Source organism: Peromyscus eremicus, chromosome 2 (genome assembly GCF_949786415.1).
Source record: "Peromyscus eremicus chromosome 2, PerEre_H2_v1, whole genome shotgun sequence".
Lineage (NCBI taxonomy): Eukaryota > Metazoa > Chordata > Mammalia > Rodentia > Cricetidae > Peromyscus > Peromyscus eremicus.
In genome coordinates, this window is record NC_081417.1 from 97274002 (window position 1) to 97346090 (window position 72089).

Here is a 72089-nt window from a genome sequence, read left to right on the forward strand (position 1 = left end):
CTCCTCCCAAAACAAAACAAAATTTAAAAGAAAAACCAAAAACCAATAGTGTGGCCCATAGAGTTACACATTGTACTCTTTAGTCCATTCATCTTTACTTGTAAGTATTCATTGCTATGAGTCATTGGTCTGGTTCAAGGCCTCTGGCTTCTGCTACATTGTAGATACTGGGCTCTCTCAGATATCCTGTTGCTGTCCTGTGTCATGGAGATCCTACAGTTTCAGATCTGTAGGTTCATCCTCTTCACATGCTCCAACAGTTGATAGATGCAATGGATGTTGGGGTGGGCCAACTCATAGCCCTGGTTCTGGGCCTGAGTGGTAGCTGGGTTGGTCAGCTCACCAGCTTTCCCTCATTGTCACTACCCAGGCGAGCTCTCCAGCACTGCCTAGACTAGCTTGCACAATAGAGCCTGTAGTAAAGCCAGTTCTCCTATTCTTAGGTCCCCATATCTGGCTCAACCACATTCACACCAGCAGGGCCAGCTCTACTGTTTTGCCCAGGTGGGATCTTTTCTCCTGAATGCTGTAGGGGTCATAGGTGGTGGGAGGTTCAGCTCTTCTGCTTTCCCGCCCTCAGGGCTGGCTCACCTGTGCCCCCCAACAACAGGGTCAGCTCTAGTGTGCTGCTCAGACAGGGTAGAGAGCCTGCTGCCTTGTGCCCTGCAGCCAGTAAGGATCAGGAGTAGTTCTTCTACTCTCATTACCCCGACTCTGGGTGTAGATCTCTCACCTGCCACAGATGGCAATAGGCGAGCTGGGGAGGGCATCTGTCGTGGCAGATGACGAGGGTCAGCTCTCTGGCTCTCATGCTGCCTTCAGAGTTGATTCATCTGCATCCCCAACAACAGGTTCAGCTCTAGTGTGCTGCCCTGGTGAGCTGCATGCCTGTGGTGAGGGGTGTGTGTGTTGCGGGGTGAGGGCAGCTCTCCTCTAAAGGACAAAGCCAACCTTCCTGCTATAGTATTCAATGAGGGGCAGGGCCAGCTATCCCAGGGCCAGTGAAGGGCAGGGCTGGCTAAGCACAGCCCTCAGATTTCCACAGGTGTGGTTCCTATGAAACCCTGTGTTAACACTGGCCATGGACACCATTACAGACCCTGGCTGCAGCAGGACCATGGACCTAGACATGACCAAGGCCCCAGGAACAGAGCAGCAGGCCACCCAAATCAGTATAGCCCTGGTGGCAATATGGTCCTTGAGCACCAACACAGTCTCAGGTGGCTGACAAGACCCTGGGCATCTGCAGAGCCCCCAGTGGTAACAGAAGTCATGGACATCAACTCAGACCCTGGCTTCCCTAGGTCCATGGATCCAGGCATGACCCTTGGTAGCAGCCCTGCCTGGCATAGATGACACCATGGCCATGCCGATCAGCATGGCTCCCACAGTGGCACGGCTCTTGGACACCCACTTGGCCACAGGTTATGGCCCAGACCAGGAGCATGGATGTGGTCTCTGGTGGTGACATGGGCCATAGACATCAATACATACCTTGGCGGTGGTAGGACCATGGGCCCTGACATGATCCTAGGCAGCAGCCCAGGCTTAGATATCACATGGTCCCAGGTGGCGGTGATACAGGCCACTCAGATCTACATGGTTCACATGGCTCACATGATAATGTGGCCCTCACAAAACAACATGGACACAGGTGGCAGCACAGACCGCTGGCATCCACATGGCCTTCAATGGTATCAGAAGCCACAGACATCAAGACTGACCCTGGCTGCAGTAGGGCCACAGACCCAGACATGGCCCCCAGCAGCAGCCCTGGCCCAGATGACACCATGGTGACAGTGCTGGCCATTTAAATCGGCATGACCCCTGCAGCAGGGTAGCTCATGGACACCATCATGGCTCCAGGTGGTGGCCCGGACCACAGGCCTCTGGAAGGCCCTCAGTGGTAACAGCAGCCACAGACTCTAACTCAACTGCTTCATGGCCTCAGAACAAGACTTGCCCCTCAGCTATAGCCCAGCCCTGGACATCACCTTGGACTCAGGCAGCAAGCAGGCCATTCACTTCAGCCAGTTCCTGTAGTTGGAGAGCTTCTCTCCAGGTCCCACCAAGCCCAGGCAGTCCAACAGCCCACTTATAAAAATAAACACACAGACGCTTATATTATTTAAACTGTTTGGCCTAATGACTCAGGCTTTTAGCTATCTAGTTCTTGCATCTTAAATTAATCCAGTTCTATAAATCTATACCTTGCCACGTGGCTTGTGGCTTACCGGCATCTTCACATGCTGCTTGTCATGGTGACAGCTGGCAGTGTCTCCCTCCGCCTTCCTATTCTCTCAATTCTGCTCTCTGTTAGTCCCACCTATACTTCCTGCCTGGCCACTGGCCAATCAGTGTTTTATTTATTGACCAATCAGAGCAACGCATTTGACAGACCATCCCACAGCACTTCCCCTTTTCTTTCTTTTTTTTTTTTTAAAAAGGAAGGTTTTAACTTTTACACATCTCCAAAGTCAGCTTGGTATATTTGGGAATTTGGGCGTAGCTTTTCTTACTACTTCCTGCTGGAGGGGGGGCGCTGTATCTTATGGGGATACAAAGAAAATTTTAGGATTATGGAGTAGTCCGTGAGGGTGTATCGTCTGAGCCAGTTGCCTTGAAACGGTTCTGGATGTGGGCCTTGGTGTCATTGGAGACCTTTCAGGGGGTCTTGGCTGGTCAAACCTGATGTATCTTAATCTGGAACAAATCCATAGTCTCTGGCTTTCTGTGGAAACAAAAGCAGAGCCTCTTTTCCAAAGCAACATATCCTTACATCCAAATTTTGAAGTCAAGGTACTTTTAAAATATACATTTTGGCATAACTCAACAGCTTTTGCAATCAAATGTTTTTCTTCAGTTACAAATATCAAAGAGAACATAATCCAGATTTTCTATGTGGTAGCTATCTTTACATGGCTTATTTTTTATATTACCTTGAACCTATTGCTTTAAACTCCAGCATTCTAAGACTGAAACAGCGCTGTGGCTGCTGGCTCCGCCCACTTCAGCTTCCCAACATGGTGGTGGTACGTTTTCCGCCAGTTCTGGGAGCCATCAACTCTCAGAAATAGTGGGTCTATGCTTCTATCAAAGCAGCGTGTAGCCCAGAAACCTCTTTTTTTGTTTTGTACTAGCAAAGGCTAAACCTGCCACGCAGCTTAATGTGCCACTTGCAGAGGCCCAGCTTAATGTGCCACTTGCAGAGGCCTCATTCCCACCATACTGTAGGTCCAGCGCTCATGCCAGGAACCAGCCATAGTAGCTCAAACACGCAGGTTGCCACTAACTTGAAAGAGACAACTAGGAACTGTTTTTAGCTCCGTTTTAGTATCTTTTTTCTCAGGTTTTAGGTGGAAACTCTTGCCAGCCCATTGGGTGCCATTTGTAGCTGGAGAGTTTCTCTCCAGGTCCCACCAAGCCCAGGCAGTCTGACAGCCCACTTATAAAATAAACACACAAACGCTTATATTATTTAAACTGTTTGGCCTAATGACTCAGGCTTTTAGCTATCTAGTTCTTACATCTTAAATTAATCCATTTCTATAAATCTATACCTTGCCACGTGGCTTGTGGCTTACCGGCATCTTCACATGCTTCTTGTCATGGTGGCGGCTGGCAATGTCTCCCTCTACCTTGCTGTTCTCTCAGTTCTCCTCTCTGTTAGTCCCGCCTATACTTCCTGCCTGGCCACTGGCCAATCAGTGTTTTATTTATTGACCAATCAGAGCACATACAGACCATCCCACAGCAAATTCCTCTCCACCCTCACCTCTTCAGATCCACCTCTTTCCCCAGCCCATGAACCATTTTACCTCTCTCTCTTCCATTTCTCCGCCCTGTACTTTCTCACTATAATGGTCCTCTGATACCTAGGAGGCTCCTGCTTGAGTTACAGGTAACATTTGGTTGAGTCCTGCCCATCTAAGTTGCAAGGCATTGTGTAGAGGTGTTGCTTTTCATCTCTCCTAGAAACCACAGGCTTGGTATAATGGTGACCAACTGCCTGGCACCAAAGGCCTGGTAAAGTACAAATCAGCTCCTGGTTGGTTGTGCCCCTCCCAGGCCAGGGCTTCTTGGGGGAGCCAACTGTGTTCTCCACCACTCAGGCCTGGAAAGTGCCAATCACTTCCTGGTTACCAGTTTTGCAGTATGTTAGAAAACTCCTTGGGAAGTTCCTACAGGTTTTTGCTGGCTATTTAAAATTCACAAGGTATCAAGACTACTCTGAGCACCACTGAATGCTAAAGCAGTCAATGGGTAAATTAATGTCCCTGCACATTAACCGCTGTCAGTATTGATTCAAATCAAGTTAGGCATATTGCTTGAAGGAACCAAACAGCATTCATCCCTATGGTTTTACTTAAAGATGTTCCTGGATCAAGCCAAACCATACTGACTCCTTCTCTTCCTTCATTCTCTTCTCCTCCTTGTAGTCCAGAATTGGCTATCTCTATACACCTTACATTACAGAATTCTTGCAAGCTACAGTAAAACTATATAGTGAGCCACAGAGAAATGTCTCTCATCTGTCAATCTGTTAATGAAGGGTTATTGCTGGGAACATTGTTGGGCACCTCAATGTGTCATTTGTACAAAGCTGACTCTTGATCAGCTACAGAAAGGATTGCTTTTGGTTTCTTGTTTTCCAGCAGACTTTTTGCTGTGTGAGCTCGGAGTCCCTTCTGCCCAATGACTAACTGTCTGTATGTATAATTCTATTTTATTTTTAGTTCTGTGTGTGAAGGCAGGTACCCAGGGAGGCCATGAGAGAGTGTCAGATCCCTGGAGCTGGGGTTACAGGTGGATGTGAGTCACCCTGTGTCACCCTCTACAATGAGTCATTAACTGCTGAGCCATCGATTTAGTCCTCTATGTGAGTGTATATTATGTGTTGTATTTTATGTAACTTTACAAGCTGCAATTTCTTTTTCCCCTTCCTTCATCTTCTAAGGGAGCGACACTGCTTTTAAAAAGAAAAGAACAAGCTATTGATGGTGTTTAGGGTTTGAGAAGTCCAGGTTTGGTGGGAGTAAGGAAGGTTCCAAGGCTTCACATTTTTCAGTGACTGTCCCTTATAGTTAACTGTCTTGGGGTGTCTTTTCTCAGTATTTTCCAACACTTCCATTTTAAATCCCCAGTTTATCTGCTTTTTAAATATTTGGTCCAGTGGTTCCAGTTGCAAACCTGAGAGTCCAGACATGATTACCCCAATTCGGAGACCTTCAGGCTAGAAGGGTTGTATTCCAAGGTCAGGGCCAGAGAAGGTACTGGGGCAGCAGCCTGCCCTGGGAATTATCTGCTAGGTTTTAGGAGTGACAGCAAGGAGCTTGCTAGGCTGCCTGATGAACCCAAGGAACAGAAAAAAAATCTGTCCAAACACAGAATGCTCATTGCAAGGATTGAGGAAACATTGCCTATTTGTTTGGAGCACATTTAATTATTTTTAAACATATGCAGCCTGTAGTTCAGTGAACATGTCAGGGATAACAGAAGAAGAAAAGCAAATGAGGAGAGGTGGCCTTGGTCGTGGATGGACTCTTCTCCACAGCTGGCTGCTGGGTGAAACAGTTCCTTCCACAGTGTGGCTCCCTGTCTGTCACCTAATGAAATGCAGTAGGGGGATTAATGTCATTAGCTAAGGCCAACATGCTGTGTAGTAAACAGACACCTCCCCCCCATTTGGGGGGAGTGTTTCTCAGCTCCTGCCTACTGGCCTCAAAGGTCACTCCCTAGCCTTCTATTAGTTAAATCGGAAGAAATTAACTGGGCTGGAGAATTTTGTGGTCTGCTTGAGAGAGAGCAGCCTCTGGGGACTTTAGCACCTAAGTTTGCCCCTCCTTCCTTTCTCTTGCCCTAATAGGAGCTTCAATTTCTTCTTGGGGGGGGGGATTTGAGGTAACCAGAGACAATAAAAGCCCTCCAAGCAAATGCTTTATGGAAGAAAAATATAACTGTTTTTATTTTGATAAGCAAATTAGCTACAGAGTGTGGAAAAATGGGGGTTGATCTTGGATTGTCTTGTTCATGTCTCTTCACTGTTGAACCATGCGTGTGTCTCACATATCTGAAAAGTTGAATATGCAGAAATGAGTGTCTCACTCTTCACAAACTTCAAGGAATGTAGAGAGTAAACAGCAGCAAGGTAAAAAAATTTTATATTCTCAGAAAACACCCAAATCTTGGTTCTAATGAATTTGAACTATTAGAAGAAGGGTGGGGGAAAGAATGCCAAGAAGAAAGTCGTGCACTTCCAGAGAACAATGATACTCACAGCCACAAGCAGAAAACCTGAGTTAAATGCAATAATCCCCAATAGAACCACCGAGAAGCAAAATAAAATGAAGAAATAACAACCAAGGAAAAGAAAAGGATGTTTGAGGGCCAGGTGACAGGAGCCACTGAGCCGCTCAGGGTTGACTCAGCATCACACACTGTAGCTTTGTGAGGACTCCCCTTAGCCCTTCCTTATGGAAGAAGTGCACTCCCTTTTCACCGAAAGCTTTTAACTGCACTCAGATGTCTGCAGTGTGGCGTTCTTGCTGCAATAGACATAAGTAGCAAAAATTATTATGAATGAAGGATAAAGGAAAAAGAAATTCAGAGTCATTTGTGTTTTTTATGTTACAAACTTGGTTCTGCTCCCTTCATGTCCCCCAGTTTTCCTGGGAGTTATGGGAATCTTATTTTTAAAAAGCATCATGGCAGACTTTCTATTCTCTCCATATTAGCAAGTCAGTAAGAGGAAGGTGGACAGGCAGAAAATCTTACAAAAAAATCCAGGAAGAAATCCTTTTAGCCATTCAAGGTTAACTAACGGAGTCCCTAGGCCCTAGTAGCTTTGGGAGAGGAATAATGTCTCAGTTCCCCATATTACTATACAGATTGTTCTCACTGGTTGTCTAGTGGCTTTCCTGGGTCCTATGCCATAAGCATTCAAGAAGGAGCCTTCCTTCATGACTCTGTCTATATCAGATAATCCGGTGCCTGGGATAATCTTCTGCCTTTTGTAAATTCTACTGTGCTCCAAATAACATGGTAACCCCAATAGGGAAAGATTGTTGCCCTATCCACCCAGCTACTTTCGGATCCTTCCTATAGTCATTGAGCCCCTACACTCCTAACCAGGCTAGAGTCACCTTTCCCCATTAGTGTGGGCACCTTATGCTCTTGCTGTTTAGATTTAACTCCTGGTCCACTGAGACAGGCCAGTCCTCATAGAGACCCTCACTAGCTAGTCCCACTGAACCTTGGTACAGTGCATATGTCTTATTCCTCCTGGACTGCTTTCTGCTTTAGCAAGGCACTCTGGCCCACGGCTGCTCAGGGTAGAGGGAGGATAAAGAAGAGGTGGAGGTAGAGAAGATTCGTCTATTGTCTGAGATCTGTACACAATCTGCCTCTCAAAATGACCTATAAGAATATTTATAACGCATGCACTTAATGCGCTGAAGTAGAAGTTGGACTTTTGAATCAGAGAAGAGACAAATCAAACTAGAGCCCCACCTCCTGTCTCTGAAACATATCCTAGGAGACTCCCTGTTGCCTGGCCAAAGCTAGCAGTTCTCATGTGTGATAAAATAAACTCTCCCAGCTGGAGAATGCTGGGGTTATATTTTTACCTCTGGTGTTTGGTGACTGCATAAACTAGAAGAACAAGACTAGAATGATTTGTATGTGTCATTAGAAACTTAAGATTTCTAAGGGTTCATAAAGATGTACGGTATGGGACACGTTAGATATACCACTTGGATAATACAAAACACTCATGACAACCTTAAATAGTTACAAATTTGATGCAGAAAGAAAGTGAGGTATTTGCTATTCTTCCATTCTTTTTCTTGCCTAACCAGATTGTCACACGACCTACCATATGAAGAAAGAGGACAGAGATTTGAGGATCCTGGCTTGGTTTCAGCCGATGGGGTCATTTAAAATTTAGGGTATGCTACAGTTACCTGTGCGATTTGTCACAGATCTGCCTCACAGATTCTGGGTTAGTGGTCAATGTTAAAGTCTGAGAATCTTCACTCTGTGAGTGCCTCTGCCAAACCCAAAGATGATACAATGTGCGGATCAAGTTTTCGTAACTCTGCTGGATCTCACAATCATGATTCCCCAACATGGTATTCAGAAGCAGAAGTTTATTAGGAAAGTACGGCGTGTAACACATACCAAGCCCTATTTGCTGAACGCACAAGCTTATTTGGAGTGGCTTCTATCATTTTAGTGTCGCTGCTTCCTACATGCTGCAGATGGAGTCTCTGGTCCAGGCCGTCTAGCAGTCTGTACAGCTGGAAACATTGCAGAAGATGTGGACATTCTTTCACTGAACTCCTCATGTTAGGGCCCAGAACTAGAGAAAAATGTGAGGGGCTCATGTGGCCATGTGTGTGTGATTAACGTGTGAGCAACTTATAAACAGGGGCCTGCGCAAGAAAGGCCACCATTTTCTTAGAAAGTGACTTACTTTGTGGGTGGTGCCCTGTAAGTAGCTTAACACAAAACACACCAGAGAGTCATATATCTCTGTATCTATCTATATATGTGTGTGTGTGTATATATCTATCTGGATAGAAAGATAGACATCTAGGTAGATATCTAGATAGACATAGAGGGAGAGAGAGACTACTACACTATTACAGTTTAGCACTTAATGGTTTGGACTCATACCAAAGGCAATCCACTTGAAAAAAAAAAAAAAAAAAAAGCTTGCCACTTCAAGGACTGCATAAGGTGACAGAATCCCCTCTATGAAAGTAAATCTCACTCTCACTGCCCAGCTGGCCAATTGTTCCAAGCCAGTAAATCGCAGATTCAACAAACGCATTCAGGAAAGAGAAGCAGATGAGTAATACCAAGCTGTGCCGATAAGAAGGCCAGGCGAAGTCTTTGAATTTGTGCACAATGGAATAAATACCTTTCATCCATTCGCCCTGCTAAGCAAGCAACACCAGGAAACTCATTTTCCAATTAGTCAGCAGGTTTTGGCGTCATTACCTTGGAGATCAGATTTGCTACCATTCAAAAATGCATCACAGACAGTGTAGGAAGAGTTAAGCATCGTGCCTGGCATGTGGGGTCTGGGAGGAGGTGAAATGAGATTAGCTCCAGGAAAATGGGACGGTTTACATTACCGGAGGGGCTCTACCTGGCTCCAGGCTTAACAGTGAACAACGCTCTCAGCATATGGCATTACAATGGATTAGTGATCAAGTACGATTAATCCTAATAGATCGTCTTTTGAACCTCAGTGGCTTGTTAGGTGAGAAAAAAATTGTCTGTCCCCGAAGTGTCAGGTGAAACTCTCATTTGAGGTAAGACTACCATGTGGAGATGGGTCTCCATCTGGTGGCTTCCTTTTGTGAAACTCCACCAGAAGGTGTTTTAATGAGGCTTTTATAGCAGGCACCACCTGCCACTAATCTGCCCCTCTAAAAAGGTGTAATTGAGGGTTGGTTTTACAGTATGGCTCATAGCCTAACCTTGGGAATTCATCAAGAAATGCAAATCTGGGTGGGATGGTGTAATCATGAAATGCTATTTTGGCTTTTGGTTTAGACTGAAGTGGTTATAGAAATTTGTGGTTGGTTAATTATAACCAGCTATATAGTAGCTTCCCCTTTCAGTTAGATTAATACGTGTGTCATCTCGGAATTAAATAACCAAGTTGATGGTGACCATATGTCTTCATTCAATTCTTTGCACATGTAAAGAGTTGCAAGACTGCTCGTGGTTCACACAATTTAGAGGTTTCATTTACACTATTAATGTTTAACTGGTTCAGATTTACTGTGTGTCTGTCTCTTGATCTATGCTTCAATCCTACAGTGCACTATTTCAATGAGACATGAGGAAATTACAGAACCACAGACATGTTTTCTATCGGTGGTACCAAGGGAAGAGAGTTATTCTTGATCTCTTTTAAACAATACAGAATTTTTGTCTCACACAGAATTTTGTCCCCTTGCTCTTGGCATGTTTCTTTCCTGGTTAGCAAGGACTGCATCTGAAATCTACAAAGCTACAGAAGGGAGAATAAAACAGAACAACCTGGATACTTTAGAAATTTCAGCAGACATGAATTGAGTCCCTCTTGTACACCAAGCACTCTGCTGTAGACTGGAAATAACACTAACAATGATCTTGCACAGACCCTGCCTCCCAATAGCATAGTTTGTGGCTCACTCCTGTGCCTTTGAGCATATTTCTGAAAGTCATTTACCTTTACTGATATCATCTCAAGATAGTATAGTTAGAAACATTAGTACATATAAGCAAATCCAGAAATCTTGTATATTCTTAGACAAATTTTAATTTTATTTATACTCAGTTCAGAAGTAAAAAATTAAATGCACAGCCCCCCTTTACATGCTTTCAATTACCAGCTTAAAAATGAAATATTGCAACAAAGCTAGATGGCCCCAAACATCTAAAACCACAGTTGGCTTACAATTCAAATTTGGGGTGGTATTTATAAATAGAAAACATGACTTGAAGGCAGGAATCATAAATTGTTGGCACAAAGGTAAAATCCAACCTACAGTTTTATATTTGGGCTTTTGTTGTTTTTGTTTGTTGGTCTGCACAGGGTGTGCATATTTTAATACAAATTTTAATCCATATGTACACTATGTACTCTTTCTTGTTTGCCAAAGGACCCATTTACTCCCTAATCTCACACCCACACACATTAATAAAATTCAACCCCAGACCTAAATTAATGAGGCTGATTTTCACACACCCCTGTGAATTGACTTTTGAATCAATCCAGGAGCATGTCTGCATGCATGTGCCGTTTGCTGAATCCCCTGGGGATCTGGGGAGATAGCAGGCACCCTCCCAATTAGCAGGATCACAGGAGCCAAATCTGCCACTCCTAGAACTAAATATTTTATTACCATCTTGCTCTTATAGTCCTAGCATCCTTGGAGTACTGCAGGGAAGCAAGGCTGGAGTAATGGGATAGGTGAGGGGAAGATCTGCTTAAGCCAGGCAACTTATTTTCCACTGGGGAAAGGTTTATGATCAGTGTGCGCAAATCTTTAGAAACTTCCCCTTTCTTGAAGTTCTTCTCCAGGATTCAAGTCTCCCGGACATGAATCATTTGAGTTGATTTTGCCAAAGAAAAGGAGTGCATGAACTTTGTTCTCCCATGACCAAACGAATGAGTTCCACTTTTTCTCTTTAGCTCTAGATAAATTAGAGAAATTGGTCTATCTTTCTTCCCAAGTATTCCGTCAGACTTTGTTTAATGTAGAGGAAATAATAGTTGCCTAAACGCTGCACAGTTGTCTGGCATGCAGCCTGTGTCCTGTCACTGGTTTTGTCCATGTATTTCATCAGGCATGCACCCACCTTCCCCCTGCCTCTGATTCTGTACTTACTTCACTGATGAAACTGGATCTACACTCAGACTCGATATGAGGAGTTTTTATAGGTCAAGAAACTGTCTTTGGGGTTTCTCCATGTAGGGTTCTTTCCACATCTCAGGATGCTCTTGACTCCCATGCACTTTGTACCACTCACATCAGTTTTTCTCTTCACATAGTTCACAGCCTCTGCCAGTGTTTTCTTCCATTTCAGTCCAGATTCTCAGGGCCCAAAAACTTTGCTGGAAAGAACTTGGTTCTTTTGTGTCTTTTTATCTGGAACTTTTAAATGTGAGGTCTTAATCCAAAGGAATAAGACTGGCTTGTCTACCTTCATTTTTCTTCAGTTCTGTACCCATTTTCCTCATTGCACAAGTCTCACATTCAGGCTCTGTAAGTGGAGCAGGGAACATGAAGGTCAAGAGTAGACTTCATGATATCTCTCAACCACACTGTGCTTTGTGCCTAGTAAAGGTAGGTTGAGAGGAAAATAAAATGAAAAGAAAACAAAACCCTTTGATTTCCAGTAGACACATCTACTCATGTAAATGAATCATGAAAGTGAGAAATGGAGAATATACTATGTTAATGATCTTTGTGAGGGTGAGTTAGGTGTGCTTTCTCATACATTAAGAAATGGCAGTGGTCAGAATGGAGATACACTGACGAAATCTTGGAGATACTACCTATGTGCACAAGATAGAAGGATGGTTGATTGACTCATCTGGAAGTCAAACCAACTTCTCAAAACTCTCTTCTTCCTCCACAAAGCCTGCCCTCCCCTGTTACTTTGATTGTACTCTGTATGAGATTTGTTTGACTCACATCTTTGGTTATCTCTCACTCTCTTTCTTCCATCAGTCATATCTGTGTTCCGTTCTTCAGGAGGCAGCATCACACCTTGCCTGTGAGCTCCCCAAGAGCTCTGCAGTATGCCATTTCTCCTCTGGAGAATCCACCTGTAAGTTAGTTTTCCCTTTCAGGTTTTCTCCATGAATCCCCCAAATGAGGTTGGCTTCCCTTCACATCTTATTGTTGTCTGGCACTTACCCTCCTCCTCGGCGTGCCCCATATGTTTCTAACTCAGGCCAGTAAAGTTTTCAGAAAAGAGACAAGAAGTGAAGTGCAAAGTAGGGGAGGGATAGAAGAAGTCGATGAGAAACCCAAGAACAAGAGTTTTTAAAAACCATGTCTTCTATTTCAGGAAAATCTTTTAGGAGACACTCCATCTTTATAACATTAAGAACATAGGAATGAGAAAATGTGACGAAATTCTGTATAACATGAAACCTACTCAGCCAAGGTAGCAAATCTAATGGGTGTCCCTGAAAACCAGCTGGCAGCATCTGGCAGAGGTCCACTCACAAAAGTGCTTACGAGGCTGTGTGCACAGAAGATTCCTGAACCAGCACCAGGGCTTTTGATTCAGTAGACTTGGGTCGAATTCCAGGAACATCAGTTGTTAACGGCCACTCACAGTGATTGCAGCCCTGCAGTAGAGACAATGTTTCAAACTTGTGGGCTCCTTCATCAAAATCTTCAGTACCTTCCTTGTCTGTTGGAGAACCTGATGGAGGAGTTTCCCAAAATGGAAGCGTCTACAGGAGGAAAATGTTGCATTAAGGAGCTGTAAGATTTATGGGTGATTTTTGAAATGTAATTTAATTTAAGGAAGAACTGTTTTGGACCAGCATTAAGTGAAAAAAGAAAATATCCAGCCTTGAAGCAGTTACTGTCCAGTCACTGAAGCATCAGAAATGATTACAAGCAACCCAGGTCAGATATGTCATGGGAGTGTTAAGACTGTCTAGAGCCTTGTGGGAAGGCGTGGGGTTTCCAAGCCAAGAGTCATTTGTGTACACAGTTCACCAACTTGCATCTTAGAGAAACCCAAAGTTTGCTGGCTGCAGGTGCAAACCCCACACTGCAGCCCAGGGGAGACATTCCACAGCACACAGTCTGACACACTGCCCTGTCTGCCCCGGGTACGCTCCTGCTAATTCCTTGGAGAGGATCTGAGTCTGGTAAACTATACTGGTCTGAGGACTGCCGGCGGTGGGTGCTGTGAAAGCTGAAATTATCAAATAGCAGTGAAGCATCTCATAAACACACGATGAAATGAACTTAGGGCAAAAGCCGATGTTTGTTTCCAGAATCCCCCTTTTCAGTTCATTTTTAGGGAGGAAGCAATGTTTAAGGCCACCCCATTGTTTCATGAACACAGACATCCGAATTGATTTGAGGCAAAAGTACTCAGACTTGAAGGAGAATGGCAGTGCTGTAGCTCTGGGGTAAACACACACACACACATACACACACACACACACACACACACACAGAGAGAGAGAGAGAGAGAGAGAGAGAGAGAGAGAGAGAGAGAGAGAGAGAGAGAGAATTCATTCATTAACTCATTATGGGTCAAGTCAACCAGCGATTGAAACTTCAGGTTTTTTTATCCTACATACCTAACATTAAAAGGAAGGTTACAGACAACCAAGGGTTAATGTACAGGATTAATATAAGCACTGTTCCGTTTAATCTCTAAACCCACACATATTCACTCTGAAGCTCGTTTCTAAGGTTCTCAGACTTGACGAACCTTCTCTTTCGGCAACTCAGCCCGTGCGTCTCAGGAGAGCTAAGTTTTCCTTCTTATTTCCCTCCACAAAACTTTCGATTCTGACAGTGTGTGGCTTCATCCCTGATTGATCTTGAACTGGCATGAATTAAAAGGTTCTCCCAAATGAGAAGTTCCATGGAAATAGGCATCTTTCATCTTTGGAGGCAAAGAAGTCCTGTGCCACATGGTGGGTGGCAGTTCCTTTGATCAGCATGCCTTTGCTCAAGCCCAGAAACTGAGTCACCCTACCAGGCCTAGCAGTACAATAGGCAGCAGTCACCCTACCAGGCCTAGCAGTACAATAGGCAGCAGTCACCCTACCAGGCCTAGCAGTACAATAGGCAGCAGTCACCCTACCAGGCCTAGCAGTACAATAGGCAGCAGTCACCCTACCAGGCCTAGCAGTACAATAGGCAGCAGTCACCCTACCAGGCCTAGCAGTACAATAGGCAGCAGTCACCCTACCAGGCCTAGCAGTACAATAGGCAGCAGTCACCCTACCAGGCCTAGCAGTACAATAGGCAGCAGTCACCCTACCAGGCCTAGCAGTACAATAGGCAGCAGTCACCCTACCAGGCCTAGCAGTACAATAGGCAGCAGTCACCCTACCAGGCCTAGCAGTACAATAGGCAGCAGTCACCCTACCAGGCCTAGCAGTACAATAGGCAGCAGTCACCCTACCAGGCCTAGCAGTACAATAGGCAGCAGTCACCCTACCAGGCCTAGCAGTACAATAGGCAGCAGTCACCCTACCAGGCCTAGCAGTACAATAGGCAGCAGTCACCCTACCAGGCCTAGCAGTACAATAGGCAGCAGTCACCCTACCAGGCCTAGCAGTACAATAGGCAGCAGTCACCCTACCAGGCCTAGCAGTACAATAGGCAGCCAGTATCCCAGTGGAAATGATGATCAGGGATGGTTGGGAATTTCCATCAGAGCATCTTAATCCTGTAGCTTGAGTTGTCACCATGAGTTCCACTAGGCCCATTAAAATGACTTCAGGTCACCTCCACTGAGCCTGCCCATTCACTCCAAAACAATTATCCTAATCCCCTTAGCAGACCCAATCCCTTAACACTTATGAAGTGCCCTCCTATGCAGGGTGCTGACATTTTCCAACAACACTGGCCTCTTTGAAATGCCAATCAAAAATCCTTCTTGTTAAAATACATGACCCTCTCTGCAAGTATAAACAGACCTTCATACATCACCGCCACCACCATCATTAAAAAGCACTTACAGTACACCCACCTGTGTGCGACGCTGTGCTGCTGGGCCTGGCCCAAGCAAGTGCCTGAAGTGCTGACCTCAGGAAGGACCAGTTACAGTCCTGCCACTTCAAGGTTCTTCTGCTGCTTATTTAACAGTCTGTGCCCCTGGGCATGGGCCTGCAGTAGACCATTTCTGGTGGCTGGGTAATTGCCTCAAGAGGATTAATTAGCTGCTCAACATAGCAGCTCTTGGAATAGTCTCACGTGGCCAAGCTCAGCACTATGAAGTTTTACCAAAATGCTACTTCCCAGAAGTTTAGTCACTCCTCCCCAGCCCTCAAGTACTTGGTTCTCTGCGAGCTGATTCTGGAGGTTCTTGCACAGTTTCTGTCTTCCTCCCCCATGTCACCCTTTTGACGACTCACCAGTAAGGATGGAAGAGTGAATACAATTAGTGATGAGCCAACCTTTGTGATGCTGGCAAGCAAGCCTGTGTCAGAGGTTGGAAATTGATCTATCACTCTATTGCCTACTGCCTAGGGAATTTTTGAGAGACATTCCAAGATACAGCCTCCTCCAATGTAAAATGGTAACCATGCACACAGCCAACAATTGTTCCGAAGGTTAATTAAAGCAATATATTCTAAAGATATATTCTTTCAATCTTGGTGGCATTGAGGTCCCAATATCGCACTGGTTAAATCATAGATAAGACTAACATTACTTCTCAAATCCAGGATGATGTATGAGGATTCATGTTTCAGAAACTGGAAAGACTTTACAGAAATTTACAGTCATAGCTAGGCATGGTGGCTTATGTAAAAAAAAAAAAAAATTCACAATCAAGAAAGAGGCAATGTAGTGTGGAAAAGGAGTTGTGCCTGGGATGCACTACTTCACGAGAATAGGGGATGTATTACAAGGTTGCACTGCTCAGGGCAGATAAGGCCAACCACTGAGTCTGTGGTAGATAGAGAAGTTTCCCTGGGAAGTCATAGGAAGGAGGTAAAGCATGAGGGAGTGAGAGGCAGGTGGAGAAGAGCCATTTAATTGGCCATTCACTCATCAGTTTCCTTGTCCTCCACTCAACAAGAGTTCATTGTTGTCTCACTTATGCCTGAAACCATGCTTGGAATATTTATGTGATTCCTGATGAAAGAAGAGATGTGTAAAACAAAATGAAAGTGGATATGGGCGCATGAGCCTCGTCCTTGCCTACATGACTTTAAAGTTCTCATTAGCACTATGCTTCCGTTTGTTCTTTGTGTACTGTATCTGGGCCCAAGAGAGGTGCATGTCTCATAAGAACTTAGAAGTTGATAAAGTAAAAGAAGACAGCAAGATGACACTTTAAATCATGGTGGTCATGGTGATATATGACTGTGCTCCACACTGGGAGGCTGAGGAAGGAAGGCTCCAGGCAAGATGAAGCTGTGTAGCAAGAACCTGTCTCAATGACAACAAAAACAGGAGACATTTTTATTTAAGCATATTTTTAAATTTCCCCCTTGCCTTTTCCCATAATGCAAGTCAAATCTCTCTCCTTTGGTCACACCCCCTTGCATCATGGACAAAGGGACAGCATCATAGAGAGTCCACCCGAGGTTAGGCTCTTCTTTCCAATCAGTTTTCTTTGACATTCTTCAATTATTGACAAGAATGAAATACATTCCCTACCCAAGAGTTCAAGAAATGTCTACAAATGCCTGTGACCTGCTCCTGAGGCTGTCTTACCCCATTGTATTTTTCCCACAGTCCAGCAGTAATGGGTGACATACATGTCAGAAGTTTTAGCAAGTGTGCTTTATCACTGGATGGTTTGATTCAAAAATGGGATATGTTCAGGTTCTAGCGAACAATCTCAAAAAAGAAAAACAAGGCTATATAGATGGATGTGCCTTGTATCCTTTGACTTCAGAATTCCCTCACTCAGCATGGCTCTCCAATTCTGATTCCATATCCAATGTTAAGCCAGTCCCATCAGAACACGCCTCCAGTGCCTCAGCTTCCTTTTTGGCAGATGGGAACAGTGGTGTCTATTGCAGTGCATTTATCAGCAAAAGCGATCAGGCCAGGATCTTAATAGTCTAGAACAATTCTACTTAAAGCAACCTTTTAAGTCCCATGTCATATCATCTGTTATAATTTTAATTAAAACTTTTAATGCATTTATCTGTTATAGAGGAGTGCATGCCACAGTGCACTTGGGGAGGGCAGGGGAGTAAGTTCCCTCCCTCCAACATGTGGGTCGCAGATGGAACTCAGCAAGTACCTTCAACTGCTGAGACATCTTGCAGCCCATCCATCCTGCATCATTTTGATCATAGATCTCCCTACAGCTTGAAAACATCTTCTTTACTCACCTGCTCATTTGTCCAGCTCGTCTTTCTCTTGCTCATTAAAATATAAGGTACAAAGGGACAGAGGATTTCTTTGTAATCTATCAGGTTTTTCCTGTTCTTAGGAGGCATCCAACTCCATGAGTGTTTGTAGATTGTGCAGTACACCATTGATTAGTGATAAGTACACATGTAGATATATCTCATATATGTGTGTAGATTATTTACTGGATCATACTTTCTTACCTAAGTATTCAAATTCATAATTTTAAAATCTAGGTATGTTTTATCCTAATCTCTCTATATATGCACATATATGGATATAGATGTGTTATATGTGAATATCACAACACTGGGGAGTGGTAGTCTCTGGAAATGAACCCAGAAACCTATGCCCAGTTTGTATTTCTTCCATGATAGGGCAGCTGGCTATCCATTCATCCGTTTCGCTGGCTTACAAGATGACTGTCACTTTCCCTGACCCTGGTCTGATTTTTCACCCACTCAGAAGCTGCAGTCCTCTTTCTAGCTCACACCTACCACTTCCATCTGCCTGGCCAGTGGCAACCATGCATGGTCTGATTTTGTCAGGAATCCTCTCTACAGATTTTGTGGGAATGGTAACTCAGCTCTTTCAGAGACTTTACAGATGCTAGTTTAACTCCTTATTGAAGCATCAGACGCTAAGCCCTGATCTCCAATGGCATAAATCATCCCAAAGCAACCCCATAGATCTTGTACTCCACAACAATGAGTCTGAGTCCACGCATGAGGCAGCCACTGCTGGCCACACCCCCACCGTGCTGCTGGAAGGTGACTGCAACCATGGCTTCCAGCTCAGGCTGCTGAAAGGGGTCTCCAGAGTCTTTGGCAGTGTTAATTGCAAGATCCTTCTGGCACGCCAGCCAGGCTTCTTCGTCAGGAAGACCATGCCATGTGCAAGTCGTTCCCAGTGGCACTGCTTCAGAGCTCACATTTGGCAGCAAGCAGCAACATTTAAAAGAAATGTTTTTATTTGCTCTAGTATTAGGTTCGTTACATCATCCCCCACCTTCATGCTAACTTTTGGGGACTGAAATATGGTTTGTTTGTTTGTTTTTTGCTTTCTTTTGTTTGTTGGTTGGTTTGTTTTCCATTTGTGGTAGCATTTCACCAGGTTCCTAAATTCTGTGTCCAAGTGAGATTGTTGCAGAAGGGAGCCCACAGCTGGGTGAACTGACCTAGTGTTTATATTCAGGGGTGTGGGCAAAAGGGCTAGTCACATGGTAAGGGAACACAGTGGGAAAAGGAACCTGTCTTTACCTGAAGTCTGTGACTGACTTTAATTCTACAGTACTGCTCCCCATGACCTGAGTCATACTCATATAATTTTTAATTCTCCCTTAAGAGCTCCCCCAAGGGAGCTTTGGTTGTGACAAGCAAGGTTCTGTGACAGACTTCCTAAAAGCAAAGGCTCCACGTCACTTTTCTGCCTGATTTAACTTGATCTTTCAGTAACCGGAATTTAGCCAGCTACGCTATGAAACAACACAAAAATCACATTCCCAAGGTCTGTAATATGCCATTCATTAGGAAGACTGTCTTGGCGTCCACTGTGGGTGTCCTCTTGCTGCACCATAAGACCTAAGAGAACACAAAAGAGCCAAGCCACTAAAAGAGCTGCTGTAGAAAGAAAGCACTGTGGTCACAGGGCCCAGGCCAATGCCAAAGGCATGCAGCAACTGAAATGCAGATGTTTGACTTGGCAACACGATATGGCATGTGGGGCTTTCAAAGTCAGTGAACCGACTGGGGTGATGAGGGTTCTCATCTTCCAGAACTTGTCCTGAGATTGGAATTGCTGCATTGGAATTCTCCTTCTTCAAAAGATTAGCTACTAGGGACTCATGTAGTGAGAACACATCCTTTCTCTTCCCTTTGGTGCCACAGAGTTTCAGGTAGACCAAAGACCCAAGTACTTGGAGTCCCTGGGGCTTTCTCCTGCTTTATCTAAAAAGCTACCACTGGGAGGTCTCCCAGACAATATATGAATAGAAGGCCTTTGTTCTTGGGGATCATAATCTAAGGTTCTTATCTTTAAAAAAAAAAAAAAAAAAACTCTCAATACTTCCAAAGTTGATGTTTTCTACCATTTAACTCTCTTAAGTTATATGAACATTCTCTAAATTTTAATAGTATGCACTAAATTTTTCCACAAGATTCATATGTTAAACTCCACATCTTTAGTACCTCAGATAATTATCTTCTTTGGAAACAGGGTTATTATATAAATGACCAATAAAGTTGAGATGAGGTAGCAGTAGAGTTTAATATGTGTCTTACCCCATAATGTTGTTCTCCTCCTGAAAGGAGATATTGACCAGAGACACATGGGGAGAACAGCATGTGAGTGGGAGGATGGTAGAAATAGAGCATGGAACACCAAGGACGCCAAGGAACACCAATGCCACCAGAAAATCACCAGTAGCTGGGAGGACTTAGAGTGGGGGATCGTCCCTTTGCTTCCTAAGGAGGGGCAAAACCAAGTCACCTTCTGGATCTAGACTATAGCCTCTGGGTCTTTTTCTGTCCTTCATTCTTCTTGTGATGATCATTGTAGCAATCTTTTTTTTTTAAAGGTTTATTATTATGCATACAATGTTCTTTCTGCATGTATGCCTGCATGCCAGAAGAGGACATCAGATCTCATTATAGATGGTTGTGAGCCACCATGTGGTTGCTGGGAATTGAATTCAGGACCTCTGGAAGAACAGCCAGTGCTCTTAACCTCCGAGCCATCTCCTCAGCCTCCTCATTGTAGCAATTTTAGCAAAATGATTCCTAAAGGAACTGCTTTCTGGTCTATGTACCCCCAACCGCTACCCAAATTAAAATTCTTGGGTAATTCTCTTCACTAACTTCCCACACTAGTTTCAGATAGAGATTAAAGTTGAAAATTGATGCAAAAAATGGACAGAGCCTGTTCCACTATTTTCGGTATCCTCAGTGTTTTCCCCGTAAGGCTATCTGTTAAGCTCTGCATGAATCACAAAGTCTTCACTGTCCTCCCAAGGAAAGGGGTATAACACGAATTGCTAAACAGTCTTATTAATAATAAAAAACAACAGAGCCAGATATTGAGGTAAAAACCTGAGAGATTAGAGGAGTAGAAAAAGCCACAGACAACCTCACCTCACTGACACCTCAGTCTCCAAAGAGAGCTACTTCCTGTATACCCACGCCTACACGCCTTTCTCTTCTGCCATCTCATTTTCTCTCTTCGCCCAGATACTTCATATCCTCTTCCTGCCCAGCTCTGTCACTTCCTGTCTGTACAGATCTCCAGACATTTATGGTTAGTGCTGGGATTAAAGGCATGTGTCACCATGTCTGGCTCTATTCCCCAGTGTGGCTTTGGACTCACAGAGATCTAGATGGATCTCTGTCTCCCTAATGCTAGGATTAAAGGCATGTGCTACGATTGCCTGACTTCTATGTTTAATATAGTGGCTAGCTTTTTCCTCTGGTCCTCAGATAAACTTTATTAGGGTGCACAATATTGGGGGACACAATACATTATGACAAAGGGGAAATGTAGATATTAAAGAGTTGAAACTCAGAAACAGTTACTGTGGTGGAGACTTGCATGTACCTTGCTCTGAGAAACAGTATCAGAAAGGAGATAAGCTAAAGAGGTTCAGTGTGTCGTGGTCAAAATGCAAGGATGAAATGATGCCTCACATGAACCAGGGCCAGTGGTCAGAAACATTGCTTGTGTCTAGAATAGCTAAAATGTTCTCTCCCCTTTTTATCAGGATAAGAAACTAACCAGAAACTTTGGGGACTATTCCTAGATGGGGTGGTTTTTATACAGCTTATATGTAAATAAGTATTCCCGGAAGTGGGATGTAGTGAGTGCTGTATTTTTCACTCAATTCCCCCTCAGGAATGAGACACACATGCCCCTTTCATGCCAAGAGTGATGGCTCCCAAGGCTCACTGCTGACCCTTTTCTTCATCATTGCCTGCACTTGAAGGAAGAGTAAACTCCCTTACCTCAGGTCACATTCCATCTAGGGGACAGCATACATACAAGGAGTGCAAAGCCACCAGACAGCAGTCATAATTCTTGTTTATTGATATCTTACTGTGTCCTGTGGTGGACACATTCCCTCTTTGAAGTTCAGGAGCTCCAGATTTTCAACACAGAGTTAAAGAGGCAGAGAGTGTAAATTATCCAAACAGTCAGTGGAAACAACGAATGCCTATATTATTCACATTTCTTTCTTGGGACCACATATTCTGCCTAGCAAATGATAGTATGATACCATTGCCATTGCTTTAGTGCATATTCTGTTCAGGAGAATAGAACCCCCTACTCATGTATCCTCTCAAGGATGGCACTTAAGCTACTTTTAGAAAATATCCATCCCTCTGTTCAGCAGTTCTCAACCTGTGGGTTGTGACCCCATTGGAGGGGGTTAAACAACCTTTTCACAGGGGTCACTTAAGACCATTGGAAAACATAGATATTTATATTACAATTCAGAACACAGTATAACAGTAGCAAAATTACAGTTATGAAGTAGCAATGACAATAATTTTATGATTGGGGGTCACCACAACATAAGGAACTGTATTAAAGGATCACAGCAATGAGAAGGTTGAGAATCACTGCTGTAATTGATCATGCTACTACCTATCTTTTCAGCAGTTCAGTGAGTGCTTTGATGTGGAGATTCATAAAATTTGAGGTTGGCCTTCCTCTGCTGTAAAGTAAATTTTTTTTTTGGCCAATGTCATCATATTATGTATCATCTTATATTGATACATCAAATGCCCTACATATAATGGTTTTTGCTGATTCACTACAGGCAAGGACATCATATCCGTGCTTAAGATGTATTGATTTAGTCAAGGTGAATTGTGCCTTTGAAGGTAGAAAGAGGCTATTTTATTCAACTTGTCATTCTCCTTAGGAATGCTGACACCCTACGGGCTCCCTATTGCCTCTGTCACTGATAGGTTGGATTTTTCAACAGTACCAGTGACTAAATCATCTATGATGAGTGGCAGCCTCCAATGTGAAGTCCTTACATGTCATAATAACTATACCAGTCATGAGTTATTTGTATAAATACTGGGGTCCCAAATGACCCAGACCCAATTGTAGATGTGGCCATTCTATATTACAAGATATCACGGCTGGATTGATCACATCTCATGACTTAGTATGTCTGACAAAACTCCAACCATGAGGGGGAATTCTGGTCTCAAGTCACTTTGGAGCCTGTCATCATTCTACCAAGGCAGTAGCATGCCAAGAACTGGGGCATAATTTTCTGGTGCAGATGGCATATCTTTGCTCCATGAACACGTAAGTCTACACTGTGGTTCTATTACTGTGGCTCACCATAAACTTTGTATAGCATCTTTTTATACCACAAAAATTATCTCTATTAGGATACTCTATATTACTATGCAATACCACATGGTCTGACAGATGTTATGGCCTAAGGAGCAGGGCCAGTTGCATTATACTATAGACCTGTATAGAATGGTCCTGCTAGGGTTTTACCAAAGCCAACATCCAACCAAGTCATTTATAAATGAGTTGGAAATGTTTCCCAAGTATCAATATAAAAATATAAGGCATCCTAAATGCAAATTCTGCCAGCTACTGCATTTCCCTCTTCAGAAGAGGATGCACAAGACGCAATAATTTTTTCTTTCATTCAGAGGCATGCCTCACAGATGTCTAAGATTTTAATGATATAGCTTAATTCTTGCAAAGTTTGTGTCATTCCACTCTGGAGTGTATGGAGTTTATGAAAACATCTAATAAACTGCTGCTTGCTTATCTGGTTTGGTTAGTACCATGTTTGGATTTAATAGAATGATGTTACATTCTGACAAATGTCCAAGTAATGCACATCCCTTTTGAATAAATGATATTTAAGGTTTGGACAATTTTTCCAGCTCTGGACTAAAACTGTTTATGTGTACTTTTCTATTCCATGGGAAGGCAAGTTTCTTCTGACCCTCATTTCTAATATCATCTGAGGCTACACACAATTTTCCCAAGGCTGACTTACTATGTGTTTACAAATCACATCTGACAAAAATACCATTGGAGCTACCACTTGGTTGAGTGTTCACTGCTCTACTATCTTTCTCCGGGATTGTACTAGCTAATTTCTTGTGGCTGTCACCAAATTCCTGATAAGAAACAACTTCACGGAGGAAGGATTTAGTTTGGCTCATGGTGTGAGGGGATATAGTTCAATATGGATAAAAAGGCATGGCACCTGGAGCAAGAAGTAGCTGGTCACACTGTGTCTGCAGTCAGGAAATAGAATGTTACCCACATTTAGGGTCATCCTTCCTCTTCTGGTCAAAAGTCTATAGAAATAGTCTCAAAAGCACACTACAGATGACTCTAAATATAGTTAAGCTAACAATGAATGTTAATCATCATAAAAATACATTTGAATTTTACAGTGTCGAGACTGATGAATTACCTGGGAATATAAAAAAAAAAACCCACTATTTTTATAAATAGGACACTATAGGACACTGAAGATAAAGCTAATCTCCACCACTCCACAGGGGTACTGTGGGGGACCTGCCCCCATCTTTTTTCTCCAGGGTACTCTTGAGGACTGAGGGATAAGAGATTTAGATAGAAATATGGGGGGGGGAGAAAGAGAGAGAAACACAGGATAGCCTCAGGAGGGCCTGGATCCTTATCCACCAGCCCCTTCTGTCTCTTCTAAAGGGGTTTTTGAAGGAATGCCAAGGAGTGGAGCAAAAGACCTCCCCCTAGCACAGCCAAGCCCAGACCCTTCCAAACACCTGGTAACCATGCATGTGGTCAATCCATCCCCTTATACAGCCCTGCTAGGTAAAGCAAGCTTAGATCTAACTAGGAAACCTCTGTGGACTCCCACAGGGTACAATCTTACTTTTCATTTTCTTTATTAACTAGAGTGGAGGCAAACTATCAGGAATTTTGTTGTGGCTATTCCCACTAAAATGGTTCAGTCTGTTGGGTCAGGAAATCAGTATGAGGATTCTATCTGCCATGTATGTCTATTTCAATTATGTTTAAGTTTCAAGATAATGATCAATAAGTGAATCTATAAAATGAGCCACTATAAGACAGTTTTTCTATTTATTGGTTGCTTTCCTAATGTTTACTCCCAAGAGTTCCATGATGACACTTAAATCTTTGAGTATCAGTTTAGGTCCCAGTATTTGAAATCTCTGGGTTTTCTCTTCTTACCTACTGTATGATTTCCCAAGTGGGGTGATATTTTATCTGTGTACCCCAATAAAACTTATCTGAGGATCAGAGGAAAAAGCCAGCCACTATATTAAATAAAGAAGTCAAGAAATGGTAGCACACACCTTTAATCCTAGCATTCAGGAGGTAGAGATCCCTCCAGATCTCTGTGAGTTCAAGGCCACACTGGGAACAGAGCCAAGCATGTTGGCACATGCCTTTAATTCGAACATTAATAAACCATAAAGGTCTAGAAGTCTGTATAGACAGACAGGAAGTAACAGAGCTAGGCAGAGGGAGGAAGTGAGATGGCAGGGACATAAAGGCATACAGGTGTGGGTATACAGGAAGTAGGTCTCTTTGGAGGCTGAGGAGTCAGTAAGTTGAGGTTGTCTGTGGCTTGTCCTATTCCTCTGATCTCTTGGTTTTCACCCCAATATCTGGCTCTGGGTTTTTCATTAATAAGACCATTTAGCAATTCCTCTTACACCCAAGTGTATAATAAATAAATTGTTTTTTTTTATAGGGGATAGTGGAGTGGAGGATCTCCATATAACTGTGATACTGTAAGGTCTTTCCTCCAGGTATCCAGTTCTTCCTTCAATATGTGGGTTTGAAAATCAACTCAGTTCAGGAAAATGGGCAAAGCATCATGACTGAGTGATTGTCTATAGCTTCTTGATGCTTTGGCTATGTTGATACAACACTGTATTTGGTAACTTTCCCCTTATTTTCACCCTGTGCTTTATTAAACAACTCCATATAATTTCATCACTTGAGTACCTTACATTGACACAATAACCATCCTATCATAAACATTATATATGTATATGTATACACACATAATATATATATATTAGAATGACGTACAGGCTGTGGTCCAGCTAATCCAATGATGGCTGGATACAAATGGAAAGTCCAAGAATCCAGTAGTTGCTCAATCCACTAGGCTTGATATCTCAGCTGATGATCTTCAGTATACACTGGAATCCCCAAACAGTAGGCTCTAATACCAGGGAAGTAATGGACTTGCTAGTGAGGTGAAATCAAGCAGGCAAAAGAACAAAAGCTTCCTTCTTGCATATCCTTATGTAGGCTTTCAGCAGAAGGTGTGACTCAGACTAGATCTGGATTTAAGATCTGGAGGGCATACTAAAGGTATGCCCTCCCCTCAAAATCCTAATGAAAGGCCTGTCTTTTTTCTGCTTGAAAGATCTGGATTAAAAGCATGTTTTCCTAACTCAAAGATCCAGATTAGATGTAGTCAAGTTGATAACCAAGAATATCCATCACAAGTCCACCCTTTGTCAACTTGACACACAATCATATCTCCTTATGTTGTGATTCATTTCCAAATGAAAACAATACGGTCACAATAATGTCTACACGTGATATAACTATCCTATATACAATTGTAAACACATTATATATTTAACCAGACCATAATTATGCCTAACATGATATAACTATGAGGTATTGCTGTGACAGACCTGATCATATTGTTTTGATGAGCATTGTGGAAGGACTTTGGAACTTTGTACAGCATTCAAAGAAAAGCCAATGAGTGTTCAATGCTTAGTGAGCTAGTCTGTAGGAGGTTGGAAGATAACAATTTTGAGGACAATGCAGATGATGCAGGCCTAGTTTTTGAAGTTTCAGAGGGAAGTTTAAAGACTCTTCTTGGGGCCATATGTTATTTTGAAGTAAAATTCTGGTTAGCTGGGGCTGAAGAATCAGCTGTGATTGGCAAGATATCAGAACTACTAAAGTGAAACCTCTGCTTTGCCTGGATACTTGATGCTGGTCAGCTGGAGCTGAGAAATTAGCAGTGATTAAGAAGAGACCAGAATCATTGAAATGCAATCTTCTGAAAAGTGTTTCCTGAGAGCTATGTTCCAAGGGTGGCCAAGGTTGTACCTCACACTGGCAGCTGAACTTGATAGTGTAAGAGTTACCCAAGTGGTGCTGGTTTTGAAGGTTTGAAGGGGTCATGGAAAGCTGCTGGGGTTTCTCTGTACTGTGAGAGGCCAGAAGAAAACATAGGAGAAAGGGCAACCTCAGTGGCAGTGGAAGGGCCAAGATTAAAAGGGTCATGCTTAGAAATTGAGGCTTGACTCCATGAAGGGAGCCTATGAGAGACTACTGGTAAAAGTTCAGCCTAGTTTCAGCAGAAGACCTCAGCATTTTGAAGATGCAAGTACCATGAGGTGACCATCAAGAACAGCAGCAGAAATGAAGTGCAGCCAGCTGAAGCTTAGAAGACAAGCCGTGTTTGTTGCAGAGGGTAGAGATGGAGAAGTGATCCAAGCCCCTTGGAGGAGCCCAGAAGATTATAAATCCCAAACATTGGATGTTGAGTTATTTAGTTTTGGAGTTTGGTTTTGCTTTGATTTTATTGTGACTGTTCCCTGGTTTTTCCATCTTAAAGTAAGAAAGTACTTAATTTGCTTTTTGATTTTACAGGAGCCCATAGCAGATTGCCTTTGAATTCAAAAGACTTCAGATTTTAAAAGAGTTTGGCTGTTTTAAAGAAACTGAATTTTTAAGGGTTTGACGTTTTAAAGACTATGGGACTTTCAAAATTCAGAATGTTTATATTGTAATGTTGATATTAATGTATAATCTTGAGGAAAAACAAGAAAGCAAAGATTATGGCTTAAAAATGTCGTGTTTTTATGTCAAGGGGCCACTTTTGCTGGCCTAGATTTATGTCAACTTGACACAAGCTGGAGTTATCTGAAAGGAAGAAAACTCAATTGAGAAAATGCCCCCATAAGATCTGACTGTAGGACATTTTCTTAATTGGTAATTGATGGTGGAGGGCTAAGTCCATTTTGGGTGCTATGATCCCTGGGCTGTTGGTCCTGAATTCTATGAAATCAGGTTAAGCAAGCCATGAAGAACAATCCAGTAAGCAGCACCCACCCATGGCCTCTGTTTCAGCTCCTGCCTCCAGATTCCTGCCCTGTTTGAGTTCCTGTCCTGACTTGCTCGAATGATAATCAGCAACATGGAAATATAAGTCAAATAAGCACTTTCCTCCTCAATTTGCTTTTTGGTCATGGTGTTTCATTGCAGAAACTCCAACTAAGACATATGGGTATAGCACATTAGGATTCATTAGATGTCTAATTGGGGCTTTGTGTCCCCCTTATTTGGTGATTCCATTCAGATTTCTTTCACATATGTATATAGTTTAAGAAGAATCTACTATAATAGGTTTCCACATGACTCTTCAAATAGCCCTTAGTGTTAGCCATCCCTCATGTAATCTCATCCTTCACATCGCTCTTCTCCCACACTCTCCATTTGTCCCTCCCATTCCAGTCTCTCCTCTGTTTCTTTCTAATTATGTGATCTATTTACCCTTCCATGAGAGAACTTTCCCTCCCCCAATTCCTTACCCTATGCATAACCTTTATGGTCACATAGGTAGTAACCTGAATATCAAAGTCTTAAAAGCTAACATCTAAATGTGAGAGATTACATACCATATTTGTGTTTTTGGATCTGGGTTACCTCATTCAGAATGATTTTTTTTCTAGTCAGTTATTTACCTGTGAATTTCATAAGTTTTTAACAGCTGAATAATATTCCATTTAGTCAATGTACTACATTTTCCTGATCCATTCATCTGTTTATTGGCATCTTGGATGTTTCCAACTTTTGCTATTATGACTACAACAGCAATGAACATGGTTGAGCAAGTGTCTCTGTAGGAGGATGTAGAGTTCTTTGGTTATATGCCCAAGAGTGGATCTTGAGGTAGATCAATTCCCATGTCCTGAGGAAACACCACACTGATTTCTATGGGGGCTGCACAAGTTTGCACTCCTACTAGCAGTGGGTGAGTGTTCCCTTACCCCACACCCTCATCAATAAATAAATAAACTTATATTGGCAATTCTGACTGCTGTAAGATGAAATCTTGAAGTAGTTGTGATTTTCAATGTCTTGGTGACTAAGGATGTTGAATATTTCTGTAAGTGTTTCTCGGGCATTTGCATTTCATTATTTGATAACTGTCTGTTTAGTTCTGTACCCCATTTTTAAATTGGGTTGTTTGTTTTTTGATGTCCAGTTTTAGTTCTCTATGTATTTTAGATATTAACCCTTTATCAGATGTGTAATTGATAAAGATCTTTTTCTATTCTGTAGCCTTCAGCTTTGACTGAATGACTGTTTCCTTTGTTGTACAGGAGCTTTTTAGTTTCATGATGTCCCATTTATTAATTGTTGGTTTTATTGCCTGTGCTATCAGTGTCCTATTTGGAAAGTCTTTTCCTGTGTCAATGAGTTCAAGGCTATTCTCACTTTCTCTTCTATCAGATTCAGAGTGTCTTGACTTATGTTGAGGTCTTTGATCAATTTCAAGTTGAGTTTTATGCAGGGTGATAAGTCTGGATTGATCTGAATTCTTCTACAGGCAACCACTCAATTCAACCATCACCATATGTTTAAGATGCTGTCTTTTTTTTCTAGTACGTATTTCTGGCTTCCTTGTCAAAAAATTGAATATCCATGGGTGTGTGGACTTATGTTTGTGTCATCAAACATTTATTCCACTAATAAATGTGTCTGTTTATATGCCAGTACCATGCTGGTTTTATTATTATAGCTCTGCAGTACAATTTGAGACCAGGGTGGTGTTATCTCCAGCAGTTCTTTTATCATTCAGGAATGTTTTAGCTATCCTGGGATTTTGTGCTTCGGTATTAAGTGAAATTGTCCTTTCAATTTCTGTAAAGAATTGTTTTGGAATTTTGATGTGATTGTATTTGGTAGGATGGCCATTTTTCCTATATTAATCCTACTGATCCATGAGCCTGGGTGATCTTTTCATCTTCTGATATCTTCTTCAGTTTCTTCAATGTCTTAATGTTGTTATAATTTGAGCCTTTCACTTCCTAAACCTTTCATTTGCAGTTTTATCTCAGTTTAGGTTTTCTTCTTCAGTGGTTCTATTTCTACTGTCATGTCTTGAACTGTTTTCATTATTTTATTCCACTATTTGTGTTTTCACAGACTTCATTAAGGGATTTTTTTGTACCCTCTTTAAGGTCCTTGAACATATTCATAATTGCCATTTTGAAGTCCTTTTCTTGTACTTCAGTTATATGACAATTTTAGGGTCGCTGGGTTCTGGTGGACACATATTGTCCTGGATGTTATTGACTGTGTTTTACATTGGTGTCCGGGCATCTGAGATTGGGGTGATGTGGGGTGTTGATGTTTGATCTTGACTTTGTTGGGTGGGTATTTTTTTTCCTTGGTTCCTATTTTGTTCCGTGGATCTTAGGGAACTGAGGTGACTCTGAGTTACCTGGTAGGGGTGCTTCTGAAGGTCAGTGGGTGGCAGAAAGGAATAGAGGTTGGCTAGGAGGAAAAGCCGGGAGGGCTTCTGACCAGAGCTCAGAGGATCCTGCTCACACTTAGATGTGGGGTCCACAGAGAGTTGAGGGTGTGATGGAAAGAGGGGATCCTGCCAGTAGGTTGGAGTCTACAGTAAATGAAATTGAAGTGGAATAAGGGACACCAAGAAGAAGGTAGTTATTGGGCTGAGGATGAGAATGGAGAGATCATAAAGTGGGTCCGGGAGGACAGTATGACTCACCTACTCAAGTCTCTGCCAGGCGTGGCCACTGGGCATTCCAGGTGGAGAGTGTTTCTAGGTATACGGGGCTAACAAAGAGATGGGATGAGGAGGAATTCTGGACCCACAGCAAGGTTGGGTGGAGTCCTCGGGAAATAGAGGGAGGGAGAATGAGAGGCCCCTGTAAGAAGTCTGCTACACGGCTGGGGAGGAGATGGGAGTTATTGAATTGCAGACAGGAAGGAGACTAGAAATCACCCACTCTAGTCCAGGCAGAGTGTGAGCACTGGGGATCCCAGGTAAAAATCAGTTCTAGTACCTCTCTCTTATTCTGTTTGTGCTCTCACTTTTTCTAACTCCACACTAGGATCATTCCCAGGATCAAAAACTCTTTCATGGGTTATTTATCTCATATTATTAAAGTGCCCACTGTCCAACTTCAAATATCCATCTATAATATCAAACTAAAAGTTTTAATTGCTATCTAAACCAAATGTTGGTTTGGTCCTGTGTTTATTCTGAAATGTGGTTTCTTTCTGCCATTAGCCTTAGCATCTTTATGATTGGGCTTTGTTACGAGGTGAGAATAATTAGTTTCATGCCAATGGAAAAAAATAAGGAAAGATCCTGAGAGAAACACATGCTGCTTTACCAGACTGAGACTTCTTAAAATCCTCTTTAAATAAGCCAGGGAAGATATCTTTTTAAAGAGAAGACCGATCCAATTTGCAGGGGACTCAGAGTATTTGGGAATTAAGGATTTTCCAGATCACAGATCCAGATTCTCTTACCAATTCTCAGGATCTAATTCTTAGAGGTCTAAGCTAGGCCTTGGCCTTAAGTAACAGATTTGTTTGTTGAGAATGTCCCTTTTTTTTTTTTTTGGTTTTTCGAGACAGGGTTTCTCTGTGTAGCTTTGCGCCTTTCCTGGAACTCACTTGGTAGTCCAGGCTGGCCTCGAACTCACAGAGATCCGCCTGGCTCTGCCTCCCGAGTGCTGGGATTAAAGGCGTGCGCCACCACCGCCCGGCGAGAATGTCCCTTTTCTTGATCTGACTATACCATTAATAAGACACTTCATCTGCTTCTAGATGTCTGAGTGTCTCTATATGCTGTCAAGAAACTATTTGGTTTTCATGCCTCACAGCATGTAACTGACTAATTACATTGAAGTCTGATTGTTTTTATAATGTATCAATGAACCTCAGAAAGAATGACCTAATTACAAAGACCTTTTTTTTAGTCATTACATATCTAGAACCATTCCAACATGTGCATTGACCAGTTCATTCTCATTTATCAGAACCCCATTTGAATTCATCTTTAGTAGAAGTTTTAACAACTCCCCTCTACTGTTTTTAAGGTTTTCAAGAATCAATGGCTTGAATTTACATAAAATATGCCATCCACTAGGTGGACTAAATAATACACAATAATTTCCTCCAAGTTTCGATAATCTAAAATTCTGATATCAGAATTCCAGAATGGATAGTTCAGTCTGGTGAAGGATTATATGTAAGCTTGCAGACAGCCCGCTTCTCACAGTGCTGTCAGAAGAAATGAGTGAAGAAGGAAAGATGGAAGGGAAGACAAAGAGAAGGATGGGGAAACTCACTTCTCATGTAAGGCCTGCAGTCCTCTGAGATTAGGACCCTAGCCTCATGAGCTCCTTTCACTTTAATTATTTCCTGAAACCCCTGTCTCCAAACATGATCACACTGGTGATGGCTTTAACATGAGAATTTGGAGGATGAGAGAACACTGCTCAGTCCTTAGAAATTACCAAGATCCTGCTCCAAGATAAATTTCAAAATATACTTCCTTTGACTCCCTGTGGCACCAGCTGTCCTTTTGATCAGTAAACACACTCTGAGATATTGTGCCAGAATAGTTTCATGTCAACTTGACACAAGCTAGAGTCATTTTGAAACAGGAAATCTCAGCGCCCTACCCCTAGATTGGTCTGTGAGCAAGCTTATGGTGCATTTTCTTAATTAATGACTGATGGGGGAGGGCCAACCATGTTATGGGTGGTATGACCCCTGTGCAGGTAGTTCTTGGGTGAATCATAAAACAGGCTGATCAAACCATGGGGAGCAAGTCAGTAAGCCACACTCCTCCATGGCCTGTATATCAGCTCCTGTCTCCAGATTCCTGCCTTTCTTGAGTTCCTGTCCTGACTTCCTGCAGTGACAGAGTATAAGATAAAATAAATCTCTTCCTCCCTAAGTTGATCTTGATCATAGTGTCTTATCACAGCAACAGAAACCCTAACAGAGGCAGAAATTAGTACCAAGAGTGGGAAGGACTTTGGAACTCCAGGCTGGAGAAGCCAATAAGCTGTTGTTAAAACTTAGATTATAATGATGAGAGAGGTACAGATGTTGCAAGCCTGGCTTGTGCAGTTCCAAAAGGAAGCCTGAGAGTTCCCTAAAGACTATATAAGGGCTATGGATATTTTGAATTAAGAACCTCTAAAGTGAAATCTCTGCTTTGCTGGGATAGGAGATATTGGTCATCTGGGGCTGAAGAAGGTATGATTAAAAAGAAACCAGCATCACTGAGGTAAAATCTCCTAGATATACTTCACAAGGGTCAGCACACAGAAGCTGTAGTCCACAGGAGTCTGAGGATGTACTTCATACTGGAGGTTGCAACTGCTACTGTGTATGCCTCTCCCAGAAGGTACTCGTTTGAAGGCACAAGGTCATGGAGAGTAGCCGAGGCTTGACACTGTGAGAAGCTAGAAGAAGCCATTGGTGAAGGTACAGCCTCAGTTACAGCTGAAGCCCCAGGATTGAAGGGGTCATGGAGTTAGTCTTGGCATCATGTAACAGGGTTAGATTTCCTGATGAGAACCCAAGAAAGGCTATTGATGAACATGCAGCTCAGTTGCAGCACCAGCATTTTGGAGATGGCAGCACCATGGAACAACTGCCAAGGACAACAGAAGCTGTAGAGTGGAACTGAGCCCACCAGACAAGCTGCATGTGCTGTGAATGGCAGAGCCAGAGGAGTGTGACTGTCCAAGCTCCTTGGAGCCCAGGCAACCATGAGTGGGTCCCAGACATCAAGCATTGAACTTTTGATAGTCTCGAAATTTGTTTTTGCTTTGATTTGATTGTGACGGTGCCCTGGTTCTTCCTTCTTGGAATAAGAACCTATTTTTCTTGTTTTTATTTTATTTTATTTATTTTATTTTACTTTGCTTTAAAGAAGACCACAGTTACAAAACTTTGAATCAAAGCAATAGAAACCACAGCTAAGGGCTGGAGAAATGGCTTGGTCATTAAAGGCTAGGCTCATAACCCAAAATATAAGAACCCATAGCTGAGACAGAGGCTAGGCCTTTCTTCATCCAGGTGATTTATTAGGGGATACCACCTGGTAATGGCAGGGACATGAAACTGAACTGTGATGCAGCCTCAGTGGAATGATCAGAAATTCCACAGGAATCTTTAAAGTTGGCAGTCATTCCAAGATGTCTCAAACTGAGAGGAGACTAGACTTTTGTCTTCCTTTTAACCAGGGTTGTGATGTTGGTTGCAGCCACAAAAAGAAAGGTAACTTTGAGTCAGACAACTCCCTCCCAGAGAACTGTGTTAGTTCCTTTCTTGTGGGTGTTAAGCAGTTTATGGGAGGAAGAGTTTATTTTAGCTCAAGGTTTCAGAGGAATAGTACATAACAGCAGGGGAAGCATGGCAGCAGGCACCTGGAGCAGGATGCTGGGAGAGCACATCTCCAGCCACACACAGGCAGCAGAGAGTAAACTGAAAGTTGGGTGAGGCTATAAACTCGCAGAGCCTACCCTGGCAAGGCTCTGAGTTCTTAAAGTTTCTCAGCCTCCCCAAAGAGCCGCACCAACTGGGGCCAAGTGTTCAAATACAGGAGCCTATGGGGGACACATCTCACAGGAACTTAGCGGTCAGCCTTTGTAGTCTGATTAACATGCTAATTCTAGTGGGGTTAGGATGGTGCACTACCCCAGGTAGCAAAACAATGGCTCAAAGATCTCAGGATATGGAAAGACTAAATTAATTATGAAAAGATGGTTAGTAATAAAGGGACTATTTTATTTAATTAAATTGCTGAATTTTAGGCTACTATAAAAAATGCTTTTACTTGGTATACTTCTATAAGTGGATACTATTTAGTATATATAAAACACAAATTGTTACAAGTAACACTAATTTTATAAGAGATAACATGTTAGAGATGTTCTTAGGATTCATTTCTATGAAGAAAAGCTGAAAGCATTTGGAACATTTTATTACTTAATCCTTTGATTTAAAAACCCAAACTTTTAATTTTACTGTTATTAACCCAATTCCATCGTCTTAGTGAGTATGACCTTGAAAATTAAAAAGGTAAATCAAATGGTTTTTAAGTTTCATTCATTATGCATGAAATTATTTATAAACATTGTCTGAATTAGTAAATATTCCTAATTTGCATAACCCCAAATAGTAATCTTTTACTAAGCTATAAATTATTGATGTGTGAAATAATTTTTTGATGATTTGAAAAGTATTTTGAGTCTTCAAATAGTATTTCAGAAACTAAAAAGTACTTTCCTTCCTTGGGGATGACTATTTGAAAGGACTGCAGTTAATTGCAACATATTTTAAAGGACCACAGCCTTCACATTTCAGTGGAAATATTCATGTCACAATTTAAGCATTTTTATCATGTCATCCTCTCTCTTTAGAATTTACCTAAATATCAGTCACAAAAGAAGTGTATTGTTACTATATGTGTGTGTACACTATATAATACATATATGTGTATATATATACATATACACATTATATATGTGTATATATATACATGCACATATGCGCGCGCACACACACACACACACACACACACATATATTTCTGTTTTGAGCATTTTAAACCTTAATTAAAAATGGAACAGGTTTACAAATATGTCAGAAAACCCCATAAACTGCAAGGTTTGTCTTATAGTTCAGGTAAATGTCCTTTAAAGGTATGTGCCTAAAGGTCCACAGCCTATGATGATATTAACAGGTGATGGGACATTTACAAGATGAAGCCTGGTGGGCTTCTTGTAGTTATTGGAGGATGTGCTCTTGAAGGGGCTATTGGGACCCGAGCCCTTTCCTGTCTCCCTCTGTGGCTTCTCTTCCTGGCTATGATGTGACAGCTGTGCTCTGTGACACAATACCCACAATGATGTAGTGCCTGGTCACAGTGTCAAAAGCAATGGAGACAATCAGCTATGACCTGATACCTCTGATGTTTATGAGTCCAAATAGAACTTGTCTCTATATGTTGATTATCTCAGAAATTTGTGACAATAATAGAAAGCTGACTGATAGTTTCATACTATTTTAAACTATATTTTGGCTATACTCACTAATTTAGAGAAGAACTTTGTTCATGCTTTTGCATGGCTGAAGCTACTAATAGACATTGTTTAAGACATTCTATTTTTGCACAAATGCAAGGAGTATGAGAATTATATGCTCTTATTACTGCTGACTGATATAACTGGGACCTTTTTCAATAGTGTTGTTTATATTAATCATTTCAAAATGTATCCTTGGGGGATAATACTTTTGTTCTATCTGTATGCACTTTCTATTGCACAAATATCTCAGTGATGCCACAATAACAAAGAGAAAGGCACATGCTGCTCAGCCATCCATGGCTTAGGTTAATTAGCTAAAACCAATTTGTCCTACAAGTCTCCTAAACATTGTCTTCTAAAGATTTTTTTTCATTTGTTATGCATGATCTTACACTTTTACAATAAACTGAAAAGAATGAGCAGGTCACCCTCTTGGTTAGTAACTTCAATGTGAGAGTACTCTCTGAGCAAAGATCAAGATTCTTGGCGTGACAGGATTCACCACCACAGCCAGTTTCAGGCTTCTTGTGGCCATAGAATCTCATCCATTTCCCATGTGGCACAGCATGAAGAACTACATGTACTTCAGACGTACTGTTGCTTAGGTCACTGGGCCTATTTCTTTCACCAATAATTCTCACCCTTTTCCTCTTCAGATTATCAAATTCCTTCTCATATATTTCATCTCACTTAATCCATATTCTCAAAAAATTAGTGTGCCCTTACCCCTATAAATATTGTGACAGCTAATTGTAAGTGACAACTTGACTCAACTGAAGGATGAGAGCTGGCGGAGCATTGTTCTGGATGTGTCTGTAGAATGATTCAGACTAGGTAAGGAAAAAGGGGAGGGAGGGAAAGGGGGAGGGAGGGGTGAGGAGGAAGGATGGAAGGAAGGGAGGGAAGGGGAGGAGAAGGGAAAGGAAAAGAAGAGAAGGGAAGGGAAGAGAAAGGAAAGGAAGGGGAGGGAAGGGAAGGGAAAGGAAGGGGAGAAAAGGGAAAAAGGGAAGGGAAGGGAAAGGAAGGGGAGAGAAAAGAAGGGAAGGGAAGGGAAAGGGAGAGAAGGGAAGGGAAGGGAAGGAGAAGGAAATGAAGGGAAGGGAAGAAGAAGGGAGGAAGGGAAGGGAATGAAGGGATGGAAAGGGAAGGGAAGGATCAGTTATTGTGTCAAGGCCATGTACTTTATTAACACCTAGATTCCTGCTCAACTAGCTTGAAGGGAAGACATTCCAGTGAGTAAGGTGCTTATGCAAGCGTGAGAACTTGAGTTTGGATTACCAGCACACATGTAAGAATCCCTGTGTGCTTATGGGCACTTGTAATCCCAGCACAGGGGCACTATGGACAGGCCTTGCTGGTCTACTAGTTAGCTAAATTGGTGAGCTCCAGGTTCAAGGAGACATTTTCTCAAATAATAAATTTGGAAGCAATTGAGGAAGACACCCAACAGCAAACTTTCTCCTCCATATACATGCACACTCATGAACACACACACACATACACACACACACACACACACACACACACACACACACACACACGCACACACAAGAAGTTCCATGTGCTCAGCCCGAGATAATTCTCAGAACCAGACTTAGAGACAGTATGATCTGCCAGGATCAGGGAGGTGTAGACATGCTTGACAAACAACATAAAACATTGGGAGTGCCCAGAAAGCACAGATGAAATGGAAGCCAGATGCAGATGAAATAAGAATGGAGGAGTTCCCTCTATGAAAGCACAAAAAAAGAAAGAAAAGGAAAGAAAGAAATAAAGAAAGAGAGAAAGGAAAAAACCAGGTCAAATCTCAGAAGCCAAAGTGGCCAACATATGGTTCAATTGACAAAGGAAAAAAAAAATCCTGAAACTTTGGCTGATTCAGCCGTGGCCAGGTTTGCAGGTGGATCTTAAGCTATAGGCTAGTAATGAGAGCGCCTGGAAGTAAACAGACGTAGTTGCCAATTCACACACACACACACACACACACACACACACACACACACACACACTCCAATATAGACACACACACACACACACACACACACACACACACACTCCAATATAGACACACACACACACACACACACACACACACACACACACACTCCAATATAGACACACACACACACACACACACACACACACTCCAATATAGACACACGTGTTCGTATTTCAATGGTTCATACATATAGATGTAAATGTCTACAAATTATAATATTTACATCTCTGTCTTTATGAAGTCAATTCTGTCTTAGTTACTTTTCTCGATCTGTCAAAATACCTGTGCAAAGCAGCCTAAGGAAAGAGTGGTTAATTTTGGCTTTTGGTCCATCATGGTGGGAAAATCACCACAGCAGGAGTGTGAGCCAGCTAGTCACATGGCATCTGGAGTCAGGAAGCAGAGAATAATAAATGCTGGTACTCAGCTTGCTTTCTCAAGATTTTATTCAACCCAGAATACCCAGGCATTTAAGCAACTCTTCCCGCCTCAGTTAACATAGTCTAGAAACTCCCTCACAAACACAGTTAGCTCCTTGCTGCCAAAGTGATTCTAGGTCTTGTCAATTTGAAAATATTTAGCACCAAAGGTGCATCTGTGAAGGTACAATTGAACTTAGCTTCATTTTGACAAAGTGCCTGAGGTAATTAACTAAAAGGAAAAAAGAGTTGAATCAGGAGTTTCAGTGCATGGACATTTGGCTCGATCCTTTAGATCTTGCAGCAAGACAGAGTGACATGGCAGCGAGCTGGTAACAAAGGAACCATCAGGAAATAAACTAGATTGGGTTCTAATCTACCCATCAAGGATGAACCCCCAGCCACTTCTTCTAGGTCCTGTTCCTACTATTCTTGCCACTTAACCATACCATTAGGTGAGGATCAAAGCTTTAACGCATGGGCCTTTGGGGGACATTTATGATGCAACCCAAAACAAGTAATAAGTCTTTACATTCTGTTGACTTTATATCTATAGAATTTAGATTTCTTAAATATATAGTATAAAAGTTGCAGGCAATGGACACAAGTTACAAAAGAGGATGTAAAGCTACTTGCTTCTCTAGTTCTAATTCTGACATGGATTTATTGGTTTTCAAGGTAAATATATGCAAAAATGTTGTAATCAAAGTGTAAAAACCAGTGTGAAGAAGCTCCCCAGCTTTGGATCCTATTCTGTGTAAATGCTCACTGAAATGGATAGCCTTCATTAATTTCCATGTGTGATATTTGTTTATTTGCAAGGCTTTTCATAAGAAAGTGTATAAGATTAAGTTTTTTTTAAATAAGTTTAGTTTTAGAACTTAGCTAAACATAGATACTGCATTTTTTTCTGATAAAATGTGTTTTTAAACAAGAGACAGACTATTATCGTAGAGACTTGAAGTCTTATTGCTCACCTTAAAAATATCCTATGCTCACAGACACCTTTTCAAACTGCCACTAACAGTAGCCCAGTTGGACACAGAGTGCATCCCACATAAAAACATGTTCGAATGCAGAAACCTTTTCATTCACGTGAAATACATACCTGAATCGACTTTCTCATCATCTGTGAAGAGGCACTCTGGAAAGAACAAAGTGATCATGAATTTGATATTTATTCTCTTAAATAAATTATACCATTGCATCAGTTCCATTTAAGGATTTTTTTTCTTTCTTTTAGTAATTCACTCCCAAGAAACATTAGGAACTTTCCCTTGGGTGTTTGTCTCTTTGAAGCCAGGCCTGGCCATCTTTGCTGCTACCACTATTGTTTTCTTTGTTATCAATGAAGCCACCATCTGCTTGAAAGTAAAGGTCCTCTAATGGGACTTGAAGTGCTAACAGTGCCTGCCTGAGGCGAAGTCTGCAGTCAGAATTTGGCACACAACCATCTTTGCTTTCAGGGCCTTGTGCTTCCACCTCCCATGGGCCCGAGGGTTTTTCCTAGGTCCCTGTTTACAGACTTCCCTGGTCACACTGCCTTTCCAGTGTCCATCCCTTCTGTTGGAATCTGTTCCATACCCCATTCTATCTCCTGTCATAATCTTCTCAAAATCAACCCTGTCAACCAATCCACGTTAAGAAAGTGCCAAGCTGACTATGCTTTCTAGCCAAGGAAAGGCGATGAACTTCTAGTGTGCAGTTTCTAGCCAAAAAAATGGCACATTTAGTTGGTGGGCATTTCTGTTGTCCCTCAAAACACATTTCATAGGTTATTGTCCATCTTGCTTTGGGCTAAGGCGACATCAATATTTGGTTTAAATTTTCACTAGAGCTGTTACTTTCTGAAATTAATCTAAAAAATATTCTTGCCAAATTTTGTTAATATAATGCATTTTAAAGGGGCATGAGTTCGCTAAAAATCAATGCCAGAGAGGCAATTTGAGAACACTGACAGTCAGAGACAAATAACAACCCTCAAAAGAAGCCTTTGAGAGGAGAGCTTTCTGTGCCTAGAAGGTATATTACCTTCATCCTAACCCAGGATAGTCTATAGACACTCTCCCAGAAGCTGCAGCAGGCATTTTGTAAATTATATTATATAGGAGGCATTTTGCACCACATATTAGCAAAATGTATTTCGGTACTTCCGTGAATTTGTGAATTAGCAGATTGCACTAATGAGAGCCATAGCAACAGAACTATAGTTAATGAAAAACTCTAATTGAGGCAGAAGAGCCTCTGTACTTTAAGAAATTGCAGTCACAGATACTGTGAACTTTCTGCAACACAATGAAAGCAAGATGTATGAATGTGAAGCCAACTGTAGAAACATCACTGGAGCATCTGGACAAAGGAGAATTATTATTACAAGAGATGATAGTCTCCTAGAGAGGAGAAAGTTGTGGTGATAAGCATGTGTATTGAGCATATTTATGTTTGTGTTAACTCGTGTGTACAAAATTTGCTTCTATGAATTTATTTTCATACATATTTTGTTCTTTTGTGATCTATAAGCAAAAGATATTCAAATATGCTAAGAAAGATCATGAATTGTAATTAAGATTCTACTGGATTATATTGTAACATCTATGTTCAAAACATTTTAATCACTTTTAGAGACATTTATAATGAAAGCCATCTTTAACCAACTCTATAAATCTACAGCATTGGAGCCCTGCATCTCCCATCATCAAGTGAGTCATCCTTGGCCTTGATCGTGACCATCCCATCTTCATTCAGTGTGTGGAATACTCAGCTCAGAGCTCATTCTTGCTTTCCAGCTCTGCTCACCCTGGAAGCTAACAACTCTTTTCCTTCTGCTCCTGTCGTGGCTGACTCTTTCCATAGCTTCCTTGGATGTATTAAATTCTTCATGTAGACTTCATCTTATTTCCCCCTTACTCCTGTGTTATTTCATCTCAGAGTTTAATTTAGTGTAATATTTTCTTTTTGTTTCAGGTTGCCAACGTACTGTCTGTTCTTCTTACTATATCAAATGCTTCATGTAAGGAAGACCAGATCTATCCCATTCGCCACTTGATATCCCATATAAACTGCTTATATTTGCTGGCAAAGGTTCCATATAGATATGCTTAAGAAAAATTTAAGCCCTAGTTCTTTAGTAGGAGATCCAATACTCAGACAGCACAATCAAGAGAGTAAGGATGTGAAGTGAGAAAAGAAGAAACATATATAAGCTCATAGCCGGGACCCTCTGTTACCAACTCCATTGTGGCTTCTTAAGAGAGTCAGTGGCTCAACCATAAAAGATGAATTCAGATGAGTCTATCATTGGGGCTTGGAAAGGCAATTTAGTAGGAGGAGAGGAAGGGACTTTATCATCTTTTCTATTGCTGTGATACCTGGGCTATGATTTGTCCCATGGTGGCTTCTGTGTTAGAACCTTGGTTTTTAGTGAGGTAAGCAGAAGCTTAAAGAAGTAGATAATTAGGTCATGAGAGCTTTATACTAAGAACTGGATTAATAGTCATCTTGAGGAACTAGTTGGGCCTCACTGATAGAGTTATTTCTTGTTAATAAAAAGTTATTTTGACCTGGGCAGTGGTGGTGGAGGCCTTTAATCCCAGCACTTGGGAGGCAGAGGCAGGTGGATCTCTGTGAGTTCAAGGCCAGCCTGGTCTACAGAGCAAGTTCCAGGACAGGCTCCAAAGCTACACAGAGAAACCCTGTCTCAAAAAAAAAGTTATTTTGAAATGAGACCACACCTTTTACTTTGTCTTTTCTGCATGTAATACTTACTCCTTCTGTGCCATGGAACTCAGCTAAAGAGGTCCTCACCAGGATGCCACTATCATGTTGTTTGGACCTTCCAACCATGAGCCAGGAAACCTCTTTATTGATAAAGTAACCGGGCATGGGTATTTTGTTATAACAACAGTAAAGGAACTAAGACATTCATTGATCCAATTTCTCTAGGAGTTAGTTATTTATCCAGTGCCTTGTATTCTCAGCCACTATACTTCAGAGAAGTTCCTAAGAAAAGGATTGCATGCCCTATGCAATAGTGTGTCATTTAAATTGAATAGGGATACGAGATTAACAAAAAAATCCTTATGGTTCTTGCCAAGTATCAGTTCCAGTTCTAAGTGGGAGAAGTATGAGGGAGGCATTGCCATAGCTGAGCACTCTACAGGGAAAATTGATAAATTGGGTGTTTCTTAGGGATGAAGAATTGTGTCTGCAGTCATGGCAACCTCAGTGACAGAAATTCCCATGGGCAAATGGTTGGAGGACTAGGAAAACAATCATACCAAGGAAGTTGGAGAGGTTTGATTTGGAGTTTGTCAAATGAACAAGGCAATGATGGGGATATTTAATTCTAATTGTTGGTTATCTTATTAAAAGGATTCACATAGAGCTTATTTAGCAAGAAAGGATTGTTGACTATTATCTTTTAAAATATGTGATATTGTTATTTCCAATATTTCAATAGAACATCATCTCCCACACCTACATCAGCCCCTAAATTCTTCCCCAAACTCTCTTCCTCCTCTGGTAATGCAGTTCAATTCCGGATAAATAACAAGCTGCTTGCTTCTTTCTGCTCCATGTCCACATCTCAGCCGATCACCCAGCATCTACTTACTGGGATCTGGTGTTCACACAAGTAATGGAAGGAGCTCTAAAGTGTAAGGGTTGGGTTGTAGTCTTGGCTTAATTTTGTGGATGGTGGGTGGAGGGGAACTTGAGCCACTGGACGTCTCAGCATTGGTTTGATGAGAAAGGGACAGGATCTAGGAGCAAGTAGCTTTGAGGATTTGCACTAATCCAGCTAATGATCAAAGCTGACAACCAACACAGCCGATCATCAGGTCCAAAGTGCAGGAAAACTCAAGGTTCAAACTGTGTTTCCATTAATATATGAATGGGATGGATGGTGTGTGGAATATTACATAAATGAAACTCAAGACAAGAGAGAACTTTGTAGTGGATATATTTTATTGTTTGGTTTGGTTTGGGAAAAGATGCAGGTCCAGAAGCTTGAAATACATGAAGTTGATGGCAGCTGCCAGCTGCCAGGTAGCGAGCTTGCTACAGAGAAGAATAGGAATACAGGTTTTTGAGCATATGTGATGCAATGGATGTATAATTATTCAAATTACATTGATCCACACTTCTTATGTGGATATCATCCTTTTTGTTTAAAGAAGACTAATAGAGGCTTATCAGGGTTAGTCAACACCAAAAATTAAAGCAGTCATATTTGTCCAACTCCTTTGATGGTTTCCCTCCATATCAAGTCAAACTAAATAGAAATATGTCCTGAGGAAGAAGCTACCAGAATTGTCACCCAGCAGGCTTGATATCTGGGTAAAGCTCCACTCCACATTCAAGGAAGACACATAGGGAAGGAAGAGACAGCCAATGCCCTGGCTGGTTTCCTTCAGGTTCCCCGTGATGACTGCCACAGCACACAGCATAAGCCAAAGGTTGGGTCTAAGAACTCTCTCTGCCCATCCCCCATGTACATACACACTTAGAAGCAAACTCCAACTTTGTCCCCAAACTTTAGAATCACTACTTATTTTACTTCTGGTGTCATTTGTTTAAAAACAAACAAGTTGTTAAATTCTCTACCCAGCTCACAAGTTTCTTTCCCCTTATTTCTTAATAAATCTACTAGTCATTTTAGCAAACCAGTAGCTAATCCACTTGTTTTATTTTACCTAGGACTTTTTTACTTGGAGGGAGGGAAGAAGAATATTACAAATAGAAAATTTAAAACGTTTGCATTTTCTTTGAAGTCAGAGAATCATGTATTTAGGAGTCTATTTTATCATCTGCTTATTTAATAATAATAATAATAAAACCTAAAAGTCTAAAATAAAAAACTCATGTTGAAGAGATGGCAAGCATGCGCAGAGACAGACGTGAAGACATACCCAAGATGGAAAAATACATAACAGCCCTGAGGGTGAAGCAGACACCTTAAGGTCGCATTGTGAGTTCCAATTGTCAGTGTTCAGCTCTGCATTACCATTTGTGGAGTCTCGACACTTTCTTGCTTAGTTGTATCCCAAGGATGATGCTTTCTTAAGTTGAATATAATGTGTCCCATTTACTTTCTGACTTCATAATAATTAAGTGGCTTTTCTTTATAGATAAAACCAGATGAATGACAAGTCTGGAACTTCCTGTGAATCAGTTTCAAGGAAAGTAGATGCCTAGGATAATCTGAAGCCATCTCCTTAAAGATAACAAAATTCTGAGCATAACCCAGAGTTTCCAGAACTCAATGGCTTACACATGAAGATGTTTTAACATTGGCTAATAGTTCTGATTTAGAAATACAAAGAAGTCACTGTCCAAAAGTTGTGTTGTATTTGTCTCAGAAATATTTTCGAGGGAGACAACACTTATGGAGATGAAACACTGTACATGTCTCTTTGGTTTTCCTTCCCCAGAGGTGATCTCCTCAGAAATAAGGGCCATCCCAAAGGGATTTGTATTTCTCCATGCCCATGTTTTTAATGTCACCACATATATGTATATGCATCCAAAAATATATTCCAATGTTTCATGTATTTTAAAATATATATATAAGTGGTGGCATATTGTACTTATCCTTTTGCAATCTGCTTTTTTCACTCAACATTTTGTTTTTGAGAATTATCCATGTTGATGCAGAGAGAATGTTAAACATGATTTCAGAAAGTGAAAACACCCTAGCTCACTGAGGAAATCTTAGAAAGTCCACACAGAATTCATTGTATTATGTGGCTGTCCATGCAGCATGAGAAATACACGCATTGACCATTTTGGGGGTCTCATCACTACAGCTGTTGAGTTGTTTGACCACTAGTTCACCCCTTTCATTATGTCCCATCTCTCTAACTGTTGACTTGGTACTTTGCTGACACCTAGACTGATAGATCGGGGGACTCACTGCTCTCATGGCCAAGGCTCAACAATCAACCATTCTACTCTCAACCTCTGCTCCTGGGAGGTAGACCCAAAGCAATATCTGCTCCCATCAATGTCACTATTAATTATGGTCTCCAGCAAGTCAGTAGTTTGCTAGAAACAGAAAGGACACCACCAGTCATTTGTCTCCCTCTGAAGAGACCAGCATTTGGGTGTTTCTTTCATATGCTTCACAATTTGCATGAGAATTTAGTTTCCATATGCAGCTGCTGTCATTCCACCCTATACCCGACACACATGGCATTTTTTGCTGGAGCAGGACCAGGTTCCAAATTCAAGTTCCACCTCCACAGAAGGATCCTCATTCTACAGCTCTCTGATGGGTCTCTGAGTGATCTTTTTTCTTTTCAGGCCTGCTCTTTCTCTGGAAGTAAGTGCTTTATACCTTTACCTCCCATCCCTTCTGACAATCTTCCATGTCCATATGCCCCTCACTATATGATGGGCCATATCACAATTACCCATTGTAAATGAAAAGTATTCCAAGTTAAAAAAAAAAAAAGTTTGTTTAATCCCTCAACCCACCAGACATCACAGCTTACTTAACCACATGGTGTACTGTAAAGTGTTGGTTTTCTTCCCTCATGGTCACATGACTAAATGGCAGCCACTGTATGCTGCCACTTGTAGGCATCAAAAGAAAGTATTGTAGCAGGCAGTGTCCCAGAAAGAAATAAACTCCAAATTCACAGTATGGTTTCTATTGAGTACATGTCTCTTCTGTACTATCATAATGTTAATATAATGACAAATTGAACCACTGCAAGTAGACAGCCAGCTCTCTCATGTGCTTATAGGCTTGTCTTCTACTTCCCTGTCGATTCATAGTTGAAACAGGGGCTCAAGATGGTGAGACTGGAATTGACAAGTGTCACTCAATTCCCATTCATCAGAAGAGAAAGTAAGTCTTGGTTCTGGCTCAGCTAGCACCCCAAATATGAAAGAACATATGAGATAAAGGCCCATTCTGTTGGAGATAGGGGAGCAAAGGAAGGAATAACAGAAATGTGGCCCAGGATAACATCATCTTTTGTAGCACAATTTCTCTGAGGTATATTAGACAGGTTGGCAAACAAAAATGTTGCAAGCTAATTAATCTACCTCCATTATTACTGAAAGAGCTCTTCTGAATATAGTAGATTAAATTTCCTTAAGGCCTCTGTCATTCATTCTGCAGATTTATTTCTTATTTGAGTATATATTTTTCAGAATTCATACTCACAGAATATTGTTATATTTATCATCTTATTTTCCATGCATATTTCTACTCATTAAACAGTAAACATTTATAAGACGCTTGCTGTGTGCAAAGGTCTAAACTAGGCACTCACTACAAAAGAAACTTGATTTATCTTAGAGAAAGCAGAGCTTGAATCTTGTTTATATGCAAATTTCCCATAGAAATTATCAGCCTAACATTTACTATGTTAAATGGTGAATTCACATCTTAGGGACTTCAGTTATATAGAATTTTTATAGCAATATTCACTCAAATATCAGATGATCTGATGTAGAAACGCAAAACTGTCACTTAAAGATTGTTCAGATTTCTACCTAGGTCCCAAAACTACCTTAGTCATTGCTTTGAAGGAGAGTAGAGAGATAATAAATGTGTTTTGCATGATGTCACACAATAAACTTTTAAGACAAATATTTAGGGAAACATGCAAAGCTTAGGAAGTGTTTTTTTTTTTTAAAGCTTCATGCCATTTCCAGGTTAACTTCCTCATTATCATGGTGCACTTGCTTATTTCTGAAAGACAGAGGATGCACTGAGACCTTCAAGCCTTGTACTTGCTAATCTGTACATGGTATGTCTTTAGCACAGAACTGACTCAGTGTCTGCATAAGGGCAGAACATCAGGGCAGCCCAGCATGGGGCTGAGGCTAGCTTTAATTTGGAATCCTAAGTGAGCTCCCTCAGCAGGCTGTCTGAGCTCACATCACCTGCCCTTGTCAATCTTGTTGCCTTTCCTTCCAATTCTATTTCAGATGAGACGCCCAAAGAATCATGGGGGAATTCTGCCATCCTCAGAGGCTGGGGAAGTTCAGCCTAATCTGAAAGCCAAATTGGACTAGAAGCTTCATGTTTTGAAAAGTAGTTTTGAGGGCTTTTGGTGCTTCTATCTGTGACAACCATTTTCTACTAGGATGTCAGTATATTCAATTATCTAAGTGTTTCACAGTCTTTACCTTTAACACAGTAGGTTTACTGTGTCCTGCGATCCAGGAGATCCCAGCAAAGGAAGAACTTCAAAGTACCAGAGACAACCATATCTTTGACACTGTGTCTAGTCTGCAATTGCTACCACACCTATGTTTTATGACATTTCAAGCCCCTTCTAAATGTCACTGCCTGTCACAACACATCTATCAATAACTATCACAGTCATGAACTTGTAAGGAAGGGTACAGGGCCAGATAAAGCAAATGATAACAGGTACAGAGATGCCCATTTTTCTTTCCCTTTATACCACCATATTTTCCTTAAAACACAAGGCTATCATTGATCGTATGTGACAACTTGGCAGAAACTGTATAGGCTGAAGGTATATATGTCAATCCTCTGATCTTGGAATCACTATACATTTCATGCCTTAGATAATGGAAATTTTGAGAGGTAATGGATTTGAATAATTCGTGCTACAAATGTCACACACTTGGGGCTGATGATGTAGTTCTGCAGTAAAGCAGCATTTGTTTATCACACACAAGGCCCTAGGTTTGATCCCTAGCAAGACTGAAACAGATGATAGATAGATAGATAGATAGATAGATAGATAGATAGATAGATAGATAGATAGAGATAAATAGGCAGATTCACATCCAAACTGCCCAACTCAGAACCTATGTTTGTATGTGTTATTCTATGTTGTTCCCACTCCTAATCTTTTGTCTTTAAATTTTCAGAAGTTAAAATTGGCATTACTTTCCCATCCCAAGGAATGTGACTGTTTTAACTTTTCTCAGGAAATGTTTAATGTCATGTGGATAGAGAAATCCTTTCCTTACTGAAGTTTCCTGACATCATGTTATCATCTAATTTTTTATTATCCATGTCTATACGAAATACAATCTAAAACCAACACCATATTGTCTTAATCTTCTGCATGCAGTGGGTCACACTGAGTACAGGACAGCTCTTTAATCCCACCTCACAGTGCTGATAGGTAAACTATAAACAGATCTCTCCAGTACTCCTAAAAATTCAGTCACTAGAAACACAGGATAATTTCCTGATATATGATCCACCATTTTAAGCCTGTATGGATCCAACTCACTGAAGATTTTAATAGTGCTGGATCTCTTTAGAATCAAAGTTTTTTTAATGGACCTTGATTTGATTTGTGAACCTTATCAACAGGTCCACCAAGTTTGGAAGCAGAGTGTCATTCCTGGGGCGCCTTTGCACAGACAGTGCCATAGATGGTGTCCTCCGGGGCAGTTCATCTGGCAGTCTCTTCTGCAGAGAAGTTCTATGATAGTCAGACTAGATCATACAGAAGGACATCTGAAGCTGGATCTTCTTCACTCTACACCTAAGAGAAAACTCTCTTCCCCTTCCATGAACATTGTTATTTTCTTGGTTGCTGGATGTACCTTTGATTCATGGTCAAACATTTGGCATGCTTATTTGCTTTTCTGGAATTTCATAAGAAGATCCATAATAACCTACTTTAATCATTTAAAATTTTACAGCACACATTTTGTATATTATTATTTACTCTCATTATTTCTTTGGTCTAATAATTTCATCTTCACCTTTTAAAAGTCACAGGATTATGTCCATTTTACCTTGTTCAAATATTTTAGGATAAGATTAAACATTCATGAAGATAGAAAAGCTCAAAACCTTTTAAATATAATTTTATTACACGTATTTACTTATGTGTGTGTGTGTGTGTGCGCACACTCATGCTTTGGCTCATATGTGAAGGTCAGAAGACAACTTTCAGGAGTTGGTTCTCTGCTGTGGAATGTTGTTCTGTATGCTGTGAATGTGTGTTGCTCTGACTGGTTGATAAATAAAATTCTGATTGGCCAGTAGCCAGGCAGGAAGTATAGGAGGGATAAGCAGACAAGGAGAATTCTGGGAAAAGGAAGGCTGAGTCAGGAGTTACCAGCCAGACACAGAGGAGGCAAGATGTGAAGGCAGAACTGAGAAAAGGTACCAAGCCACATGGCTAAACATAAATAAGAATTATGGGTTAATTTAAGTGTAAGCTTGAGCTAATGGGCATAGAGTTCGTAAATAATATAAGTCTCTGTGTGTTTACTTGGATCTGAGCAGCTGTGGGAATGGCCAGTGAGAGGGAATTTTCCTGACCACCAGCCTGGCACACAGGAAAACCATCGGACTACAGTTCTTTTCTTGTACCAGGTCCCAGGGATAGAATTCAAGTAGTCAGGCTTAGCAGCAGTTCCTTTCACCTTCTGAGCCATCTTGTAGGCCCTTTAACAACTTTTCAACATTAAAAACACTATATATCACATTACATAATCATATCACAATTCATAAACAATACATGATCATTATGAAGATATTAAATAATGTAGATCATCTGAAGGACATCAAAAGAGAAGACAAATAAGCAATGATTATTAAAAAGAGGAAAATTGAGGATATCAATAATCCCATATCAGGGAATTCACTATTTTGTAGCTTGGCTCCTTCAACACATCAGTATAAAAATACATGATGTCCATGTTCATATTTTGCTTTGTTTTTTGTTTATTGTTGATTCATTCTCTTTTGTTTGTTTGTCTGCTTGTTTTTTTGTTTGTTTTTTAGTTGTTTGGGGATTTTTTGGTTTTGTTTGTTTGTTTGTTTGTTTTGAGATAGTTTCACACTTTGTAACCAAGCCTAACCTTAATCTCACTATGTAGCCCAAGCTGGTCCTGAACTCATGGTAATCCTCCTGCCTCATGTTCTCACACATGTGGATTACCCCCCCCCCAAAAAAAAAAAGCTGGCTACATTCCTTTTGATGTATATATAATCGTTAATTATTTTTGGAAGTTTATATTGTGTTTGACTTCACTTTGTATCTTAAGGCAGAGTCTCTTAGTTGAACCCAGAAACTCACCAATATGACCAGTGTAAATAGCACTGAATTCCCATCTCTACCTTCTGAGCCCTGGAAATACAGGCAGGCTGAGGAGCCTACCCAGAATATGCACAGGTTCTGGAAATCCAAACTCCATCTTCACACTTGCGAAGCAAGTGCTTTATTCACTCAACCATCTGCCAGTCCCAAATTAATTTGTGTAGAGTATCACAATGGCCGACCTTGCAGCTGATTCGAATTTCCATCGTTATCTTGTACTCACCCAGACACACCTTTAAAGCATTAAGAGAATCACATTTCTTATATAAAGATGTGCACTTGTGTGTCCGCTGGATGTGTGTGGGTGTACCTGTGCACCTCAGTGCTTCTGAGTTACTTCACTGTACCATTTCTTACATATTTAAAAAGAAAAACATCAGAAATGAATAGCCATTCATGTCTGGGAGAATTTTAGCATCTGTCCAATGTGAAAAGTAGAAGCCATCTAGTCACGTTCCTCAGATTAAGTGAGACTTCTAAGGCAGGAGCCTGTCCTTGACAGGGATTAGTTCTCACTCATAGCCCAGTGGCCCCTGCAGTCTTATTTTCCCATTATAATTCATTAACAGTTTTAAGCTACTGCCTTCCTGGACATTTGCTACTGGTGAGCACCCATGGGTCTTGGGCCTTCAGGCTTTCTGTGTGCTGGGCCAAGTGCCATGCTTCCCTCATGACCACCCAAGGCTGCTCTTCCTTCCCAACTAAAGAGCTCAAGTGGAAATGACTTCACAGCACACCTCCAATTTCATTTCAGAGCTACTTCTGGCGTCATTACCTACAATGGTCTGGAGCGCTTCTGCGTGCAGTTGCAATAATGCTTCAGAACGTCTTGAGATGGCTTACTGCTGTGGTGGGGATGTCTCCATGATGCTGAGCTCTGCAATGGTTATTTGACCTTTGTTTCTCATGGGCGCAAAAGAAGTCTTGTGTTCATATCTATTGTACACTTCACAGAGAAATGAACTACTTTTTTTTTTTTTCCAAGAAAAGAACCCCGCTGTCCAGGCTTTTGAACCTTCTCCCTCAGGCATGGAGGGGATGCCCCTATATCGACCGCCCCTCCCTGAAAGAGGAGCTTCTCCCACAGCTGGTCCATGCCTGTATTGCCTCCATATGCTGCTGGGAAACCGTGTCTTGAAATCAAGTGATAAAGTTGCACTTCTGTTTCCAGTGGCCCTGGTCCAGCGAGGGAGACTGGCAGCTTTGTGAGTGGCTTCCCAGCCGACCGGGTCGCCAAGTGCAGCAGTGCAGCTGGGACGTGTTTCCTCACGAGTGCCCGAGACTGTGGTTAGCTTCAGATTCCTGCAACTGCGACAGGAAAATGCCTGCATTTTAGCCGCAGTCACTAACAAATTACAGCCAGCTCCTGACCCCATTATGGAAATGCAAGCTCACGTGCCCAGGAGTCCCTAGCTAATGCTGCTGCTCAGTCATTTCCAACACATTTCTTGTCAATCAGACTACACGGCTTACGAGGTCTTCTTTCAAAGGCATCATGGTTAAAGGATTCAGGGGCCTTCCTTCCAGGGCCAAGCAACGCCTTCTCCCAGTTATTTATTCTTTATGAAATCCCCTTCCCTTTTTTTCTTGCTCCAGGAAAAGACTCAGGTCACAAAGGCAAGACATTATCAGACTCAAATCTCAAAGTGGAATACCCCTTAAGTGTGCACTGAAGTCTTAAGTCTGCTGGAGCGTGTGTGTGTGTGTGTGTGTGTGTGTGTGTGTGTGTGTGTGAGAGAGAGAGAGAGAGAGAGAGAGAGAGAGAGAGAGAGAGAGAGAGAGAGAGAGAGAGCCAAGAGGAGCAACCAATCAGAAAGCCTTCTCAGCAACTTCAATGCAAGAATTGCAGGCAGCCGTCCTCATTGTGGGTACAGTAGTCAAAAAGAAAACACATCAGAGTCCAGAGCTGTACGCCCATCTTCCTAATGAAACAGAGAATCAGTCCTCTCCTTGGAGGGCTTGGCCTCCAGGGCCAGTCTCCACTATCTGCTCTTAGCAGATTGGATTATTTCTTCACGCTGAGGCCCAAGCCTAGCCGGCTCTCTTCCCAGCTTGTTTGCTGGCTTGCCTGACCGTGAAGCATTACCCCTGGCAGATCTCGCAGGCTCTGTGAAAGTCTCTCCACTGAGGAGGTGGGCTCAGCTGTGTGTCCTGCAAAAGGCTGAGCTGCTTGCTACCTGTGAAACAGAGGCAAGCTAGTGTAAACTACAGCCCCCATTGCCTCAGGGGGATGTTTGCAAAGACGGGAGAGTAGAAGAGTAGGGCACATGGTAGACACTGAGGAAAACCCAGCCGCCATGACAGGATTGGGGGGTGCTGTTTCTGTTACTGCTGCAGAGGATTCCAGGGTGGGGGTTTCAGAGCAGAACAAAAGCCTGGTGGTATGTGGACTGAACTCCATTTTCTGTGTGAGTCTGAGTAGAGAAAGATAAACAGAACCTTTCACCGATAGACATATTTTAGAGTTCAAGTATGACATGACGGGTCCAAAATAGATTCCACATGATTGGAGCGAATCCAGAACCTGCTCCCTGAATAGCAATCAGTGCTGGAGGCTGAGCCGGCCTGCACCATCATCACATAAAACAGGGAAAATCTGCAAATCCCACACAGCTGCCAGTGAGTAAGGACAGCCCATACCTGGAGCCTGGTGCTGCAGCTCTGTTTTCCAAAATTACCCAGCTTAGCTCAAATTGAGAGTCTCTTTGCCTTTCTACGAATACCTTAATGAACACTCAGAACTTTACAACAGCTTTCTCTTCATGAATTTTCTTTTCAAACGAGAGTTTCTGCTCTTTGCAATAATACTCTGTCAGGCAGAACTAATGACCCGCGGGCTTCATGCTAGGTTGTTTTCATGGAAAGTTCCTCATAACTTGAAACCATATAGGTCTTAAGCACCTCAGAAGGAGAGAACCAAATTCCAGGGTTCCTGAATATGGTGGTGCAGGATAGGATTTTGACGGGGTTGGGAGAGTTCTCTCAGAACAGTGGTAGACTTCTTTAATGTGTTGTAACTGACTTGTTTTGATAATAAAAGGAATACAATCTAAAGCAGGCAGAGGAGAAAGAAAAAGTTTACAAGACAGATGGACTTCATGAGGGCTAAGAATGACCTCTTGTATTTGTAAACAACTTTCTTTCTTTAAAATAGCCACATTTGTAGTAAGACTACAAATCAGGTTCTCCACATTTAATTAATGTTTCTTATATTTAAGAAAACTTTAAAGTATGTATAATTCAATGGGTCCACGATAGGTCAGCATTAACCCAAAAACTAAGCTCAAGAAGCCCTGCTGTTCCACACACAGTCAGGCCGTGAAGGTTTCCCTCTGCTGCCTTTCTGAGCCACATTTCTGTGAAAGCGAGAAAAGTGATAAATGGAAAATTCAATGCTTATGGAGGGACATCTGGTACAGCATGTGCCACCACTGCCCTCCAACTGGCCAGGAAGTTAGCATTTAAAAATGATAGGGAGGGTACAGTGGTTTTCCACCTCTGTGTTGAGAAGTCCCTTCATTGTTTAGCTGTTTCCATGAACATTTGAAATGGAGTGACTCTTACAAGGGCACGTCATGGGCTCCTTCTGTTTCAAATAGTTCTCTTTGGTTATATTGGCATTGTTTTTTAGGAGCTGTCAAAAAAGATCAGCAGTTGAGAATCTTTACAGGTTATTTCAATAGACAGAAAAAAATGAAAACAAAACGACAACAAGCCACTCTTTTTCTTGGAATCATGGTATGATGAATGTAAATCTTAACCACACAAACAGTCACCTCAGAGTTTTGCTCCTCCCGATACTATTTGAGAGTGTATGCAAGTACTATGTGCACTTATCCAAAAATAGGCCAGTGGTGCCGTACTGGAGTTTAGTCACTAAGGTAACACACTAATCGTTAGTTAGTTTATTGCAAAGCATTGATTCTTGATTTCCAAATGCAGCATGACATTACATAGTCATAATCTTAGGGCTCAAAGCAACCCTTGAGGGTCATCTGGCCTTGTCCCTGCCTTCAAAGAATTCAGGTAGATAAAGCACTGGAATTTCAAAGAGGCAAACTGTCTTGTTCAATTTTACCCAACTAGTTGAGGAGATTCGACCTCTTGTCTTCTTTTCCAAGCACAATTGTCTGTGTGGAAAAAAAAGATCCAACCTCTTTAAACCCACAAAAACAGAAAGCAGATTAGCCATTTCCACAGGCAGGGGGAGAACTGAACTCCAAAGAGCACAAAGTTTTCTTTTAAAGTGATGAGAATGTTCCAGAACTAGATAGTGATGATTGTGACTATGCTAAACACACTTGAACTGTCCACTGTAAACACCTCAAAGGGTGACTTTTATTAATACTACAGTGTTACTGTGAACTGCTCACTTCTCTGTCTCCTCAAATTTCTTTTGTGTGATTTAAGTTCAGGGCCATGCCCCCTGTGTCTTTGGCCTTTCAGTATCCAGCTAGCTATATGCTTAATAAATTCTGCTGGGTCCTTCCTGGGTTGGTTTGAATGAGAATGATCTCCATTGGTTCATATGTTTGAATGCTTGGTTACCAGTTGGTGGAACTATTTGCCAGGAGGTTTGTCACTGGGAGTGGGCTTTGAGGCTTCAAAAGACTCATACCATGACCAGTGAGCTCTCTGCCTCTAACTTACAGACCAAGATGTGAGGCTCAGCTGTTCCTGCCACCATGCCTTTGCTCTGCCATCATGGTTTCTAACCCTATGAAAACATAAGCCCAATTAAAAGCTTTCTTTTATAAGTTTTCTTGGTCATGGTGTTTTATCACAGCAATAGAAAAGTAACTAAGATGCTTCCTAAAAAAAAAACTATAACCATTATTAGTTGAAAGAAAATATTTTCTTCAATAAGTTTACAGTACTGCTGTACATTTTGTCTAACCTGCTTCATTCCATTACAAAGTTCACATAAGATTATCTGAGACCTGTATGGGCTAATTAGGATCCTAGAGAGGAAATGGGGGGTATATTTTGTCAATAGTATGCCCAGTAGAACCCTCCCCTAAAATATATCGTCATTAAATATTTTCTAGCATTGAGGGATGAATCTTCTGGGATCTGGAAAGGTTGGAAAGGGATGTTCTCTCACCAAATTAGAATGACTTCCAACCCATCTGCAGAAACAGTTGTAGTTGAAATTTTTTCTTTGGGCCACCAACCAGCTCCCAGATAAAGACACAGAGACTTATTAATTAAGATTGCTTAGTCTTAGCTTAGGCTTGTCCCACTGGCTCTTTTAACTTAATTTAACTGGTTTCTAGTCATCTACATTTTGTCTTGGGGCTTTTTAGCTTTCTTTCATTCTGTATGTCCTACTTTCCTGCTTCCTACTTGTCTGTCTGTCTGTAAGGCTGGCCCCTGTTGTCTCCTTTTCTTTCTTCCTCAAGCCTAAATTCCTCCTCCTACTTACTTTCCCTGCTGGGAAGTTCCACCTATACCTACTCCCTCGCTATTGGCCATTCAGCTTTTTATTAGACCAATCAGGTGCCTTAGGCAGGCAAGGTAAAACAACAACACATCTTTACATAATTAAACAAATGCAACAAATCTATACATAGTTGAACAATTATTCCACAATGTAAACAAATGCAACACATCTTTACATAATTAAATATTCCACAATGAACTGTAAATTGTAGCTTGAGTTATCCTGTCTGGCCCACTGTCAGGGCAAATCTCTCTCACCCGCCAGTCTCACAGCCATCAGACCCAACCAAGTAAACACAGAGACTTATATTGGTTACAAACTGTATGACTGTGGCAGGCTTCTTGCTAACTGTTCTTACAGCTTAAATTAATCCATTTCCATTAATCTATACCTTGCCACATGGCTCATGGCTCGTGGCTTACCGGCATCTTCACATGCTGGTTGTCATAGTGGCAGCTGGCAGTGTCTCTCTGACTCAGCCTTCCACTTCCCAGCTTTATTCTCCTCCTTGTCCCGCCTACACTTCCTGCCTAGCCAATGGCCAATCAGTGTTTTATTTATTGACTAATTAGCAACACATTTGCCATACAGACCATCCCACAGCACTTCCCCCCCTTTTTTTTTTTCAAAAAGGAAGGTTTTAACCTTAACAAAGTAAAATTACATATAATTTGGGAATTTGGACATAGCTTCTCTTACTACTTCCTGCTGGAGGGGGGCGCTGTATCTTATGGGGACACAAAGAAAATTTTTGGATCATGGCGTAGTCTGTGAGGCTGTATCGTCTGAGCCAGTTGCCTTCAAACAGTTCTGGATGTTGGATCATCTGGGCCATGGTGTCATCGGAGACCTTTCAGGGGGTCTTGGCTGGTCAAACCTGATGTATCTTAATCTGGAACAAATCCATAGCCTTTGGCTTTCTGTGGGAACAAAAGCAGAGTCTCCTTTCCAAAGCAACACATCCTTACATCCAAATTTTGAAGTCAAGGTATCTTTAAAATATACATTTTGGCATAACTCAACAGCTTTTACAATCAAATGTTTTTCTGCAGTTAAAAATCCCAAAGACAACACAATCCAGATTCTCTGTGTAATATCCATTTTTATGTGGCTTATTTTTTATACTACCTTTACTGTCTCTTTAAAGACTTTATTTTTTTAAACTATATATTTGTTTATATAACTGTATATATCACCTTTTTTGTCTCTTTCAAGCCTACGTATATTTTACACACATTTAAACTATTACATCTGAATCTGTCTTATTGTGAATCTGTTGCTTTAAACTGCAGCAGCTGTGGCTGCTGGCTCCGCCCACCTCAACTTCCCAACATGGCCGTGGTTTACCGCCAGCTCTGGGAGCTATGGGGGTCTATGCTTTTAGCCAAGCAGTGGGTAGCCCAGAAACCTCTTTTTTTTGTTTTGTGCTAGCAAAGTCTAAATCCACCATGCAGCTTAATGTGCCACTTGCAGAGGCCTCATTCCCACCATACTGCAGGTCGAGCACACACGCTAGGAACCCGTCAGTAGCTCAAACCAGCAGCTGCCGCTCATTTGAGAGAGACAATTAGGAACTCTTTTTAGCTCCGTTTTAGAATCTTTTTTTCTCAGTTTTTAGGTGGAAACTCTTGCCACCATGTTGGACGCCAGTAAATATCATTTTAGAAGATCCTAATCCTATGGGGTCATTAAGACCATTGCCCACAAGAAAGGTGCTGCATTATCCCAAAACAGCTAATACTGAGTGCTCAGTTCCAGCCTTGCACTGTTACTTTCTCACACCATAGGGCAGCGTGAGCCTACTGACTTAATGTGTGCCAACTCCTCACCATTGATGCCTGTCCTTTTAAAAACCTCTATTTCTGAATGGAAAAAAAAATCAATTAACTGAAAAGAAAAACAGGTGGCTATTTAAACGGAAATGCTGAAAGTAGCATCATGAAGTATTTGTCTTTCTGAGATGGTTTGGTTTTGTTTACCATCATGTCCTCAAAGTGTATCCATGCTAATTCTGACGAGATTTTCTCCTTTACTAAAGATGGCTTAACATTATGCAATATTATAAATGCTTATGTAATGCCACAGTTCCTTTTGGTAGACTAACAATTTTCCACATCATGGTTATTTTTTTTAAAGATATGATAAATATACCATCAAAAGACACAAACTTTTGTAGATGGAATCATATGTTCCTTAAGAATAAAAATAATAATAATAAAATTTAGAAGTAATTCACATACAAGAGATAATGAAAGTGATTATGCATATTACTTTATCTCATTATTTTTAATTTCTAAAAAACTTTTAGGTACATTTAAATAAAACTATATACAACTAAACTATGAACACACTGTAATCTTAAAATATGGACATTTTGTACTCTTCCAAATTTCTAAGTATTAGTAGTACATGTTCAGTACCTGGCTTTCCATATATATATATATATATATATTATACATAGTTAGATTGATAGAGTATTATAAATTTATTAATGCAGAATTTCACAATACAGTTTGCATACCATAACAAGATATATGTAAAATATGCTCTTTTTTGCCACTTCCACAGAACCAGTTGATCCTCAATGTGGTGGTTTGAAAGAAAATGGCCCCCAAAGGGAGTGGCATTATCAGGAGGTGTGGTCTTATTGGAGGAAGTATGTCACTGTGGATGTGGGCTTTGAGGTCTCATATATGCTCAAGCCACTCCCAGTGACAGAGTTCACTTCCTGTTGCCTGCACATCAAGATATAGAACTCTCAGCTTCGTCCTCAGCACCCTGTCTGTCTGCATACTTCCATGTCCTACCATGATGATAATGGACTGAACTGTAAGCCACCCCATTAAATGCTTTCATTTATAAGAGTTGCCAAGGTCATGGTGTCTCTTCACAGCAACAGAAACCAAACTAAGACACTCAATGACTCATTGAGATTTTCCTGACTCTTTCAGCTGTATCCAATTTTTGGTTATAGATGGACAAATGGGCATGGACCAGTGTGGATATTGGTTAATACTGGTGTTTACATTAAGGGGTAAACCCAGAAGTGAAACAATAAGGAAACATACTCAAATTTCCCATGATTATCTATGATAAATTCTTTTCACTAAATTGAAGAGTAGGTTTTGAATAATAGAGAAAATTGTATTTTTCCATGCTATTTACAAGTATACTGTATATAACAAAGAACTTCCACCTTTTGGGTCAAAGGGTGTAAATATATTCTTAATATCCTAAATAATAATAAAATGTGAAATGATTCAGAAATAACTTTGTTAGACTTATACTTTATATGTCATACATATTTTAATTGTAAGTTTACAGAATATAATTTTAATTGGTAATACCAATTAAATTGGTAATTAAATAATTTTAATTTAATAGCAATATAATTGGTAGCAAAGCTACCAATATCAAACTAAAGTCTCAATTAAGATACAAACGTTATTTGGGAAAAACAAAAAGGATTTTTTAGGTGGAAACTAGAAAACAAAATAGTAGTTTAGATCAATTATAAGACCAAGTGATAAAATATGAAGGAGCAAATTCAGTAAAGAAAAGAGAAAGGACATAATAATACCAAATTAAGATTAATAAAGAAAAGGTTAAGAGCAGATTTAAAAGGTTTAAGTATATTGAAAATCATGGTAAAATAGTAGGAAAATGTGATTTACTCAAACAGCCCCAAAGCTATATTATATATAGAATGAAACTGCTCAAAGGAAAATTAAAATAAATCAAAGCACTTCCCTAAAATGTTCTTAAACCAAATGTGTCATCCAATGAGATTCCTCACATTTTCAGGGAACAAATAATTTCCATACAAAATAAACTCCATTTTAGATCACAGAAACAGACAGAAGTTTTAAATTTAATTTTGGAATGCTGACATAATCATCCCAATAAAATATTACAAGAAAAACCCCACAAGCTATAGCATGCACATTATGAATATTCTTTTTGATTATAAATATTGAAGGAAAATTCTAAATAAATAAGGAAATTAAGTGCAATAACAAAGTAGCATACCCCATTATGATCACATGCAATGCTAGGAATTACAAAAAATGGTTTCTTATTGGGAAATTTTCTAATATAAACACAACATATTGGTCAAACAAATAAAAATGAATCACCAGCCTAAAAGATAAGCATCAGGCAATGATAAAATTTATAGCAGCAACAATAAAAAACAAAATCCCCAGCAAACTATAAATATAACATCTTAAGGTGATTTGGACTGTTCATCAAAGGCAGATTCCCCTATATCTTAATATTGTTGTGGGTCTCAGGTTTTGGATACCCAACCAGCAGCATTAGCACCACCTGGAAACATGAAAAGCATGCCAATTCTGTGAATCACTCAAATCACTCAAGTCCTAATAAATCAGAAATGGGGTAAGGTCTATGTAGTGTGTGGAAAAGCTTAAGTGGGGGGGGGGGAGCGTAGAACATTGGTGATGTGAAGGCGATAAGGGGAAATTGGCATTGGGGAGATTTAGACAGGGAGGGGGGTCAGATAGTAACGCCAAGGGCCAGTGAGGGGAGGGAGATAAATCACACTAAAGCTATTTGAAAAAGTCAGGGGGAAATCAACTAAATCATAAGCTTTCCATAAGATCTTTTAGAGTTGTGGACAATGGGTCCCATAGACCCCCAAACATTATAGGTTGTTACCATTGTTCTTGGTTATTATTTTAATTACTTTTCTGGTGCTGTGATAAAACATTGTATCCAAAAGCAGCCTGAAGAGGAAAGGATTTCCTTCAGCTTACAACTCTCAGGTCACACTCCATCATCCAAAGAAATCAGGGCAAGAGCTCAAAGAAGGAACATGGAGGCAGGAACTGATTGGGAGGCCATGGCTTATTCCTCATGATTTGCTCAACCTGCCTTCATATAGCACCCAGGACCATTAGCCTAGGGATGGCACTGTGCACAGTGAGCTGGGCCTACCCACATCATTCATAAATAATGAAAATGTCACACAGGCTTGCTTACAGGCCAGTCTGGTGGGGACATTTATTCAACTGACAGTCACCCTTCTCAAACAACTCAAGAGTGTTAAGTGTCAAGCTGACAAAAATCTAGCCAGTACAGTTACCCTCCAGTACTTGACAGTGAGACTCTATTGCTGAAGACACTACATATTTGAGTTATATGAAGAATTAGATGGGTACTGACATGGAATCCTCATCCCTACTGGCTAACTTTTATAGTTCTAGAAAGTGCTGGGCATGCTACTGGAGGAAAAAAGTATTCATCAGTTTCACTCACCTATGAACACTCCAAGCTATAATAGCCATCTGCCTGACAAGATATGCCCACTTGTGGCATGAATGTGAGAGGGGTCACCAACCATTTTCTGGTGAGATTTAAGTTCTACTCCATGAGATGGAACCCATCTCTGGAACTGTTCATAGAGCCAAGAACTTGTGGCCAGATAGGTCATAGGCCCTAGGGGAAAATCAACTAACTATTATTCTGCCAAATATGCATAGAATTAAAATGACTCTTAAGATTTATTGCTATAACCATAGATCAATATACTTCTCAACTCTCATCAGAGAAGCTTCTCTCAATAGATGACAATTAACACAGAGAGCCACAACTGGTCAACATGTAGAAAATAAGGGACTAAATGGGATGTCTATCTCACACTCCTTCCGTGGGGGCCAGGGATCTTAGCAAAAGAGAGAGTGGGAAAATTATAAGAACCAGAGGAAGTAGATGAATTTGCCATGTTGTTTAAAAAAAAAATCAAAACCAAAAAATCTCAGGGAAGGTGCACAAGTAATCTCCCATAGATTGTAACAAAAAGCAGAAGCCAGACAAAATTCCAGCATGGAGGGGAGGGAGGTGAGTACACAGTCCCACCCTTAGATGAGGAATATTAGTATTTGATAGATACTGAGAAAAGCAAAATTAGTATTCTTTAATGGTGTGCCCCCTGGTATGCTGACCACACGTCAGGGTAGTCCCCAAATCCCAGAGTAGTTGGCCAACACAAACTGAACACCATGGGGAGGGAGGGGAAAGAGGGTGGGGAATGAAGTTGGATAAATAGGAAGATGGGGATAGATCCTGGAGGATATGAGAGAGAAAATATGACCAAAATATATTGTATAAAATTCTCTAAGAAATCATACAAATGTTATTTTTTTAATTTATATATGTATATATGTGTGTATATATATATATATATATATATATATATATATATATATATATATATGGAACAATATTTAAATTGGGATTACCTCATACTGAGAGATAATATTCCTCCTAAAAGACATAGACTTTCAAATAAAAAGCCCAGAGCCAGATGTGGGTTACCTCCCTATGAGTTGCTCATGATGTGGATTTAAGGCTCATTCAATGGAAGGAAATTCATTCTTGGCACTAGAATTGTAGACAAATACCTGTTGCTGGAGAAGTTAGAGACCCTATGTGAAAACCTACTATTATCATTTTGCTAAATTGATATAATGTCCAATTGACTTCTAAAACCTGCCTTTATACTGATAGAGCTCACCCCTCATCAAAGAAGCCTCTTTTTGCAGTAGAGGTTATTACAAACAGCTACAATAGGTTAAGTATAAAGAAGTAATTGTGGAACACTAATGCGCAGATGGGACATTTACTACACACCCCTTTTCACAAAGGTTGGGAGAATATCATAGAGGAGTAGGTAGACAGAGGACTAAGAGGACTGCTAGGAAATAGTGTCTCTTTGACATAACAGGGATGTTGTACCCATGAACTCTCAACAGCTATGGTTGCCTCTACAGGACCTGTGTAAGATCACCAGTCAGTATTCCATCATAGGTGCGGTAAGGGTTCACAAGTCTCTACTCCTAGTTGAAAAACAATAGGCAGTCAGTAAATTCTGTGGAGGGAGGAATCAGTTTTCTTCAGTGATGAGATCCCTTGATAGGATGATAGGTGATCATCCCTATTCCCTTATGATATAGGCAGAACTTATTGAACTCGGTATGCTATCCATTATTTTAAATAAAAGAACAAATTAATTTGAGAGGGCTACAGAAGGAAACCTGAGAAGATTTAGAGGTGGGCATGAGGAGTGGATATGACTAAGATGCATTGTAGTCAATGTCCAAAATTCTCAAATAATAAAATCAATCTCCAAATAGTGTTGAGCTAGAATTGACACACATAGACTACTGAGAGTTGTCAGAATTTTAGTAATTTTGTATTATAGCATTATTAAATGTAGCTATTATTTAAAATCAGATCCATAAACTTATAATACATATGTGCACATATGTATACATACATACATACACACACACACACACACACATATATATATATGTTGTAGAATATTAGTTTAAGATGTGTTACATACATTTATGCTGTGGAATATTTGTTTAATGATGCAAAGATGTGTTACATTATTTTATGTTGCATTTGTTTATCTATGTAAAGCTGTGTTACTTTGCCTGCCTAAAACACTGAACAGCCAATACCTAGGCAGGAGAAAGAAATAGGTGGGGCTACCAGGCAGAGAGAATGAATAGGAGGAGAAATATAGGCTCAAGAGAAGGGCAAGGGCGAGAAAAAGAGGAGAGGAGCATGCTAGGGGCCGGCCACCCAGGCACACGGTCAGCCGTGAAGTAAGAAGGAAAGAAAGTTATAGAATAAAGAAAGGTAAAAAGCCCAGAGGAAAAACACAGTTAAAGAGAAGAGGGATAATTTAAGTTTAAAAAAGCTGGCTAGAAATCAGCCAAGCTAAGGCCAAGCATTTGTAAGTAAGAATAAGTCTCCATGTATTTGATTGGGAGCTGGGTGGCAGGCCCCTAAAGAGCAAAAAAACCCAAGTTTATACATATGTGTGTGTATGTATGTATACGTATATAATGTAATAACTATATTATATTATGTAATTATATATTACATATGTATAGTTCCTGTCTGTGAATTGTTTTACTTCATATCATTGTTGATTTTGGGATGACTGCATTGATTTAAGTCTGGCAGTCTTAGCACTTTACAATGGTATGATACACATGTCTTCCTCACTTTGTCTTCATTGTGAACACGCCGTGATGAGAGGATGTGCAGTACAGAAGTCAGCAAGTGCTAAAATATATGGTACTATTTATTATTTAGATTACTGTCTATATGTGGATTTGCCATTTTTTTTCTAAAAAGGACCAGATAATAAACATTTTAAGCTTCATTGGCCCTCTCTATGCCATGGCTATTTCTATAGTGTGAAAGCCACCACTGATGATATGTAAATAAACAGGTGTTATTGTGTTCCAATGAAACTTTATTTACAGGGAGAGGAATTGGGTCAGATTGGCTTGTCAGCCATAATTTGCTGACTCCTGACTTAAGTTTTCAAAAGCAATGGACAAGATGGTACATGTTGTGAAAGAACTTGGTACATAGTGAGGAGCACAAAACCAGTGGAGACCTTTTTTCCAGAATTAGAGACTTACCTGATCCAGCAAGGGAGTCCCTCAGTTAGTAGCAAGCCAGTCAAGTTTAAACATCTGTCTTCACTGCTTTGCTTAACTCTGTCTTTCACTCAGTGCATACAAACAGAAATGCCAAATGTCAACAAGTAATCACACGAATATGTTTATCAGCTGCAACCAGAGATTGGCTAAGGATACAAGAGTTTTCCAAAGACAGATAAAAGCATTCCATAACAGTGAATCAGCTTTGGGGAATTCACAATCATTTTGAGAATCACTAATTTAGACAACCTGAACAAATGAGAAGAAAACGAGGGGCTGGATCTATGGCTCAGTGCTTGCACACACGGGGACCTGAGTTTGGATTCCCAGCATCCATGTAAAAACTGGATGTGGCTATGCCCATCTGTATTCCCAGTGATAGCACAGAAGGCTGAGATAGGTGGATCCCTAAAGCTCACTGGGCAGCCAGGATAGCCTAGGCAGAGAGCTCCAGGTTCAGTGAGAAACCCTGCCTCAACTCAAAAGGTGGAGAGCAAAAACAAAGACACTTGATGTTAGCCTCTGGTCTCCATATTGACACACATGGATTTGTGTATCTGCACACATGCACACACAGGGCTATGTCACACAGAAGAAAGAAGGAAGGGGGAAGGAGGCAAGGCTTGTAAGAATAAAAAATAATTATTATTTATAGAGGCCTATATTGTCTGCATAGAAAACCCAAGAGAATCAACTGAAAATTGAACAAACTAATAAGAAACTGACTACAGAGTCACAAAGAATAATGACAAAAGCAACAGAGTGCCTGTCAATCAGGAAAAGTCACTTAAAAAATACAATGGAAAATGGCAATAATTTCAAACCAAAGTCAACTCATATTATATAATCCTTAAAAGTTAGAAGAATATACATCCATGAGAGCAATTATGGAAATGGAGAAGATAAGAATAATTTGGAGATAGTTCTTTCCAATACTTATTATACTTTCAATTCACACATCAATAGAATTTGTGGGAAACTTGAGAATATAATTTTTAGCTTTTTTTAAAATAATATAAAGAGTAAAAATTTAAGAGGAAATATTAATGAGAGAAAATGCAAAGCATTTAACATAATAGATTTTGAATGGATTAAAAACTTCAAGTTTCATACAGGAAAGAAATGCTGGAGCCCTGTACTTACACAATCAAACATTGGAACCAATCCAAATGGCCACTGATAAGATAATGGTTAAATAAAATATGGTACAATCATGTTGAGTACTTTGAAGAAATTAGTAACAATGAATAATGAAGACTGCTAGATGACCAAGTGAAAATAAAAGTAATTTAGAGAAAAACATGTGTGGTGGAGTGATAACAGTTTTCTTTACAGGTACAATTTATAGGCCAGGTGTGGTAGCAAGGGCCTGTTATCCCAGCACTCAGGAGGCTGAAGCAGAAGAATTCAAGGCCAGCTTGAGCTATAGAGGAAAACTGTCTCAAATTCAAATAATAAAAAAGTATGTTTGTGGATGCGTTTATCTTATATAATCAACCGTTAGTATGTCTCTGTGTTGATAGAAAAAAGACAATTTGCATTCATTATAGATTATAAATTTAAAAAAAGTTCTCATGTAAAAAAATTACTGGAGTTAAATAGTATAAGTTGTGAAAGGAGCTTAATGCGAATTGAATGTGAATTACAAGAGCAAATTGTAAACCTTTGCTCACACAAATAGCAATTAATTCATCATTTCTAGGAAAAGGAATACTTTTTTGAAGAAAAGTGGAGCAGACAAAATCCCAGAGAATGAAATGGAAAATTTTACCCCCGACTTAGGGTTTCACCATCTCCCTGCTGTAAGTCCTGAGCATTTCCTCAAGGAGTCACTTACAAGTGCTCAAGTAAGTATCTCCACCCATCCCGCGCATTGTGTGTGTGTATTGTATCTGTACATTATGTGCACATATTTCCAGTAAATGGAATCACAGCATAGGTACTATTCTGTCACTTCATCTTTTAATTACTAATAAATTTTATGGACTTTTACACAATCTGACACAATCATCGACTGCATTCTTTTAAAAAAGTAGAATATTTTTCAATTGCAAGTTTTACTATGAATGATCTGATGAATATTTTGGCAATATCCAAGCATTGTTGCTATCATCAATGCCAATAACAACATACTTGCTACATATATGTATTTTTTTAAGCAACAATTATGGAATGAGTGAGTGAAGTTCTGGGTGAATGTGTGCTATTGACATAGGTACGGCCATATCAAGCCCAAGCTCAGAGGCATGGACCAAACACAAATGTTGAGAAAATGTTCATCATAGTTTCTCCCCTCAGATACTATGACTTGTTGACTGCTTCCCTGAAGAGACTGCTCCTACTGAGATTAGCTAGCGGCCTCCTTATCTAGCTGTCTACTACAAACCCTGACTCCTTGTTTAGCTGTAAGCAATGACCCTACCTCTCCTAGGTGCTGTGGTTCCTCCAACAGAGAGCCCAGGCCACCAGAGTCTTAGATTTTCTGTGTCATTTTTTCTTTTCTTTATTCTCTTACAGCCACACTCAGGTCTGTTCCTGGGCAGAAAGACTCAGCAAACCATCATGCAACAAAGTTTCAGAGTACAGTTTTAGATATGAAATTACTTCGTCAGATGATACCTGTATTGTACATTCTAATAGATGTTTCCAATAAATCACAGGAGAGTTATACAACTTAAAGTCCACAATAAATGTATGGCCCTTTTTTTTAATCCTAGGAAATTATTACCACATTTTTTATCATTTCTAAGATTATCAGTAAAATTAAATATTATTTTAATATTCATTTATTTAAAGCTTTATTGAATATCTTTTCATAAATTTGTTAACTATATTTTCTGTGAATTATTTATTTATGTTCCTAGCTGTCTCTTAAGTTTTCATTAGCTTATAATTTTCTTTCTCTAACAAAGAAATTAGCCTTTTATGCAGCATTGAATTCTATTTATTTTGCATTATATTGTAGTAATTTGCATTTCTTTACATCATTATTATGATGGTGTGTGTTATTGTCACATTAGAAGTCTTAGTTTTAGATAAATTATAATTTATATATTTATATAATAAATAGCAAACTGTCCACAGGTTAGTCTGTTACCTTTATAGTTTCTTTCTGTAAATCACTTTATAATTTACTTTAATTTGTTTATATGTTTTTTTTAAAAAAACTATGCAGGGATTCTACTTCTGCTAACTTTTGAAACCTGAGCATCCCCTGAGGTATATTTGTTTAAAATTTGGTCTCTAACCTAAGCTGCTGTTGGAAGTAAGGCCTAGAGAAAGGCAGTGTAGCCCTAGGGGAGCAGCCTTGAAGGGGATGTTGTGCCTTTAGTCCCTGCCTTAATCACATTTACAAAACACCATGATCAAGGCAACGTAGAAAAGGAAGCATTAAATTGGGGGCTTGCACTTTCGGGGTGTTAGAGTCCAGGATGGTGGAGCAAAGGAGTAGTGGCAGGAACAGCTGAGAGCTCACGTCTTGATGTACAAGTTGTAGCCAGAGAGGGGTTGGGAGGGGAGAGGGAAAGAGAAACAGAGAGAAACAGAGACACAGAGAGAGAGAGAAAGAGAGAGAGAGAGAAACAGAGATACACAGACAGATGGAGACAGAGATAGAGAGAGAGAGAGAGAGAGAGAGAGAGAGAGAGAGAGAGAGAGAGGCAGCACGAGAATATGGTACTAGTCTTTTGAAGCCTCAAAACCCACCCCAGTGACAGACCTCTTCTGATAAGGTCATACTTCCTAATTTTTCCCAAACAATTTTACCAGCTGGGAACCAAGGGAATAGTCAAACATAAGAGCCTATGGGGGCCATTCTCTTTCAAACCATCAATTCCCACATCTTTCTTTCTGCCTCTATGCCATCATGAGGCAAAGAATCCTTCCCCACTGCCTGATGCCACCATAAAATACTACCATGCTATCAGTCCAAAGCAAGGTACAAGTGACCATGGATGGATACATTTGAAACCATAATCCAAAATGAACTATACCTCCTAATCAATTGATTTAATTCAGATATTTGTTATAGCAATTGGAAAGCAGATGAATATGATTTCCTTCTCCTGACATTTATTCACAAGACTGGGAGCTCTTTGGAAATGATAGTATCAGAACTCCTGCACCACAGTGGTTTCCATGGAGTATGGATTATTTTTATAATCGTGCATTCATATCAAAATTATGATCCATGCTAGAGATGAAGTATATGCTATGCTAAATGAAAACTTAGTACCATGGTATTCATAAAGATGTCCTAAAGCCTTTGAATAGAAAGAACAAAGGATGAAAAAAGAGGTTTGATTGTAGTAGGCAGGACACTGTGATAATAAAGAGCATGATGAAGTACTGCTGGGGGTTTGTGGTGATGAAAGCATGTCTGGGTAACAGCAAGAACACATGTATGAGGGACTAAACCAAGAGAAGCCCCAATGAGATACAGATGAAGTGTTAACAATGCCCAGAGCAGCAAAGGCCTTAAGGGTTAAGGTAAGAATTTCAATTTGTATCTAAAGAGTTAAGAATTGGCTTGCTAGTCAATTCAAAATGGAGGATGCCTGGGCTGATGAGAGGGATAAGCAAGTAAAGTTGCCTGCCAAGCAAGCCGGACAACCTGAGTTCAATCCCCATATGCGTGTAGAGGTAGAAAGAGAACTGACTCTACAGAATTGTTCTCTTGTCAAATGTGCTGTGCCATGTGTCTAGCCCAACACATACATAATAAGAAATATAATAATGTACAAAAAAAATAAATGAAGAGTAACATAATCAGCTTTTTTGGTTTGGCAAAGATTACTCTTACTACAGCTGAGCAAATGGATAGGAAAAGGTCAATTTTGCCATGGCCCTTCTGAATAATGAGACAGATAAAAGCTGTCTTTTATGAAGTGCCCATTAAATGCCAAGTACTTCACATGAGTTATTGTATATCTCCATAATAAACCTGTGGGTTAGGCATTACAGTGTTTAGTTTGTACTAAGCTAATGAAACAAGGAAACACTGGTATGAACATCTCCAAGAACAACCATGCATTTCTCTTCTATAACACAGCCCAGCCATGGTTCCAGCTCATCAGGGAGCAACAGCTCCATGCAGCAGCCCAGGGCTGAGAGCTTCTCCCTATAGTTTCTCCAAACTCTGTGCTTCATTGTACTCTTGTTCCTGTGCTGAAGTTCTCATTACCATGTCCAGGTCAGAGCCACGAGGGTGAAAATATTGCTGAAGATGGGCCCACTGAATTCATGGCTTTAGATCCGAACCAGTTTTTCCCATTCTGTCTACTAAAGAGATCTTAACCACATGGAAACATGCTCCAGCAAGGAGAGCTGGGAAGTGTGTCTGGCTCTGAGCCCAGGAAGGATAGAAGAGCAGAAACACATGAGTGGCTTCTGCCCTTGCTAGTGTAATTGCCCTTTGAAACATGGGGAAAGTACAGCTCCAAGGAGGCAATAACTTCCCCAAAGTCACACAAATGACCTGAAAGCAGCTCCAAGCCCCTGTCTGCCAGGGATTTTCTGTGTGCTGTGAATGTGTTGCTCTGATTGATTGATAAATAAAGTGATGATTGGCCAGTAGCCAGGCAGGAAGTATAGTGTAGGCAGGATAAACAGAGAGAAGAATTCTGGGAAGTGGAAGGCTGAGTCAGGAGATGCTGCCAACCACCGCAGCCATGAGAAGGAATATGTAAAGTAGTGGTAAGCCACAAGCCATGTGGCAACTTATAGATTAATAGAAGTGGTTTAATTTAAGATATAAGAACTGGATAGCAAGAAGCCTGAGCCACTAGGCCAAACAGTTTAAATAATATAAGTGTCTCTGTGTTTATTTGGGTTTGAGTGGCTGTGGGCCCGGGTGGGACTAGAGATAACTCCAGCAACACCTGTCTATCTTGATCAAGAAACCCAAGTTTCTTGATCCCTTCCATGCTCTGAAGTTCTTCCTATGTCCTGACCTCACTGCCTGTCAGCTCTGTAGATTTTAAGAGGGGACAAAATTGTACATGTCTACCTTAACACCGTGGATTATAAAATGACTGCCATTGAATCAAAGGCAGCCTGCTGCCTACTTGCTTAGTTGTATCCTAACAGCCAGACTCACTCTTTCACATGTATATGGCTGTTTTTACAACAAAACAGCACAGTCACAATAGGACTCAAAACCCAATTCATTTATCACTTGGCCTTTGACAGAAAGCTTGATGCCCTCCATTGTAGACTGTCTTTGTTGATCAACACATTGTCCCCCTGGAACACTTGTTAGTCAATATAGAATACATATTCATAAGCTGAATGAGAAAAGCACAAAATCCCCACCTGTTCACTAAAGAGACTGGACAGCAACTCATCAAATCAAGTAAGAATTCTATCATGAATTTAAGAATTCTATCTTCCATTTAGGAAGAGAAATTAATGTTAAAATATGCATTTCAGATAGGACCAAAGAGGAGTAATATCAGTGCCACCATGGAAGGCAACAGAGTAACTGTGGGAATAACAAACACATTCTGGAGTGCTTCCCTTCGTACAGTGTGGGTAAAATTTGCTAATACCATATGTTAGTCGTACTCAGGGAGGCATGGTCTGACTCTGAATTTTGGAATTTTACCAGCAAACTTGACGATCTGAAGTGGCAGATTTGCTGAACTGCTTCTCTCCTACAGGCTGAGGCTGAAGGTACTGCTGTGGGGGTGGTGGGGGTGGGGGTGAGAGAGAAGCAAAGAGGCTGCTCTGCCTGCAGCTTGAGATGAGTGGGGCTGGACAGGGCACACTCTTGTCAATCTCAATCAGTCCCACATGCCCACAGTGGGATGGAGGAAAGTGCTCCTGCCGCCTTCATAGATATGCTTTTGTTAAATTGGATTTTAACAAAGAGCAATCTGATTGGCTGTCAAGCTATCCAGCTGTGAGATTAACAGGACCATATCCACTAATTGGGACTTGTTAGGTACATCATCATTCATTAAATCAATATGCCCATGAAAGGGAAGACCAGTGAGCGAGGAAATTTCTCAGTGGACCTAATTTTGCTCTCTCTTTTGGAATGGGATTCCAAATGGGCTCATTCTGTTTAACTCTTTAAGCTGTGGCTTCTACACAGTTCATACAATCTTAGGTTCTTTGGGTCAAATTCAAGCCTGGGGAATCAGACTTCTTTGTTGGATCAGTTCTGAAGCTGACTACTCACCTCCATTTAGTGAGTGGCACAGCTAGAGAAATTTTTTTTTTTCACAGACTGGAGACACGTTACTGGACTGCAGCTTCTCACAAGAGCAGAACATGCATTTTCCCAGAATCAGGGTCAGTCTATAAAATATGCAAAGAAATAAATAAGTGAATGACTTTACAGAGACCCCACTGAGCTTCTAGACTTCCTAAGGTCCATACTTCTCACAAAGCTTGTCCTTTGGCCAGCTCTGGAGTGGAAGTCTGCTGATCTCAAAGCTATAAAAAAATTATTAAGGAACACTGGTGTCTTTCTTTCTCAAATCCTTGCTATAAAGTTTGAAGAGCAGTGGATGCAAATTTGAATAGAATTCCTTTCCTTCTCTCTTCCTTGCAAAGCATCAATGTTTGTCCTTGGTTTTCATTCCTGCCTCACCCCAACTCCCACTTCACTGGAAAACTTCAGGGCTTGAGTTATTATAGCATAATTCAAGCTCAGATGCCGGAGGGCTACTTGGCCTTCAGGTTTGCGTCTTGATGCATGAAAGGCATGAGTTATTACACAATAATTCACGTCATGTCGTGTCTTATTGCTTAATTAACTTTCCTATCACAGTGACACATTTTTGCATCAGCAAATGTAGTGCCTTCATAGGACTAAAAAGGATTTCTTTACTTCCTGCTGGTGAGTCGAGAGTATCTTGCGACAGTACATTGAAGGTGATTTGAATCTTGGGTCTGGAA

At 40.8% G+C, this 72089-nt stretch overlaps 2 long non-coding RNA genes across 2 annotated transcripts; one reads left to right on the plus strand and one right to left on the minus strand.

Moving 5' to 3' along the window:
• Nucleotides 1–10874: 10874 nt before the first annotated feature.
• LOC131903734 (uncharacterized) lies at nt 10875–15770 on the minus strand. Its single transcript, XR_009377579.1, has 2 exons — nt 15632–15770; nt 10875–12973 (listed from the first exon to the last, which is right to left on the minus strand). It is a non-coding gene; the product is annotated as an uncharacterized LOC131903734 (long non-coding RNA).
• On the plus strand, nt 12586–41083 carry LOC131903735 (uncharacterized). Its single transcript, XR_009377580.1, has 2 exons — nt 12586–13151; nt 40816–41083. It is a non-coding gene; the product is annotated as an uncharacterized LOC131903735 (long non-coding RNA).
• Nucleotides 41084–72089: the final 31006 nt, after the last annotated feature.